At 41.0% G+C, this 64,908-nt stretch overlaps 1 protein-coding gene across 1 annotated transcript; it reads right to left on the reverse strand.

The window, feature by feature from the left end:
- Positions 1 to 4,770: 4,770 nt before the first annotated feature.
- On the reverse strand, positions 4,771 to 28,493 carry ednrba (endothelin receptor Ba). Its single transcript, XM_060898727.1, has 7 exons — positions 28,045 to 28,493; positions 14,357 to 14,469; positions 12,541 to 12,745; positions 11,709 to 11,858; positions 8,284 to 8,417; positions 7,858 to 7,966; positions 4,771 to 5,638 (listed from the first exon to the last, which is right to left on the reverse strand). Exons 1-7 carry the CDS (start codon positions 28,414 to 28,416, stop codon positions 5,513 to 5,515), a joined length of 1,209 nt encoding a protein of 402 aa, XP_060754710.1. The 5' UTR covers positions 28,417 to 28,493; the 3' UTR covers positions 4,771 to 5,512.
- Between the last annotated feature and the right edge of the window lie 36,415 nt (positions 28,494 to 64,908).

Raw genomic sequence — 64,908 nt, forward strand, 5'->3', positions numbered from 1 at the left:
GTTTAACTGGGTTCTCTTTATCTACTTTTAGGACTTGTGTGAAAATCTGATGATATTTTGGGTCATATTTATGCAGAAATATAGAAAATTCTAAAGGGTTCACAAACTTTCAAGCACCACTGTATTTCATTGAAAATAGTATAAAGACAACATATCAAATGCTGAAACTGAGAAATTTTACTGATTTTTGAAAAATCATGGAAACTCTATATTTCATTTTTACTGATTTTTGCAAATCATGGAAACCCTATATTTCATTGAATATAGTACAAAGACAACATATTAAATGCTGAAACTCAGAAATTTTATTGTTTTTTTTTTTAAATATATGCTTATTTTGAATTTTATGCCAGTAATACCTTTCAAAAAAGTTTGGACAGGGGCATGTTTACCACTGTTGTATCATCTCTACTTTTAACAACACTCTGTAAATTTTTGGAAACTGAGGAAACCAATTGCTGTAGTTTTGAAAGTGAAATGTTGGCTCATTCTTGCCTGATATACAATTTCACTTGCTCAACGGTCCGAGGTCTCCTTTGTTGTATTATTCATTTCAGAATGCGACAAATTTTTTAATGGGTGACAGGTCTGGACTGCAGGCAGGCCAGTTTAGCACCTGGACTCTTACTATGAAACCATGCAGTTTTAATGTGTGCAGAAAGTGGTTTGGTATTGTCTTGCTGAAATAAGCAAGACCTTCCCTTAAAAATATGTCAGCTGGATGGCAGCATGTTGCTCCAAAACCTGTATAAAGCATTCAGCATGAATGGTGCCTTTCCAGATATGCAAGCTACCAGGGGCAATTTCTCAGAGACAACAAGGGAAGCCGAGCTTCCCCTAAAATTCTCTCCCCAAACTGTGGCATCTACGACGTTGAATTCTCATTAAAAGAATAACTTGCATAACATAATATTTCCAGACTGTGTTGCAGAAGATGTTCAAGGATGTGTTGCACAGCTGGGTGTTGTGTTAAAGACTCTGTGTTGCATATCAGGGTATGATGTTCAAGGCTCTTCGTTGAATAGCCAGTGATTTTGGGATGTTTGATATTTTTGATTAAGGATATGAGGCACTAGCCTGGCAAGCCAGACTATAACATGAAATGTACAAGCAAAAATACTTTCTGCCACTAGTTCACTATGCTAATGGGGCACACCTTTCTATGTTTTGATATCCGGCCTACAGGTTTTACGATGAATGCGTAAAATGGGCTTCCCCTGTTTTAAAAACCAGCAGCCGCCACTGCAAGCTACCCATGCCTTGTGCACTAATGCTCCCCATACCATCACAGTTGCTGGCTTTTGAACTGTGAGCTGATAACAAGTCAGATGGTCCTTTTCCTCTTTAGCCCAGATGACACATTGTCCATGATTTCCAAAAATAATTTAAAATTTCAATTCATCAGACCACAGGACAGTTTTCTACTTCGCCTCAGTCCATTATAAATGAGCTTGAGCCCAAAGAAGGCAGCCATGTTTCTGGATGTTGTTTATATCTGGTTTTAATATTTGTAGATGCAGTGATGAACCATGTTCACAGGCAATAGTTTTCAGTTGTGTTCCTGAGCCCATGCAGCGATTTCCACAACAGAATCATGCCTGTTTTTAATGCAATGCTGCCTGAGGGCCTGAAGATCACAGGCATCCAATGTTGGTTTTCAGCCTTGTCCCTTGTGTACAGAGATTTCTTCAGATTCTTTGAATCTTTTAATGATATTATGGCTCGTAGATGATGTGATCCCCACATTCTTTGCAATTTTATATTGAGGAATATTATCCTTAAATCGTTGCACTATTTTTCCCACACAGTCTTTCACAGAGTGGTGAACCCCTCCCAATTTCATGTCATGTAATGGAGATGATGGACAGATCTAATCTCTGGAGGAGTTTTATTTAAAAACACGCTGGCAAACAGATCCAAATCGTAATGCAAAATCAGTGTCAAGAAACAAGCAGTGGTCAAGCAAAATATCCAGGGTAGAGACAAAACTTAGTCAAGAAAACAGAAACAAAGTCAAGAACCAGAATAGCTAAACATAGAACAAAAGCTTGGTAACGTGAAACACAAGGTACAGCGCTTATACTTCGCAAAGTCTGTGTTGTGAGTCCTTATAATCATATGCTGTAATTGTGCTCTAATCCAGAACAGGTGCATGGTAATTAGTCCTAACAGCACTGCATGCATGTATGCGAGTAGCAGTTTGAGGCACGCCACTGCGTGCACTACGTACAAACGCATGTGAATATGACACTTTACTTCTGAGAGACTCAGCCTCTCTAGCCTAATTAGTTTTTTTTTGTATTACACAACTTTTCAAGTCTTTTGTTGCCGATATCCCATCTTTTTTGAAATGCGCTGTTGACAAATTCAAAATGAGCATATATATTTTTCAGAAAAGAATACAATTTCTTACTTTCAACATTTGGTATGTTGACTTTGTACTATTTTCTACTATTTCAATGAAATATATACACATTTCAGAGCAGTATACTGCCATCCAGACAAAATCTTTTTCAGGGAAGGTCTTTAGCAAGACAATGCCAAACTGCTTTCTGGACATATTAAAACTGCATGGCTCCATAGTAAGAGAGCCCAGGTGATAAATTGGCCTGCCAGCAGTCCAGACCTGTCTCTCATTTAAAACATTTGGTGCATTCTGAAATGAATAATACAACAAAGGAGACCCTGAACTGTTGAGCAACTGATATTGTAAATCAGGCAAGAATGGGACAACATTTCTTTTTCAAAACTGCAGCAATTGGTCTCCTCAGTTCCCAAATGTTTACAAAGTGTTGTTAAAAGTAGAGTTGAATCAAAACAGTGGTAAACATGCCCCTGTCCCAACTTTTTTGAAATGCGTTACTGACATCAAATTCAAAATGAGCATATTTTTTAAAAAAACCCAATAAAATTTATGAGTTTCAGCATTTAATATGTTTTCTTTGTACTATATTTCAATGAAATACAGGGTTTACTTGATTTGCAAATCATCACATTCTGTTTTTATTTTCAGTTTCCACAGTGTCACAACTTTTTTTGGAAACGGGGTTGTAACACTCATTCTACTGTAGTATGTTATCATTTCTATAGTAGCAACTTACACAGGGACTATATGGGACACACCACATACTGTACAAGGTGCAATTGTTGATATGGTAAATTTTTATGCACTAAGATCTTTTTCACAGTTTTGGAAGGAGTTTCCAGTATCAACACTTTACTCACAATCAGAGGTAAAGCGGTGTGTTGAAGTTTTACGACACAGGAAAGATTTCAGGATGGAGGGCTTTGTGGTTTCTCTGTAACATGACAAGTTGCATTTTTTTTGTCTTAGTAATGTGAAAAAAGAGAGGCTGGTGAGGGAGCAATTATTTAAAAGTTGTTATAATGTACTGCAGAAACAAACTTACTTCACTGAAATTCCACAACATTAAACATAACTGTAAATGAATAAAATGTATGACATGTCATTCTATAATGAATAAAAACTATAATCTTTGGCAAATTGCTGTGGTATAAGAGAAGGAAACCACTTCATGATGTGATGCTATTGGCAAATAATCAACTTTGAAGTGATGACAACAACTCCACTTCATATCAGGCCTGTTGTTGATTATTTTTCTAAACGAGCACACCCTCTGAGGTTTTATTCCTTACTTAACCAAGAAAAAATGTTTATTTGTGACATCATCATCATCTACATCATCATGACAGCACATAATCACTGAATCCTGTGTGGGATCAATGTTGAAAAGACTAATTCAGATGACCAAACAGAAGATAATTTTGAAGGACAAGTGAATTCAACCTACAACTTGGATTTTCAAGCCAACAGCGACAAAGACGCTGATCTCAGTGAAATAGTGTATAATATATGAATACTCAGGTCATATGCTGAAAATATGTACAGTAAATGTACCCAATACTTCAATATACCAATCAGCCATAACATTAAATCCACTTGCCTAATATTGTACAGGTCCCCTGTGTGCCATCAAAACACCCTGACCCATCGAGGCATGAACTCCACAAGACCTCTGAAGGCATCCTGTGGTATCTGGCACCAAGGCATTAGCAGCAGATCTTTTAAGTCCTGTAATTTGTGAGGTGGGTCCTCCATAGATCGGACTTGTTTGTCCAGTACATCCCACAGATAGTTGATCATATTGAGATCTGGGGAATTTGGAGGCCAAGTCAACACCTTGAACTCTGTCATATTCCTCAAGCCATTGCTGAACAATTTTGACAGTAGGGCAGGGTGCATTATCATTGCCCAAAACATCATACTGCCTCCGACAGCTTGCCTTCTTCCCATAGTGCATCCTGGTGCCATCTCTTCCCCAGATAAGTGATGCACATGGACCTGGGCATCCACATGATGTAAAAGAAAACATGATTCATCAGACCAGGCCACCTTCTTAAAGGGGTTCTTCCAATGTGCCCATTGTAGGTAGTTTTCATGGTGGACAGGAGTCAGCATGGGCACTCTGACCAGTCAACAACTATGCAACCCCATGTGTGTACTCATAACCAGCATGAGCTTTTTCAGCAATTTGTGCTACAGTAGGTCTTTTGTGGGATTGGACCAGATGGGCTAACACTTGCATTCTGTGTGCATCAGTGAGCCTTGGGCACCCATGACCCTGTGGTTGGTTCACCAGTTGTATGTCCTTGGACCACTTTTGGTAAGTACTATCCACTGCATACCAGGAACACCCCACAAGACTTGCAATTTTGAAGATGCTCTGACCCAGTCATCTAGCCACCAGAAGTCAAAGTTGCTCAGGGGTGGGTTTCCCAAAAGTATCGTAGCACAAAGATCATTGTTAAATGGTAGCGCGAGCATCACAATGAACACTCTCTCTCCTAGTTAAGATGCTCTTAGCATTAAGAGGCTTTTGGGAAACCCACTCCAGATCCTTACACTTGTCCATTTTTCCTACTTTCAAAACAACAACTTTGAGAACTGATTGTTCACTTGCTACCTAATACATATGTCCCACCCCTTGACAGGTGCCATTGTAACGAGAGAAGCAATGTTATTCATTTCACCTGTCATTGGTTTTAATGTTATGGCTCATCGGTGTATAGTTTTAATATGCCCTTGTCAACATACCTTCACCACCTGTTGGGTATCCTCATCTCCATCTAAACATTATTACATTACTAGCTCTAGTGAAGTGTTTGAAATGGCCCCTTGGACGTTGAAGAGATTATGTCATCATCATGGTGATTTTAAGAACATGGTGTGTTTCATTTGATATGCTACATGTGAATTTGATTTTATTGTCATTTATATATGAGAACTGGAACTAATAATGGTATACTAGTTAGCAAGACAATATGACTATTTACAATTTAAGTGTCTTCTAACCTACTCTTCGAGATGACCTCGTCACACATGCTACCAGTGGCACAGAAGATACACATTTCTGAGTGGTGATTGGAAGTCAACAAGTGTGTATTACAACCAGTACTCTTTGTAAATACAGAATTGCCTTCAGATTAGCACTTAAACTGAAGTGTACTTGTTTGTGACTCGGCTGCTGCTTTGTTCTGACCCCCGTTCTGCCGATTTCAGCTTCATGCAGGACTGCTCTTCATCCACTGGAGGCAGACACCAGCAACACAGACAAGACTGTGCACAAAATAACATTTGATTTTAAAAGAGAAAAAAAAAAAAGCTTAAACTTTGCATCAACAGATGTGTCACAAGAGATAAGTAAGAGGAAAACATCAAAATCATGTTGTGATTTTCATGTAATGGCATTCATTTAGCCCCCGACTTGTTGACAACTTGATCAAGCAAACTTACACTATATAGCCAAAAGTGCTGCCACAAAGCTGGAAGCACATAATTGTATAGAATGTCTTTGGATGCTGTAGCATTGCAATTTTACTTCACTGGAACTAAGGGGCCTAAACCTGTTGTCACACCTGCATGACAATGCCCTTGTGAACAAAGTGAGGTCCATGAATAATAAGTTACATTTACGTATATAGCGCCTTTCTCAAACTCAGTCACTTTACAAAGGTCAGAGAAAACACGAAAAAAATTAATAATAATAATAATAATAATAATAAAAAGAGTGGTGAGTTTATGCACTGGTGGAGAAATGTTCATGAAACAGAAAGGTTTTGAGATGAGATTTGAAGAAAGGAAGGGAAGAGCAGTCATGGAGGGGTTGAGGAAGGGAATTCCAGAGCTTGGGGGTCGTGGCACTGAAGGACCTGCCACCCATGGTACAGAGTCTAGTGCGGGGGACAGCAAGGAGATTATAGCTAGAGGATCTGAGAGAGGGGGATGGAGTTTAAGGGGTCAGGAGATCACAGATGTAAGAAGGAGCAAGGTTATGGAGAGCTTTGAAGGTGAGTAGAATGATTTTATATTTAATTCTGGACAGAACAGGTAGCCAGTGAAGCTGAGAAAGAATGGGGGTGATATGAGCAGATGGTTTGGTATGGGTGAGGAGTCTCGCTGCAGAGTTCTGAATATATTGTAATCTTTGAAGGGATTTAGTAGGGAGGCATGAAGACATGGTTTGCCAAGGTTGGAGTGGGCGGCCTACACAGAGCCCTGACCTCAACCCCGTTGAACACCTTTGGGATGAACTGAAAAGCCAACTGCACCCCAGGCCTCCTCACCCAACATCAGTGCCATAACAGCTAAGATGAACTAAATGTGGAATGGGATGTTCAAAAAAGCACATATGGGTGTGATGGGCAGGTGTCCGGATACTTTCAGCCATACTTATATACTTAGTTGATCCCATAAAGGAAAAGCTATAATTTGATAATAGTTCGTCTGAACCCCTTAATCCACGCCAGTAGTGGACTGGCTAGTCTAAGGCCCTGTCCACACGGCAACGGATTCAGGTGAATCTGATAAAATTGTTTATCGCTTCAGCCTGGCGTCCACATGGCACCGGCGTTTTGGGTGCCCCAAAACGAAATCTTTTGAGAACGGGTTCCAGAGTGAAAAAATCTGCCAACGGCGCCGTTGCGAAGTCGTCTGGATGAGTAGAATGGATTTGTTTATGATGACATCACAACCACATGACTGTCAGTGCTTCACGCCGGGTAGAAGTGTAACGAACTCGATGCGAGTTGTCAACAAATCCTATAACTTGGTTCATGAAACGCGCTTACAAAATATTTTCACTGTGAATATTTATTGTGTAATGGTGCAAAGTGAGAGAGAGAGAGAGAGAGAGAGAGAGAATAGCCCTTAGGGCAGAGTCTTTAGTCCAAACACTGCGGAAGCAGTACCAAACCGTGCACCGCCCATGCGCTTTCCAAAAACAAATACAATCCCGCCAGCAAACATAGGAAAAAAAAAGGAGCGATCTCACCTCTTCAGATGTTGGTTTAAGTCCGACAATACATTCCTCAAAAAGGGCGTAGAAGAACAAAGTAATCCATCAACGTGTAGCATTCAATTTATTCCGGACCATTAAAGAATTCTGGAGGATATCAGAATGTTGGCGTACCGGCTTCCATCTACCCCCATTCATTCCTCTTTCCGCTTCTTTCGTTTTACGCTACTGATTAATAATCAAAACTTTGTGTGGCTAATGATACAGAAGAAGGGGTTTATGCACATGCGTCTACTTCTTCTATTGTTCTGGTGTCTCCGATGGGACCGTCTTACAGCGCACGTAGTGGTGTGGCATGTGTATTGCATCGTTTTCAGCAAGCGTTGCATTGCCATATGGACCTGAAATTTTACTGATCCGTTGCCCATGTGGACGCGATATTTGAAAAAAAAAATCTCGTTACCGTTGTCATGTGGATGTAGCCTAAATTGCCCCTAGGTGTGACTGAGGAAAGTATAAATGATTGAATGAGTTTTCTTACCCTGAAGCACCTCTTAAACCGTTTGCTGACCATATATAAAGCTATTGGGTTGATGCATGAATTCACTGAAGCCATGTTGATCCCAATGTAATCAAGGACCAGGAAGAAGCTGGAGGAAAGTGATACAATACGACGCACATGTTAATATAATACAGAACATACAGTTTATAGTATTCTGTAATAGTAGTCTGTAATAGGGTTTCTATTCATATTTTTAATTGACAATAAAAACATCTGAATGTTGAAAATTCATTGCAAAAATGCAATTGGCTACAAATAAGTGTGTTCCAGGATTTTCATAAATGTATGTCTAGAGCTGCTCTTCTGCTCTCTGGCAAAAATATATCTTCTGTCTCTCTCCATACTCTCCTTCTAAAATCAATGTAATTCAAAACATATCAACTAGTGAGCTGATGTGTGTTTTACCTCAGAAGCTCACAGCGGTTTGGATCATCCTCATTATAAAGGGTGAGCTTGAGAATACGGCTCAGGTGCAGAGGCAACCAACACAGAGCAAAGACCAACACCAAGCAGAACACGGTCTTGGCCACTTCGCGTCTCTACGGTAGCAAACACCACATTTCGATATCAAAGTTTTATATATAAGGCAACTTTAACAATATAAGCAAGCATGAAACTAGAGATGGGTGACTCAATATTATATGCCTCCTTTTGAGAATTAGTCTTTGTATCATTTTTAGTCGTATTTTTATACTAAAAGTAGACCTAATGCTGAAAAAAAAGCAGATTATTTTTCAAACTTTGAAATGGGTAACGTAATAACTACTTCTCCTGCCATTTCCTTCCACTTTCCGCTCCCACAGGAGCATGCAGAGAAACACACAGACACATGAGACGAGTTAATGAACCAGTGCTTCTCTCATATATCGAGAGATGGAAAATGAATGATCATTTAGAGTTAGCTCACTCCATTCTCTCCATTAACTGGCAATTTATCAAAGTGTGGTATATGCCAAAAGACTTCACAAACACAAGAAAATCAGCTGCATAAAGAGCGTGATGAGCTCAAGCAGACGAGATCAGAGGGGGCGAGAACACAGGAAAATGAGTTCCTGAGTGAAACAGCATTGACTGACTGAATCCTTTCCGAGAGGCATCATTCACACAACATTCTAAAGTTATAATATTTTAGGTTATATTATACCACGACACTGCTGAATGCTTGTTTCTGATTGGTAGAAGGTGCTGATTAATTTCTGTAACAGCAGTTCAGATGATAGTTTAATTATTTACTGCTTTTTTTTTTTGTTATTGTGCTTGTTCTAATATGGTATCGTTTCTGTAGTCACACCTTCACAGGAAGGTGTTAATAGATAAAAAAATAAACAGGTAAATCACTGATATATTGATGCTTCCTGTAAGGACATTTTTGTAAGAAGTCTCCAGTGTTAGAGGTACAGTGTGCAACACTAAAACCATGTTAGAACACACGGAGGTTAAGCTTGCAACTTTAAATTTCCCACCATGAAATGATGGCAGAAGATGGAGGATGGTCTTCAAGATGGAGGATTTTGCGGTTTCCCTGTTGCATGACAAGCTGCAATTTTTGGTCTTATTTACATCAGTAGAGTGAAGAAGAAGGAGAGGTTGATGAAGGAAGGGCCGTTTATAGCTACTACAATGCAAATGATAACAGGAACTAACTTGCTTGTATGCAACCTTAGCATAAATACGGAGGTGATTATAGGAAACTGCGCATGATGATGGGTTGAGAGATTCAGACTATTTCTCGATAATCACCTCGAGCGACTTGGCAAAATGGTGGCCAATTGCTTTGTCACCATAGGTGAGGAAGAATTACAAATTATGAAAGAAAATGCTGTTCCTAAAAGCACTAAAGATGCTATAAACATTGGTCTAAAACCATTCAAAGCTAATGTGGAATTGTGATTTATTTTATCTATTTCAAAACAAAGTATTTTATGTGACTCAGTGTAGATAACTAACACAAATCTGCACGCATTACCTTTGCATGCCACTTTTGAAGATTGAAATATACAGGTTTTTTTTTTTTAACTATTTATTTATTTTGAAATACTCACCTGTGAAGCCATGGCCTAAAAGTAGAGAAGCAGCTTTGGGACCAAAATGTCGCTGGTTTGATTCCCTGGACCAGCAGGAATGGCTGAAGTACCCTTGAGCAAGGCACCTAACCCCTGACTGCTCCCCAGGCTGCTCTGGGTATGTTGTATGTCGCTCTGGATAAAACGTCTACTAAATGCCATTAATGTAAAGTAATGTAATGTGTATTTATACTAAAACAATTATCCGTCTCAGGCTCGGTGAATATCGGTGAATTATAACCTTAACTTTGTCTCAGTAATTATTCACCGATATTCACTTCGCTTTTGATGAACAATTGTTAAATAAATGGATTAATAGTATGGGGTATTGTTCTTTGATTAATAAAGTATAAGGAGAATAAAACACTTTGTGATGTGTTATTGGGAAGCAAACAACCTCAGTTTGGTAATGGTCCTCCCCCTACTGCTTATTTTCCTATAACAGGATGCCGGTTGGGCGGCACGGTGGTGTAGTGGTTAGTGCTGTCACCTCACAGCAAGAAGGTCCAGGTTCAAGCCCCGTGGCCGGCGAGGGTTTCCTCCGGGTGCTCCGGTTTCCCCCAAAGACATGCAGGTTAGGTTAACTGGTGACTCTAAATTGACCGTGAGTGTGAATGGTTGTCTGTGTCTATGTGTCAGCCCTGTGATGACCTGGCGACTTGTCCAGGGTGTACCCCGCCTTTCGCCCGTAGTCAGCTGGGATAGGCTCCAGCTTGCCTGCGACCCTGTAGAACAGGATAAAGCGGCTAGAGATAATGAGATGAGGCTCGGTGAATTATAACCTTGACTTTGTCTCAGTAATTATTCACCGATATTCACGTCGCTTTCGGTGAACAATTGTTAAATAAATGGATTAATAGTATGGGGTATTGTTCTTTGATTAATAAAGTATAAGGAGAATAAAACACTTTCTGATGTGTTATTGGGAAGCAAACAACCTCAGTTTGGTAATGGTCCTCCCCCTACTGCTTATTTTCCTATAACAGGATGCCTGTTGGGCGGCACGGTGGTGTAGTGGTTAGCGCTGTCGCCTCACAGCAAGAAGGTCCGGGTTCGAGCCCCGTGGCCGGCGAGGGCCTTTCTGTGTGGAGTTTGCATGTTCTCCCTGTGTCCGCGTGGGTTTCCTCCGGGTGCTCCGGTTTCCCCCACAGTCCAAAGACATGCAGGTTAGGTTAACTGGTGACTCTAAATTGACCGTAGGTGTGAATGTGAGTGTGAATGGTTGTCTGTGTCTATGTGTCAGCCCTGTGATGACCTGGCGACTTGTCCAGGGTGTACCCCGCCTTTCGCCCGTAGTCAGCTGGGATAGGCTCCAGCTTGCCTGCGACCCTGTAGAACAGGATAAAGCGGCTAGAGATAATGAGATGAGATGAGAAAATGCAAGAAACGCTGGGTGTTCTTGAGGAAGTACAGTATTAGTAATGCTAATAATTAAGCATTCACTTTAACTATAATTGGCATAACCTCGAGAAGAGAATCAGTCGTATCTGCCATTCATAGCTAGTACCTGATTAACACCTTTTAGTAGTACTATTATTATATTAAAGCTCCAATGAACAATGGCCTCACCAATGCTTTGCCCACATACGGACTCCTTTTAGCTGCCTTGGAGAGAAGATAAAAGCATGAATTTTAATGGCCTCAATATTTTCAAAGACATTTTGCAGGTGTTGTTGCGTCCAACTCGTGTTGCATCAAAATGCCACTTGCTTTAGGGTTTTAGGGCACTGGATTCAGAGGTCATGAACAGTCATAGAGTATACCAACGTGTTTCAAGTGGTCGTTCAGCGCAATCTGCACACTGTCCTTCTTTCGCAGCATTTCACAGGTCATGAGAGAGTAGAAGATGGCAGTGCAGGCCAGTGGCATGCAGAAGTAAAAGCCGAAGAGCCACCAGTCTTTTGCTGACTTATAAAACTGAGAACAAATAAAAACACCACATAAATAATAAGCATCAAAAGGATTCTTGTGTTCTGGGACTTAGCATTTAATGTGTTCACTGACCAAAGACATTTCTTATCCTCATATATTTGCCAATATGTCTTTTTTTAGAAATATAAATATTTAGTCAAATAAATATGTAGTCCGGCGGCACGGTGGTGTAGTGGTTAGCGCTGTCGCCTCACAGCAAGAAGGTCTGGGTTCGAGCCCCGTGGCCGGCGAGGGCCTTTCTGTGGCCCTGGTTAGGTTAACTGGTGACTCTAAATTGGTTAACTGGTGACTCTAAATTGACCGTAGGTGTGAATGTGAGTGCGAATGGTTGTCTGTGTCTATGTGTCAGCCCTGTGATGACCTGGCGACTTGTCCAGGGTGTACCCCGCCTTTCGCCCGTAGTCAGCTGGGATAGGCTCCAGCTTGCCTGCGACCCTGTAGAACAGGATAAAGCGGCTAGAGATAATGAGATGAGATTAAATATTTAGTCCACCTTGTTACTATCAAATAAATATAATCTGGACATCTCAGTAATCTCACTCAGTGAAAAAAAATGTGCATTTGAAAAACGATTGACCATTAGAGAACTTGGCTTGAGCGCTTCATGATTCATTAAACCACTTGTAAAATTGTGCACATGTAAAATTGCGTGCACACACACACTAACCTTCATGAACTGGCTCTTTTGCATAGGATGCAGCAGGCAGATCCTCAAGTGATCTCCTTTATAATCCATAGTGATTATGTCAAAGGCGATGACCTCAGGCACTGCCAGAACGATGGACAGCAACCATATCAATATGATCTCGATGGTTGCGCACTTGGACACTCCGATTCCTTTGATGCGGCTCCAGGATGCTACAGCACGGTATCTTGTGAAAGTCAGACAGGTTGATGATTATTTTTTAAAATTACAGAATAATGACCCCCCCATTCACCACTATTCATACTGCACAATAATTTTATCTGGAATGTACTTATTTTCCATCATGGACTGTCTTGCCATGCAATATATTTATTTATCTACAAACGCTCTTTCACTACATTCCATGGTCTGTATGTACAGCATGATGATTATGTTGACTGTTGGAGACTGTTTTGTACCATATCTAACTTTGAAAAATGTAGTGTATAAAGTATAAATGTGTATTGGAACAGCAAGCTCATGGGACCCAACCAAAGATTCTCAATTAAGTAACACTGGATGCAGGTTGATTACACAACAGGAAATGCTCTACTCATGTGAAGATCACTGTGGTTTAAATTGATAAATTGTTTATATTTTGATAGATTAATAGAATAGATATTTTGATAGATAGAAATAGATTGAGAAAGTTCATTATAAAATATTGCTGGCAGGTGAAAACAAAAATAACTTTGAGATTGGGTCCGTATTGGTTGTTGCAGTGTGATGCCTGATGCTTCAGACTCCAGAATAAATCTTAACTCATTCATTCTGTACGACTAAAATTGTATTACTGGGTAACTCGACAAGCTCAACATACTGCTCATTATCTGGTGCTGATAAAATTATATAAAAATACTAAAAGTTACAAGACCATGTCTAACACTACGTTCACACTGCAGGCTGAAGTGACTCAAATCCGATCTTTTCGCCCATATGTGACCTGTATCCGATCTTTTATTGACAATATGAACAACACAGATCCGATTTTTTCAAATCCGACCCAGGCCGTTTGGATATGTGGTCCTAATTCCGATTCCTATCCGATCTTTTCATATGCGACTTCAGTCTGAACCGCCAGGTCGCATTCATCCGACTTACACGTCATCAACAAGCCAGAAACGTCACTATTCTGCGCTGAAGTAGGCGGCGGGTCTCTCAAAAAAAGTTACAACAACATGGCTTTGATGTTCCTTTGAACGGAGGTTGCAGTCACTACCCCGCAGAACGCCTGAGCCAAAACCCTTGCCCTCTTCCTTCTCAACCTCCTCCTTAACATCAGGCTATTGTGCATGTTCTGGCTCCGTCGCAACAACAACTGCATCGTCGCCAGGTACTCCATGCTGGCTACTGTCATACACAGGAAACTTTAGGTTACTTCCGTAAACACTGGCCATGCTCACTGCGTGTGACGTCGTCGTATCCTGCAATGCGCATGTGGAACACTTTTAGGTCGCTTTTTGTTCATACTGAGGATCACATACAAGTCGCATATATTTGTTAATGTGAACGACCTCACAAAAAAATCGGATTTCACAAAAAAATCGGAATTGAGCATTAAGCCTTGCAGTGTGAACGTAGTGTATTAGTATGAAGTCAAAGTAACTGGAAGACCTTTGCCCAATTGTCACTGAATTTCTCGACTTCGTAGACATATTGTTATGCAGTAGCTCATGCAGCTACTAAATAGCAAAACCATTGTGGTACAACATAACAACTGTAAATGCTGAGACGTCTCTATAAATTACAAATATACTCTAAATAAAACAATACTGAATTATCTGCAAATAAGTTGTACCTGTCTATGCTTAATGCACACAAACTCAAGACTGTGATGCCAACTGATGCCTTCTGCACAAAAGGAACCAGTTTGCAGACTCCAACACCAAAAGGCCAATCTTCAGCCAGAAGCTAAAAGAGAGAATTACAGTTTGGTTAATTTGAAATGTTGGTGAAAAAGTGCTACTGGGCTGTTTCACAATTGGGGTATACTTTTCAGGTCAACAATAGTCCAAAAATTAAACCTCAGATTTTTGTGTTTCTCTGCTGCCAAAAATTACCTTTTGAGATGGAAATGAACTGTGCAGAACTTCAGAGCTATAGGTCATATACTGGCCATGTTACTTGTGGTGAGAAGACAGTGTATAGTGTATTTCTAAAACTGACCACCTTTCTTATAGTCCTCAAGAGTAAAGTATACAAAGTGAAAAACTGTTGAAATGTATGTGATTTTAAGTACACGTTTTCAAGTCCTGTGCAGCGATGTTTGTACACGGTGGCAACTGTAAGAACAACTGAATTAGGGACGATCCTTGTGGTTTTCCAGAGAGGACACTTTTTGACAGGCACATTTCAACCACACGTGAAGCTCTGCTGCAAATGTGTCTCACATCAGTTTCAAGTCCTGTTTTTCACTGTGCAACAACGGAGTCTTCTGCTTCAAAATGGACAAATATTTTCTTAAAAAATCATTTACAACCTCATCATATGGTGAGTGTTTTCCAGAGAGGGCATTTTTGACGAACAAAGGATTCTGTAGGAGGCACTTAGTTTACAAAAACATGTAACTTCCACTTAAATATTTTTCGATTGTGAATGAAAGTATACATCCCCAAGTAAAAACAGGAAAATCTAAGTGTAATAATTAAAGTGGAATTAAATGAAATGACCACATGGTCAAAACTGAGCCTGCATTTGACTCTTACAAACATAATTATAAGAACTTATAAGAGACATTACTGCTGTAGGTAGGGCTGTAGGTGTGCCCCTGTAAAATAAGGTATAAGAAACTCCAGCATGTATATACATTGGACCTAGTTGCAGGAGTTAGTTGGTGTTATCCAAAAAGACAGAAAAAAAGCCAACCATGATTGTGAAACAACCCTACTAAAAATAACAAGTGAACTTAAAAATATATAAATTATATCTATGTTTTTCTTTGGTCACATATGTAGTTCTGCAGATTGTACTTTATCCAGTTTTACTTTTTTTGGTATCTGATTACAGCTAGCATAATAGTACATAATAAGATTGGCACAACCTTGTTTACATTATCACCTGGCCTTTCATACTGTAACACATAACACTTTAACATAATCCACTTCACATGCTTTAGTTAATCTATACTAGTGTGATTTTAGCACATGAACAGACCACTACATCCCTGCAACTGATCACATCTAAATCGTAAATCAGGTTTACCATTATGTCCATTATACATGCACAATGCACACTTAAAAAAATACAATAAACATAAATATATTGGATCACGGCGGCACGGTGGTGTAGTGGTTAGCGCTGTCGCCTCACAGCAAGAAGGTCCTGGGTTCGAGCCCCGGGGCCGGCGAGGGCCTTTCTGTGTGGAGTTTGCATGTTCTCCCCGTGTCCGCGTGGGTTTCCTCCGGGTGCTCCGGTTTCCCGCACAGTCCAAAGACATGCAGGTTAGGTTAACTGGTGACTCTAAATTGACCGTAGGTGTGAATGGTTGTCTGTGTCTATGTGTCAGCCCTGTGATGACCTGGCGACTTGTCCAGGGTGTACCCCACCTTTCGCCCGTAGTCAGCTGGGATAGGCTCCAGCTTGCCTGCGACCCTGTAGAAGGATAAAGCGGCTAGAGATAATGAGATGAGATATTGGATCACGTTAAAAAAGCAACAAAGAAAAAAATAGGCATCATTAAAGGGACATTATGAAATATATATATATATATATATATATATACTGTGTATATATATATATATATATATACACAGTATATATATCCATCCATCCATTATCTATAGTCGCTTATCCTGGACAGGGTCGCAGGCAAGCTGGAGCCTATCCCAGCTGACTATGGGCGAGAGGCGGGGTACACCCTGGACAAGTTGCCAGATCACTGCAGGGCTGACACATAGAGACAAACAACCATTCACACTCACATTCACACCTATGGTCAATTTAGAGCCACCAATTAGCCTAACCTGCATGTCTTTGGACTGTGGGGGAAACCGGAGCACCCGGAGGAAACCCACGCAGACACGGGGAGAACATGCAAACTCCACACAGAAAAGCCCCCATCGGATGCTGGGCTCAAACCCAGGACCTTCTTGCTGTGAGGCAATAGTGCTAACCACTACACCAACATGCTGCCCTCATATTTGTGTATATATATATATATATATATATTTCATGGAAGTCACATCGCTTGTGATGAAGACGGTTGGTGGTTTACATAGCCCGGGTGACAAATGCGAAGGTTTGTGACAAGTCCAGCTTTTTTTGCACAGGGTCTTGCACAGAGATGACACATCAACCCTGTTGGGGCTGCATATAAACGATCCTTTCTGCAGAGCTTGCTCTGAGTGATGTGATTAGAGCGTTCTGCTTCAAAGTGTTCGATACCATCATGGATACTCCTACGCCATAGAAGACGATCATGTGCCTTTGACTTCCAGGTTTCTAGGTTGATTCCCCAATCTTTAAGTGACGCTTTCAAGCAGTCTTTGAATCGTTTTCTCAGTCTTCCAATCCTTTGCTGATCTACAAGCTCGTCAAAGAACAGTTGCTTGGGTAACCTGTTGTCATCCATTCTTACCAAGTGGCCTGCCCACCGTAGCTGCCGTTGTATAATCATACCCTCCAGAGAGGGGCAGCCTGATTTAGAGCGGATGTCTAGGTTTGTTACTCTATCTTGCCAGGTCACACGTAAGATTTAGTGCAAGGAACGTTGGTGAAAGGACTCTAGGTGCTTGATATGCTAAGCGTATGTGGTCCAACTTTCTGAGCCATATAGCAAGGTGTTAAAGGAGATACGCAGAACCATGGCCTCACTTTCATTTATAAATGCCTTGAGACCTCAAGAATGGCATAGGAATAGTTTTAAGCGTTAACAATAAATCTAATATAGTAATTTTTACGAATAAAGTGATTCATATAGGTAGCGGTCTGAGTGAACGACCTTGACGTCCATAACATCACAGCAGGAAGTCGATCGGTCTCATCACCATTTCTGCGATACTAAAACACAGAGCTGACTGCAACTCCAATCCTCCATTTTGAGCTAATTTATCGCCATGCCACGTAGATGTGTTGCTGGCCAGTGCAGCAACACGACAGAAGGTGGATTCACATTGCATTCATGGCCCAAGAATGTTCAAACTGCAAAGATTTGGACGCGTTTTGTGAGATGTTCACGGGTACACTGGGCGCCTATGAAGTGGTCTCTCCTCTGCTCTGCACATTTTACTGAAGACTCGTACGAGACCTCTGATCTGTTGAGCAGCGTTGGCTACAAGCCCATATTGAAAGAGGGTGCAGTACCAACAATTAAAGGAAAAGAAAACTACAAGAAAAGGAAAGTATTTATTTTATTTTTTTTAAAAAAAAGGAAAGCAAGTTCAGTTGCACCACTTCTCCCAGAGTGTGAGCTGAGGGTTGTTGGTAAAACCCTGAACGGGACGTGACATATCGCTTGGGCAGTGACCTCCCCGTGGTTGTTGCTAAAACTGGTGACGTTCTGTCTCGTCCAAGGTTTTAGTAATTGCCTGAGCTGAGCAGTAATGGCGGAGTACTTAGTATGGAGAAAATGGAGAATGAGTGGAGCAGCCGTCTGATTTCTCTGCTGGATATTGCTGCCATCTCGCCCTTACGTGGAAGAAGCGAATGAACGGAGAACTGAATGAACGACTGAAAGTCAGATTGTTTCCAAACAATCGGCCACAAGATCGGCCTTCAAGAAGCGAGAACACAGACGGGTGAGCTCCAACTCTCATTTAGATATAAAACAACACCTGCATTTAGATTAATACATGTAACTTGTATTGTGTATTTAAGTTACTGGTATAAGATTATTCAATTTGCTTCAGAATGTGATTGTCTCAGTTCATCTGATTATTTAATTAGCCTTTTATGTTTTATCAGTGAAAATGCATGCATGTACATGTATGTTACATAAGTTATAACACCTATCCTGTTTTAATGAGAGTCAACCCGCAATCCATGGAGTCAAATCAGTCTTAGTTGAGCAAGTCGGTAACGGGATTTCTTACTTTCACCATACATTTTTATTGATATGACTATGGTCTATAGCTGTCAAAGGCCTCCTTAAAACCGGTTACCACTGTGATGTCACGCACTCAGGGTGATGTAGTGGTTAGCACTGTCGCCTCACAGCAAGAAGGTCCTGGGTTCGAGCCCAGCGGCCGATGAGGGCCTTTCTGTGTGGAGTTTGCATGTTCTCCCCGTGTCTGTGTGGGTTTCCTCTGGGTGCTCCGGTTTCCCCTACAGTCCAAAGACATGCAGTTGGGCTAACTGGCTACTCTGCTACTCCAGCTTGCCTGCGATCCTGTAGGACAGGATAAGCGGCTACAGATAATGGATGGATGGACCTTCACATTTTGGGCGACACGGTGGTGTAGTGGTTAGCGCTGTCACCTCACAGCAAGAAGTTCCTGGGTTCGAGCCCAGCAGCCGGCAAGGGCCTTTCTGTGTAGAGTTTGCATGTTCTCCCCATGTCTGCGTGGGTTTCCTCCGGGTGCTCCGTTTTCCCCCACAGTCCAAAGACATGTAGGTTAGGCTAATTGGTGGCTCTAAATTGACCGTAGGTGTGAATGGTTGTCTGTGTCTATGTGTCAGCCCTGCGATAAGCTGGCAACTTGTCCAGGGTGTACCCCGCCTCTTGCGCATAGTCAGCTGGGGTAGGCTCCAGCTTGCCTGCGACCCTGTAGGACAGGATAAGCAGCTACGGATAATGGATGGAGGGATGGTTTTGTAATGCCGATTGTAACATGTAGCAACTACTATCCTCTTGTTTAGAGATTCCATCCATCCATTATCAGTAGCTGCTTTATCCTGTCCTACAGGGTCGCAGGCAAGCTGGAGCCTATCCCAGCTGACTACAGGCGAAAGGCGGGGTACACCCTGGACAAGTCGCCAGGTCATCACAGGGCTGACACATAGACACAGACAACCATTCACACTCACATTCACACCTACGGTCAATTTAGAGTCACCAGTTAACCTAACCTGCATGTCTTTGGGGGAAACCCACGCGGACACGGGGAGAACATGCAAACTCCGCACAGAAAGGCCCTCGCCGGCCACGGGGCTCGAACCTGGACCTTCTTGCTGTGAGGCGACAGCGCTAACCACTACACCACCTTTCGCCCGTAGTCAGCTGGGATAGGCTCCAGCTTGCCTGCGACCCTGTAGAACAGGATAAAGCGGCTAGAGATAATGAGATGAGATGATCTTCAAAAGATCTAATTCATACATGTCAACCTATACGGAATGTCCGTATTTTATACGGATTTGATTCAATAAACATAGTATACGGGCATACAAATAAAGTTATATGGATTCTTTAAAAAAACTTCAATATTTATTTAGAGCTATAATCAATTCCCACGATGATAAAAGAGCGCATAACATTCACAAACGTACTGTACACCACAGAAAGCACAAACAGCCAGTAAAGAGTCTTATGAAATCGCGCGTTATCTTGTGGTAGCGAGACTTCGTTCCAGTTTTGATCATGCGCACACTGCATTGCGAGAATCCTGCCAACCGGGAAGTAACATTTTGTTTGAAACGCGTATTTCCACCTGAGCGACTTTCACTAGCGACTGAAAAGATTCTGAATGGGCACTCCGGCAAGATCAACACAGACACTTGCTGTGACATGCAGCCAGGGGCGTATCAAGCTTTCCAAAAGTGGGGGTGTTCTGGAATGGGGAAGCCATATCATTAGAAATCGGTTTATGGCTATATACACGCCTGGCGTGTACACTGTGATGTACTGTCAATGACCGATATGGAACTTTTTCATACCCATGGTCCATGGATGCAAATGAAAGGGAGGACAGCAGAAAGCCTATAAATCCAGTTGACTCCAGCCAAGTTCTGCATTTCATGCAGAGATCTATCATGTTGGGTTTTGGTGTTGTTACTGCCAGGGCTATGTAATTATTCAGTAAGTGAAGGCAAAAAGTATTGAGTGATAATTCTAGGTAACAGGATACTGTTCTATAACAGAGATGTCAGTATTGCTGCCTACACTGGTATACACTGAGATAAACAAAACCAAAAACTTCACATAGCCCAAGAAGTCATACACAGTGTATAGATCATACACCATCATGCATAACAGTTTGGACTGGGATCGCTTTGTGTGAGCAGGAGGCATGGCTAATCAGTTCATGTTGGAGAAGCGCAGCATCCTGGAAGGACCTCTTTAGTATAGCATTCAAATAAGACAGGGCAGTTCCTGCTTTTAATGTATTTAATTATTCAAACTCGTGTACAGGGGCGGCACGGTGGTGTAGTGGTTAGCGCTGTCGCCTCACAGCAAGAAGGTCCTGGGTTCGAGCCCCGGGGCCGGCGAGGGCCTTTCTGTGTGGAGTTTGCATGTTCTCCCCGTGTCCGCGTGGGTTTCCTCCGGGTGCTCCGGTTTCCCCCACAGTCCAAAGACATGCAGGTTAGGTTAACTGGTGACTCTAAATTGACCGTAGGTGTGAATGTGAGTGTGAATGGTTGTCTGTGTCTATGTGTCAGCCCTGTGATGACCTGGCGACTTGTCCAGGGTGTACCCCGCCTTTCGCCCGTAGTCAGCTGGGATAGGCTCCAGCTTGCCTGCGACCCTGTAGAAGGATAAAGCGGCTAGAGATAATGAGATGAGATGAGATGAGAACTCGTGTACAAAACTTGTTTGCATCATGCATTACATCAGGTTTAATGCATAAAATTTGAAAATGATGCAATAGACTACACATACAACAAACATTTACTGGCCAAATAACATTACTGTACAACAATTATTGAACATTCATTCGATTTGAAATGCCTTTAAATCTCAATTGAAAAACTCTTCTAAAAAGTGATAAGCAGTTATAATGCATGAAAAGTAGACTTGGTACAAACACACACACTCGTAATAAAAAACTTGCCTCAACTGACTTTACAACTAGTAACTACTATTAACACAATCTTTTAGGGCATGGCACCTGGGACAACTGTTTGAACGACGGCATCGCAAGCGCTTTGAGAAGGGTCTGTCTGCAGAGCCGCGGAGCCAGGCACAGTAAGCACCGCATGCGACGTCAAACCTGGAACGGTGAATCAGGAGCGGTAAAACTGGTGTTGGCTCTGCAGCTCTGCAGACAGATACTGTATTATCGAGTGCTTTCAGCACGCTACGCAAACTGGCGATTATATTCACGCAACTGCTGATTGGTTGGGTGAGAAAAACTGTTTTGAGTCCGTTGCGTGGCTGTTTTTTGTCTAACGTTATGGCAATAGTTTACTTCCTTGTTACACATTTTATAGTAGCTGTATAATTTTCATAATGATGTCATTTTAATCTGACAAAAGTGCGGGGGATGAAATTGTGTTTCAACAAAAGTGGGGGGGATGAAACGTACGCATCCCCCGCGGCTGATACGCCCCTGCATGCAGCCTCGTGAGGTATTGGTGCAGACTGCTAAAAAAGCTGTCATGGAGTAGTCTACAATAGAGTGCTTCGAGGTCAGCGCGAACCCAGCGGCGGCCATATTGGAAGTCAAAGGTCGCTGTGTCAGTGCATTGTTGTTGTTCAGCGAAGCAAAAAGGGGTGACAATGCCGAATACGTGTGTCATTGTTGGCTGTAGTAGCCGGGGGGAAAAGGGTGGCAAAAGCTTCCACAGACTCCCTAAAGTCGTGACTAACCAGGGAATTACAGCACAGGAGAAAAGCGAGCGGAGGAGACAACAGTGGCTGGCTGCCATCAACCGATCAAATTTAGGACAACTTGACTGTATCCGGATTTGTTCTGATCACTTTGTGACAGGTAGGTTAAATTGTCTTGAATTTCATAGTTACTAAAATAAATGTGATACAAACTATTATCTTTTCTATGTACCGACTAGTGGCCTAGTGGTTGCGTGTCCGCCTCTCAATCGGGAGATCGTGAGTTCTATTCACGGTCAGGTCATACCAAAGACCATCATAAAAATGGTACCCACTACCATCTGGCAAGGCACGCTGCAATACAGATGTGCATGGGGAGTTGAACTCTTGTGGTTACCAGAGGACTAGCCCCCCACTGTAACCCTAGCTATGTAATAGGCGAGAGGCCGAGGGCTATGGAAACGGAGATCGGCGCCGCCCGATGCGCCACCATCAGAGTTGGGCCTGGTTAGTACTTGAGTGGGAGACTGCCAAGGAATACCAGGTACTGGGCATGGGAAGGACTTTAACTTAATCTTTTCTATGTACTTTCAGCAATGATTAATGGATATATTTGTCACATTAGGTAGCTTATGTCTACTGCAGTGCATTGTTGCATCAAATGGCATTAAAATCTATCGTATGCTTCCATACTCTTGTAGTTCTGGAAATCCTTTAGTTCACAAAATGGACTTGGGTGAAACACTAGATAGTTCACAAGATCGATGTATGTCACATGCGGCAACAAGCTGGGGTCAGCTTTCCATTCCTTCTCACTAACAGTGTATGGATCTACATTCCCAATGAAATGTACCTTCTCAGCATAACGCTCCCGTGCCTGCTTATCCAAACTTTCACAGTAGTGCTCCATCACTTCAGATGTCTAAATTCTTAAAAAATCCAAGCTTCTAAGCCCTCTAACGCGGAAACGAATCGGTGAATGTGTACTCTATGATGTGTACTCTATTGCCCCTTTTCCACCAAAGCAGTTCCAGGGCTGGTTCGGGGCCAGTGCTTAGTTTGGAACCGGGTTTTCTGTTTCCACTGACAAAGAACTGGCTCTGGGGCCAGAAAAACCGGTTCCAGGCTAGCACCAACTCTCTGCTGGGCCAGAGGAAAGAACCGCTTACATCAGTGGGGGGGCGGAGTTGTTAAAACCAACAACAATAACAAGACCGCGAAAGATCGCCATTTTTAAGCGACAAGAAGCAGCAGCTGTACAAACGCGAAGTCATCCATTATTATTATTGTTGCCGCTGCTGCTTCTTCCGTGTTGTTTTTGCTTTGATATTCGCGCCAAGGTTTATGTAAACGTAGCGTCGTAACTTCCGTATACAGCGACGTAACTGACGTATACAGCGACGTAATGACGTATACAGCGACGTAATGACGTGGCTCCGCTTAGCACCGCGAGCGATGGAAAAGCAAACTGGTTCTCAGCTGGCTCGCAAGTTGAACGAGTTGTGAACCAGCACCAGCACTGGCCCTGAACCAGCCCTGGAACTGATTTGGTGGAAAAGGGGTATATGAGCGCTCTGGAGCGAGTGACTTCCAAGATGGCCGCGCAGACCGCAGTGTTACTATTTTTAGCATCATCTCGGAGCACTCTATTCAGAACATTAGAGTGACACTTTGTGTTTTTGTCGAACATTGGAGCTTTGTATTCATTCTGAAGGTTTATTGTTATTAATATTGAATAAAAAGTAACTTGGATATATCATTGTTAATTATCATTCAAATTTTAGGTAAATTATTTTCATTTGCATCTTATAAGGATTTTATAAGGGAAATACGGATTTTGGAGGTTGGTTATACAGGTTTGTTTGACCAAAAGTTGACATGTATGCTAATTGCACTTTGAGTTTGTTTGAATTCTCTTTGATCCAAAGGCATAATAGAGCAGTCCAGGGTGCGATTTGTCAAAAAACCAAAAGGGGGGATGTTTTTTTTTTAAATCATGAAACGTCACAAAATTAAGGTAACAACAGGCTAACAGCTCAATAACATCCGATGATATCAAATGAATAACACTAAATGAAAACGAACACTAACCAGAGATAGTAAATTCATCTTCCTATCTCTCTGACTAAATACACGAACACTAACACACAACAAAGTTCGCATTGCTTGTCGCGTTGCTGTGATGTTTCTCTCCCTCCGGATTAAATGGACAGTGACTCGAAAATCACTAAAATACATGAATACTAAATGAACAGTTTGCTCTGATGGCGCAGTTCACATTGTGCGCAGCTTTCCGATTTAAACTGTTTTTTTTCTCATCCTTATACTTCTTGTTTCATGGACTGTAACGGATTTGCTTATTTAGTAATTTTAATACAGAATTTACTTTGAAATTATAATCAGACACTCCAACGTCCCCCCCTAAAAAAAAAATCAGCCGTGAAAAAGGCGGCATCCGCCAAAAGGCGCGCTGTTTGCATCCCTGCGTATAGAACGCAAAGATATTGTTATTATCTACAATGTATCTATTTGCTGGGGACGTTCGTGAACATCAAAGCTGCCACTTCGGGTCATTTTGAAAGTGAGTGCAATGTAGACCATAGAAAACTGTGTCACAACATGCCTGTCATGTCAACTTTTTTTTTGGTTTGTTTGTTTTATTGACGGGGTTGTCCCTGAGGATTTTTTTTCAGCAGAGATAAAAACCAGAGGGGGGGATGATCCCCCCCAGCAAATCGCACCCAGGGGCAGTCTATCTCACAGGGTAAACAGTACACAGTCCTCACCTTTTTTTTTTTATTAAAGAAAAAAATCCAAATATACAGTACGAAATATGCAGCGTAAATCTGCACATACAAGTGAACAAGGACATACAAACACATATTGAATATGAACAGACTAGAGGTTACTTACACCAAATATAGCACATTTTAAACGAGTATTAATAGCTTTAGGGCAAAGTGAGTGATCAATTGATGATAAGTAATGTTTTACATCTTTTTTAAAGATAAAAAATAAAGGTATTCTTTTTAGAAATTTACATTTGTGAATGAAGAATTTAGCCAAGAAAAGAAACAAGTTGATAAGAAAGTCCCGGTTTGTTACAGTGTTGAGGTCCTGTGGAGCACCAAAATACATGATATCAATGGTTAAAGTAAAGTCCTTGTCAATGTGTTGTTTAATAAAGACTGCAAAAAAAATCCAGAAGACCTTAGTGTAATTACAATTCCAAAATAAATGATCAATTGTTTCAGGGTGAGAGGAACAGAAAGAGCAATCAGGAGAGATGTTAGGGGAAAACTTAGACATTCTATAGTTACAAGGGTAACATTTATGTACAATCTTAAGTGAAATTTCAGCAACTTTGTTTGTGATCATAAATTGTTTTCTAAGTGACCAAAATCTTGACCAATCAATATTTTCAAAACGATTATTCCAATAACTAACACACGCAGGGGTGGAGATGCTAGGTTTAAGCAGGATAGATCTAATTTTCTTGTTAGTAAACTCACTGCTAATAAAAAGATTACCATCTATACAAAGAGAAGAGGGATTCAGGTCTGGTGGAGACTGAGAAGGACCTTAAGGACAGGAATCAAGTAGAAACCTGACACCAGATGGGATAGCATCAAAGATTATAGCATATTCCTTAGGTGGCACAGGGAAAGAAAACTTCACCATAAAGTCTCTGTATGTAAATAATTCACCATTTTCATCAAAAAGTTGCGAAACTAAAATGATATTCTTTTTGAACCAAGTATGATAAAATAACGTTTTATTCTTATAAGTGGCGGCACGGTGGTATAGTGGTTAGCGCTGTCGCCTCACAGCAAGAAGGTCCGGGTTCGAGCCCCGTGGCCGGCGAGGGCCTTTCTGTGCGGAGTTTGCATGTTCTCCCCGTGTCCGTGTGGGTTTCCTCCGGGTGCTCCGGTTTCCCCCACAGTCCAAAGACATGCAGGCTAGGTTAACTGGTGACTCTAAATTGACCGTAGGTGTGAATGTGAGTGTGAATGGTTGTCTGTGTCTATGTGTCAGCCCTGTGATGACCTGGCGACTTGTCCAGGGTGTACCCCGCCTTTCGCCCGTAGTCAGCTGGGATAGGCTCCAGCTTGCCTGCGACCCTGTAGAAGGATAAAGCGGCTAGAGATAATGAGATGAGATTCTCATAAGTGATATCCTTATTATTCCATATAAAATATGAGTGTGGAGAGAAATTGTGATTATACATGAGAGACCAGCATGAAAGCACTTGCTTGTGGAAGTTTGCTAGGGCCAAAGGAAGCTATGTTCACACTGCAGGCTGAAGTGACTCAAATCCGATCTTTTCGCCCATATGTGACCTGTATCCGATCTTTTATTGACAATATGAACGACACAGATCCGATTTTTTCAAATCCGACCCAGGCCGTTTGGATATGTGGTCCTAATTCCGATTCCTATCCGCTCTTTTCATATGCGACTTCAGTCTGAACCGCCAGGTCGCATTCATCCGACTTACACGTCATCAACAAGCCACAAACGTCACTATTCTGCGCTGAAGTAGGCGGCGGGTCTCTCAAAAAAAGTTACAACAACATGGCGCATAATCACGGGCGCAGATAGAGGGTGGGACGAGTCATATTTAAATTCACCTCGTTCGGTCCCCCCCACTTATAGGGAGGAAAAAACGTCTATGCTGTCTTTCTTTGCATAAGGCAAACCTCACAGAAAAATCAAAAGACTAATTACCATTCGGTTTATTGAGGTGCACAGCAGTGTATACATAGTTGCAACAACTCACATAAAACAAAGACTGATATTCGGTTGGTTGAGCTGCGCAGACTGCACAGGTTGCGAGCTCGAGCTTGGTTGCTATGGTTACTAACAACAAGTTTGACAGGCATATCGGGGTTGGGGTTGGTTTGCTGGCAGCTTTGTCCCCCCCAGTTTTTTGTCCCTCCCAGTTCAAAAAACATATCTGCGCCCCTGCGCATGACATCAATGCGAGGGACGCTTTGGGCTGTGAAGGTTCTGAATCTTCTCAATGGAAGGACGCAGAGGTTAGGGAGCTGATTTCCATTTGGGGGGATGCAGCTATTCAAGCTAGATTGGATGGGTCATACCGCAACCGGGCGGTTTTACTTCCGTAAACACTGGCCATGCTCACTGCGTGTGACGTCGTCGTATCCTGCAATGCGCATGCGGAACACTTCCTCATCCTCATTATCTCTAGCCGCTTTATCCTTCTACAGGGTCGCAGGCAAGCTGGAGCCTATCCCAGCTGACTACGGGCGAAAGGCGGGGTACACCCTGGACAAGTCGCCAGGTCATCACAGGGCTGACACATAGACACAGACAACCATTCACACTCACATTCACACCTACGCTCAATTTAGAGTCACCAGTTAACCTAACCTGCATGTCTTTGGACTGTGGGGGAAACCGGAGCACCCGGAGGAAACCCACGCGGACACGGGGAGAACATGCAAACTCCGCACAGAAAGGCCCTCGCCGGCCCCGGGGCTCGAACCCAGGACCTTCTTGCTGTGAGGCGACAGCGCTAACCACTACACCACCGTGCCGCCGCGGAACACTTTTAGGTCGCTTTTCGTTCATACTGAGGATCACATACAAGTCGCATATATTTGTTAATGTGAACGACCTCACAAAAAAATCGGATTTCACAAAAAAATCGGAATTGAGCATTAAGCCTTGCAGTGTGAACGTAGCGTTAGATATACTGTAATTACAACGAGTAAGAAAACAAAAACCTCCCAAAGATTTAAAAAGATGGTTAGGGATACAATTCCAAATGGAAGAGGGGTATTTAAGAAATAGCTTTACCCATTTTATACAGTCCTCACCTTGTACATGTTAATCGGGATGCCGATGACGACATGCACGAGGTCACCGAGCGCGAGGCTCGCGATGAGCAGGTTGGGCCCGCTGCGCATGCGCTCGTTCGAGTAGATGATCCGCAGCAGTGCCGAGTTGCCCACGAGCCCCATGACGAGCACGAGACACGACACGGCAGCGTTGATGTACTTGAACGCGTCGCGGACACCTGTGGGGCCCGTGCACATGGGCGGGGGCGCGCCGCGGGGGCGCGCCGCCGAGAAGTTGAGCGCGCGCAAGCCTGTGTCGGGTTTCCCGTCCCTGTGTTGAGCTTCAGTGCAGGAGAACACCAGGAGAAAGGTCAGTGAACACAACAACAATTCAGCCATTTTTCCCTTCATTCCTCATTAAATTGTTTCCACTTTTAAACATCTGACTGAAAATGCCGCCTATTAACCCACTGTTCTCCTGTCAGAGTCTTCATATGGCGTCAAAATCGGTTTTCTGAGGTAAAAATGTTTCAAACAAACACTTGTTCCTTTCTCCTCGTGTACCTTTACCTCTCCTGAAGTGAGAGAAACCACTTCCAAAATGAGAAATTAAGAAAAAAACTACAAAATTCCTCGTCTTTTCCTTTCAGGTGAGTTAAAAGACTCAATCAGGAAATTAGGTTCATTTGGATAAAATAGCCATGTCATGCCTTCTTCTTCTTCTTCAGAGTAAAAGCCAGTGTTCTCCTGTAGAGAGATGTGTTCTGGAGTGCTCCTCTTCCCAAAAAGTCAGGCTAGGTTTTTTTTTTTTTTTTCCTGAGGTAAGTTCCATCCCTCATGTCTGACCACAAACAGGGAGGAGAATGATGAGGAGACGCGTCTTAATGCGTTCAGCGCCTACAGAGGTTAGGAGATTTATCACTTCATTAAACTTAATCCAACATATTTAATTTACAAGCTGTGACTGACTATTAAACATATCATGGGAATGTGAAAAAGACAGTTCTGCTGAAATGAACTCTGTGTAAAAAATGTAAAACGCACTGCTCACCACAACAGTTGCTGAAGAAATACATTTTTTTCAAAAAATGTTGAAAAGCCTGGAACATCGAGGCTAAAACGATGATTTGAAGCAAACATAAAAATGAATGAATTTATTTTCCTGCCTGATCTTTATGCCAGTCAGACTGTAGGATGGTGTGCTGTGTTCACACTTATACCGGTACGAAAGTGGTATAACTGTATCGATACAAAGTATACCGGTACAGTTTAGTGCATCTGTCCACACTAGCGAGAAATGTTTGCGGTTTTCTTTCACGGTAGTTGAAATGCGCGTGCGCGAAATGTTTCCGTGGTTACCGAGTAACTTCCTTCCGAGAATATATGGCATCCGTTATTTCGAGATCTCGAGAAAACAAAACAAAACAATTATTTCATGATCTCAGCTGGATCACTGTATCTCCGTCGGTAGAGACGAAGCCGGGCCAGTCTTCTGCGGAGGTGCCGCGGACTAATTTTGAAATTATCCCTTATTAAAAGACTTAATGCAATCTCTCCCTGTGTCAACCCCTGATCAAAATATTGCCTTATTAGGTGATCGATTATTCCAGACATTCTAATGATCAAAGTTGCGTCTATACAGAATGAGAAATATGCTGACTTTGGGGCTATCACAAGTTTCTTGGCGCACCTGAATGAACCATTTCTCAGCTGTTTACTCGAGATCATGAAATAATTTTGTTTTCTCGAGATCACGGAATAATTGTTTTGTTTTCTCGAGATCTCGAAATAACGGTTTTGTTTTCTCAAGATCTCAAATTAGTTGTGTTGTTTTCTCGAGATCCTGAGTTAATTATGTCGTTATCTCGGGATAACAAGGTGAATAAAAAAAAAAGGATTATATGAAGGGCATCTCTTGGCTTCCGTACGGATGAAACAATGTGTGTGTGCTTTTTGTTGTCAGTGTACAGTCTGTATTTCTGGTGGTCATTTATTCAGTCAAATCGTATAAAACGCGCGAGGCAGTTGAGAAAGAAAGAAAGAAAGAAAGAAACAAACAAACGAATCTCCGTTCTTCACTATTTTATTCAGCGAAGACATCGATTGAGGTGTGTGACTTTGCGCATGCGCATTATATTTGTATCGATACAGAGCCGCTTCATCTGTCCACACTACAGCGAAGCGCTACAGTACCGATACTGTACCGGTACGAAACCCATACATTTGTGGGTTTCGTACCGATACAGTTATACCGCTACAGTACCGGTATAGTTGCTAGTGTGGACAGGTGTTGCGGTACGAAAGTAGTTTCGTATCGGTACAAGATCCCTAGTGTGGACAGGGTAGTGAAAAAAAAAAAGCCAATAGAATGGCGGCTACAATTATCAATACCTTAACAATCTTTTGGCCGTTGCAAAAGTAGAAAAGACTTTCAGTTGTGCATGAATAATTACTCAAACTTTCATTGGAAAAAAAATTAGTTGATTTCCGATTACTTAGCGTATTTGATCACGTGACACCGTTCCGCAGTTGTCGGCGTCTTTGTCCGCGGTTGTCGACACCGTTCCGCGGTTGTCGGCGTCCAGATGATTATTTATAAAAAAATCATCGGTATGTGGTATTATGTTAACAAGACACAGCTTTTATTTAAAATTTGTTTTACATAGACTTTTATATTTAGTACAAAATATATTTTATATAAATATATGGATGTCTGTGTTTACGTAAATGAGGAAGTAATTCTAATGTTAGTGAACAAATGAACTGATACTGTTTAACCTGTCAGAAAATCTTTTTGTTTTACTTTCTGAATATTTTTGTAGATCACATTTTGTTAATCATTCGTTGTTGTTTGTATTAATTTCTAGTTTTGTAGTTTACCAATAAATGTCAACAGGGACTTGACATTGTAAACACATGAAAATCCAGGTCAAAGGTTTTTTTTTTAATTGAGATTTTAAATTTACATAAATATAAAATGTCTACTGATATTGTAATATGTGGTAGATAGTTACAACAAACTGCAAAAAATATATATTTTCTGAATGGAATAGAAAAATCTGAATATTTCAAGCATGTAATTTGTTATATGCTAGGAATTTAATTCTGGTCTAATTCTATTTACCGCACTAGGATTCCAAATACTCTATAAACATTCCATTCTGTTATGAATCAGAAAAAAATATTATAAATCACAGCAGTTTTATTTTTTAAAGTACTTCATCTACTCCAACAACGTTACACAAAGATTGATCCATAACAGTTGTAAGTGTGACTTAATTCCACAGGGTGTCGATAATGGTGGACACCGGTGAAAGCGATCACTATTATCAACACCTCACGTAACTTCTCAAACACGTGTTTAGATACAAAATGGCGACTGCCAAATGAAAGAGTAAGAAACAAACAAAGTAGGTTTTGACAAGGAGATCATGAAATATCGGTGAATTTCATAAGTAAAAACATGTCCATGAGCTTTCCACCATGCTTACCTGCGATGATGATATCCTGGTTTTCCTCAAACTGCTGATTGTGCTGAAAAAAATCCCATCTCCGGTAACGAGCTGTGTCATCAGATGACAAGATCAAAGGGCGAGGGGGGTCTTCTGGTTGATTAATTAACCAATAATAACTGTTGTAACTGAAACTCACCTTTGTAAAATTGTTTTTATTGGTAAATCTGAAAAGGTGTCTAATTGTTGCCACTGCCCTATATATTTTTTGAAGTGTTTAGTAATGGAGACCTGATGAAAAGGTAGATCGGTACTTTCATTTCAGTAAAGTTATAGCTTCTAAAGACAATGTACAAATACATTTATTTTAAAGTGCTACTTGGATGAGATTTTACCCAAATGATGAAACTTTCGAACTTTGCAGTTATAATGTTTAGTCTTTCAATAAAACCTGTGTGTAAAGTTTTTTTTTTTTCTCAAAATTTGTCTCACAAATGCCTTTTCTGAGTTTTCATGACTGCCATTGCATTTTGTTGAACTCGGCAGGGTAATGGGTCGACATGGGAAGTGACACTCAACCAAAATACAAGTCATATATAATGCTAGGGTGTGAAAGTTGCAATTTTAAACCTTTGCAAGCTTTAAAAAAAAAAAAAACTTTTGTAATGTAAAAGATGCCTCTGAATCATTGTGTTGTGCAAGACTGTAGTGACACAGCCAGTCTAGAGGCGAGGATTTCAATCCATAACTCGCCACTAAACTATACGGATGGCGTGAAGTGGATAAAGTTTGTTAGACTTCATTGCAAAAACTTAGATCCCGATGGGTGCTTTGGGGGGGTGGCACGGTGGTGTAGTGAATAGCACTGTCGCCTCACAGCAAGAAGGTTTTGGGTTCGACAGGGGGCCTTTCTGTGTGGAGTTTGCATGTTTTCCCCGTGTCTGCGTGGGTTTCCTCCGAGTGCTCCGGTTTCCCCCACAGTCCAAAGACATGCAGTTGGGCTAACTGGCTACTCTAAATTGTCTATAGGTGTGAATGTGTGTGTGAATGGTTGAGAGGAGAAAACCTCTATAATAATCCAGTAGGAAGGCAACGGGAAACCAGTACTGTAATTCTTCCTGAGAAAACTTTGATGGCTGAAGCCGTCAGAGCGGACCTGCCATCAGGCAGAACACTGAAGAAGAAGAAGAAGAAGAAGAAGAAGAAGGGCGCTTTGGGGTTTGTACGGTGCATTTTGACAGCTCCTGGTTTAAAAGAGCACACCATGTCAAAGGATCTTTAAGAATATTCATTTCTGGAGCCATACCAATCTGGAAAACTGAAGTCTCTGTTCTTAGTGCCAGAGAACATTGGAAGGTGAGATGTCAAAATCACATGGTTTATTGTAGTCAATTTTGTCCAACGGGCGGCACGGTGGTGTAGTGGTTAGCGCTGTCGCCTCAGAGCAAGAAGGTCCTGGGTTCGAGCCCCGTGGCCGGTGAGGGCCTTTCTGTGCGGAGTTTGCATGTTCTCCCCGTGTCCGCGTGGGTTTCCTCCGGGTGCTCCGGTTTCCCCCACAGTCCAAAGACATGCAGGTTAGGTTAACTGGTGACTCTAAATTGACTGTAGGTGTGAATGTGAGTGTGAATGGTTGTCTGTGTCTATGTGTCAGCCCTGTGATGACCTGGCGACTTGTCCAGGGTGTACCCCGCCTTTCACCCGTAGTCAGCTGGGATAGGCTCCAGCTTGCCTGCGACTCTGTAGAACAGGATAAAGCGGCTAGAGATAATGAGATGAGATGAGATTTTGTCCAACCTATCTGAAATCATAATTTTCATCCTTGATTTTAAAAACATTTGTTTTCACCTTAAAGATGGTCAGGAAAGTGTTCACTATAACAACCAAAAACCACTAAGATTAGACCGAAGAAATGGTGGACAAGGCTGACCCTGGTCCTTATTCTGAGGCAATGGTGTTTTTGTACGCTTCACTATCCTCCTCAGTTACAGGAGGTTCTAGACTTTCGTCGAACCGGATTACAGCGTTAAAACCACTGTTTTCAAACTACGTGCCATCTGAAGGGGATTCACATTCAGAATTATCTGAGCAATCTGAAGAAAAACAAAGAAATCTCACTTTCATTGGAAGACACAGCAAAACTTCTCTATATCTGTTGTGCAGCTCGAGCAGAAGGTTGAGTGTATAACGCCACGGTTCAGTCTTATGGTTGCTACTGCTGACTCTTTCAAGCAGGTTCACATATGCAAAATAAACACGGTGGAGCATGAAATAGTGCATATTAAAAGCCAGATTTCTCGTGACCTGTTTTAACTGTCTCAAAAATTTAAACGAAATTTACTTTTCAAGATATTATATTTTTCTTTGATTTGGTTGAATTTGCTTATGTATGTTGTTTAAATTTCATAAAATCACATCATAGTCTAAGTCTAAAGTCCTTCCCGTGCCATATGGCACATCGGGCGGCGCCGATCTCTAGTAGCACTTTAAAATTGATACTGAGCCATGGCTTGAAGTGTCTAGATCTGTCTCACTGTGTTTGGCTGATTTCTAAAGGAAGGGCCAGACAGCATGCAGTTCATGCATCACACTCATATCTAGACACACACATTATTCCTGTACTTAAGCCAGCTTTAGACTGAGATTACAGCAGTTTTTTAAGATTATTACATCACGCTATATGAGATGATTCAAAGAGTTCTATAACTGAGTGCGATAACACGCGTCAGATTATACATTGAAGATCTTCCAGTGATAGACGAAAGCTAGATTAAACGGAAACATTCTTCAATGCAAGCTTGAGGTAATAAGACTATTTTTCTGTTCAGTGCCACTGTGCAGTATTTGTAGGCATCCTGTGAACTTTGCATCATTCTATACTGCCCTCCTATTGGAGGCTTTAAGACAAGCGATGAAACCATGAATTTTAGTTAAATGTTTCTGACATAGCCAGAACTTTTGTCGTCAGATCTCTTTAGTCATAATGGCACTAAAGTGGCTGCTGAGTTAAGCATGTCAGATTATGCTTTCTAAGCGTGCCAGTCTCCACTCATGGGGAAAGACTTATTTAAGAAAACACTATTTTTGTTTTTAACAGCAAAAGTGGGACAAAATAGCACAGCATAAAGCTGCATTTGGTGAAAGTAGCTCTTATCCTTGAGCTGTGCATGAACTGCACAGGCTGTTGTAAAAAACAATCAAACAAGCCAGCTAAATCTCACTGGTCATGCAAAAAAAAAAAAAAGGTTATACTTTCAATGGAAGTTCCACATACTATTTATCTTGAAATAAAGACGTGAAATAATGCTGGAATGAGAGACCTGAAATACCACTCAAAATACACCTCACTTGTTTGTAAAATGAAAAAAGTAAAATGTTGACTTCATAATAACCTTACCAAAATACACTTTACCTATGCAGCTGCTTAAAAAAATAAATCAGAAAAGGTTCCTCTTGAGATACATTTGCTCATAGAAGAAGAGATTAAAAGGAGGAAAAACATTATGACTAACAACAAATGCAGGGCTTGACATTAACTTTTTAATCCATTCATCCAGTCAGACAAGCAGCAAGATTTTTCACTTGTTCTAACTACAACTTTTTTTTATTTCTGTGTATTTACTAGTTCAATGAAAGGAAAGTGATACAGTTCTTGCAAAAGTATTCATCCCCCTTTGTGTTTGTCCTGTTTTGTCGCATTACAAGCCGGAATTAAAATGGATTTTTGGAGGGTTAGCACCATTTGATTTACACAACATGCCTACAGCTTTAAAGGTGCACATTGTTGTTTTATTGAGACACAAACAATAATTAAGATGAAAAAACAAAAATCTGGAGTGTGCATAGGTATTCACCCCCTTTCGTATGAAACCCCTAAATAACAGCCGGTCCAACCAATTCACTTCATAAGTCACATAATTAGTTGATTAAGCTCCACCTGTGTGCAATCAAAGTGTCACATGATGTCTGTAAAAATCAGCCTGCTCTAGAAGGACCCTGACTCTGCAACACTACTAAGCAAGCAACATGAGAACCAAAGAGCACTCCAAATATGTAAGAGACGAAGTTGTGGAGACATCAGGGTTAGGTTATAAAAATATCCCAAACTTTGAATATCCCACGGAGCACCATTAAATCCATTATAGCAAAATGGAAAGAATACGTCACCACTACAAACCTGACGAGAGAAGGCCGCCCACCAAAACTCACAGACCGGGCAAGGAGGGCATTAATCAGAGATGCAACAAAGACACCAAAGAAAACACTGAAGTAGCTGCAAAGATCCACAGCGGAGATGGGAGTATCTGTCCATAGGACCACTTTAAGCCGTACATTCCACAGAGTGGGGCTTTATGGAAGAATGTCCAGAAAGATGTTATTGCTTAAGAAAACATGTTTGGAGTTTGCCCAACAGCATGTGGCAGACTCCCCAAACACATGGAAGAAGATTCTCTGCTCAAATGAGACTAAAATTGAACTTTATAGCCATCATGGGAAATGCCATGTGTGGCGCAAACCCAACACCCTGAGAACACCATTCCTACAGTGAAGCATGGTGGTGGCAGCATCATGCTGTGGGGATGTATTTCATTTGCAGGGACAGGAAAGCTGGTCAGGACTGAAGGAAAGATGGATGGCAATAAATACAAGGCAAATTTGAAGGAAAACCTGTTTGAGTCGGCCAGAGGTTTGAGACTGGGATGAAGGTTCAGGTTTCAGCAGGACAATGACCCTAAGCATACTACTAATGCTATACTGGAGTGGTTTAAAGGGAAACATTTAAATGTCTTGGAATGGCCTAATCAAAGCCCAGACCTTAATCCAATTGAGAATCTGTGGCATAACTTGAAGATTGCTGTACACCAACGCAACCCATCTAACTTGAAGGAGTTGGAGCAGTTTTGCCTTGAGGAATGGGCAAAAATCCCAGTGGCTAGATGTGCTAAGCTAAAAGAGACATACCCCAAGAGACTTGCAGCTGTAATTGCAGTAAAAGGTGGCTCTACAAAGTATGTACTTTGGGGGGTGAATACCTATGCTCACTCCAGATTTCTGTTTTTTTTCATCTTAATTATTGTTTGTGTCACAAGAAAACAACAATTTGCACCTTTAAAGTGGGAGGCATGTTGTGTAAATCAAACGGTACGAACCCCCCAAAAATCCATTTTAATTCCAGCTTGTAATGCGACAAAACAAGACAAACACCAAGGGGGATGAATACTTTTGCAAGACACTGTAGATATTATGACATGGCTATTTTTACACATGCACCTGCTGTACTCGGCCTCCCTGGAATTTCGTAAACAATAACATGGACGGATCACTGAGGGGATTGAACTAGTTTTGTTGAAACTTTATTGATGTAACTCTTGAATAATTACTATAAAAATGGTGATTTTCAACAAATATTCAACTTATCCTGTCGGGCAGGCAGATGCGGATTTGGCTTGCCTGGACCATACATTTGGTTGTCCTGGACAGTTGGACTACCGTTAATGTAAAGCCCTGAAATTCAGGAATTGTTTAGGGAAAAACTATATTGGTGTTTCAGCATGGTACCATGTCTTCTGAGATGGTCAGGTGTCCACATACTTTTGGCCACAGTGTACATTAAGTGCTACAGCATTACTGTAGATAAAGCAGTTAAACGCCTTGGTTGAGAGTAGTCTGTCAAACACAAATATGCAACCAACAGCAGTGCTGCATTCAGAAACTAATTTTGGTGAATAGCCAGAGGCAGATGAAGAAAATTTGTGCAAAAGCAAGCAAAAAAACATTATACACCAGCAAAGTGGTCTTAAGGTAGGATTTGTGCAATAATATATCCTCGCAACAGCTGCTGTGCCTGATTTACAATTTACATCACCACTGCATCACACACCTAAATAACATCTGGTCAACTGGTCCTGTGAGGCCCCATATTTACAGCACTTGATCCAACCTGATGTCCTACTTGTGGCTGAGCTTCTCATTGCTTCGTTCCTGTGGAGCAGGGGTGCCCACAATATTTTGATTCGTGAGCTACTTTTAAAATGACCATGTTAATATGATCTACTCGGACTAGGTTGTTACCACTACTAGGCCTACTATGACTACTAGTACTGCTACTACTACTACTACTAATAATAATAATAATAATAACAATAATGACACTTGTTTTGATTTATAAACATTCATATGCAATTTGTTTAATAATATGCAAACATGCATACAAAAAGGTGACTGAAATTTACATTCAAATTATGTTAAATGCATAAGCTTTGTACTCCTAAACGTATTTTTGTTCAAATCACTGTTAACTTTTATAAACCGCAAACTACTAATAAGTAAACATGAAACAAGCCCACTGTAAAAAAAAAAGGGCTATGTTTAGAAAAAAAAGTTAAATGCATCCAGACAGGCATTGTAAACCCCAAAACATTTTTGTTCACATCAATTGACTTTTGTATAGCCTGCTAGACAGAGATTTGACATTTACAACCATTTTATATAAAAACATTTTTCCTTCTTTTATATTTAAAAAAAATTTTTTTTTTTTAACCGTGAAACTTAGCAACAGCACAACATTAATACATAGCATACTGATGTAGGCCCTAAATCAGATCTTAATCCGATGATGATCGGCACTGGAGGGAGTCAGAGAGGGCTGCATAGTCCGGACAGTAGCTGCTGGTAGCGAGCCTCAAGCAGGCCTCGAGATGATCGTCGGACATACTGGAGCGGTATTTAGACTTAATGATCTTCATATGCGAAAAGGCCGACTCGCACAAATAAGTGGAGCCGAACAATGCGGTTAAGGAGGTGGCACATTGCCGCATGTTCGGGTACTTCGCCTCCGTGAGTAAATTCCAAAACGGCCCATGCGCCCTGGACTTCAACTTGATGTCAGACTGCAGCATCAGCATCTCGTCTTGCACGGCAGACGTGTTCAGCTGAAACAGTGCCGCAACTTTTGAGGCGAGGGAATCCACCTCAGTATCTTCCCCGAATGGGTGGCACATGAATGTAGCTAGTGGCTCGAGCAAAGCAAAGTCTTGAAATCGCTTCTCAAACTCTGACTGGAGAATTTCAATCTGCTCAGTGTAGCGCGCACTGTTAAGTTGCGCAAACGCCCTCCCTTGCATCTCCAGCTCCGAGGCGAGGTTTCGGAAGTTTCCTAAATCACGGCGCTGCATCTTTGAAACCAGCAGTTTCATTTTACTGGTTGTCATGGTAACCTAATGTAACATTTTTTTTGACGCAGCGCTTGGCTGACATTTCGCTTCAGGGAAAAAGCGAATTTGTTTACATGTAAAAATGACCACGGCGTTTTGTTTTTTTTTAAATTTCATAACAAATATATTAATATTTACATATCAATCATGAGATCTACCATCCCTGCCTTCGAGATCGACCGGTCGATCGCGATCGACGTAGTGGGCACCCAGGCTGTGGAGCATGGCTCCATACGGACAGTCAAGTAAAGATACTTAGAAGATGGTTTGGGGAAATTAATACAAACAGTTTTGTGGTGATGGCTTAGGACTACATTTGCCATTATAACTTGGACTGCAGTTGTCATGAACAGTTTTACACTCAAGTCCCAATCAATGAACAGCTGATAACTTCAACAAAATAGACTTCATGTCAAAACTATAATGAATTTCCTGTTTACACAGTTGCACTTTTTGATCATACAGGACACACTTATAGAAGTGAGTTATTTATAATCACGCTATCTGTTATCAACCAAATGAGGATGGGTTCCCTTTTGAGTCTGGTTCCTCTCAAGGTTTCATCTTCATGTCATCTGAGGGAGTTTTTCCTTGGTACCATCACCACAGGCTTTCTCATTCGGAATAAATTCATATTTATTTTTCTATAAAGCTGCTTTGTGACAAAGGCTATTGTTAAAAGTGCTACACAAATAAAGTTGACTTGAATTGACTGATATTTTTTCATTTTTGAGGGATGAGAGAGACTGGCAGATAGACTCAGAAATTTTATGCTGATGTAAACGTGCAAATCAGAAGACCATTTGTTTTATGTATCTTTGTACAAACCAGGGCTGTTTTAGTATCATTGCAAACAAGGTCATGCTGAGGGTAGACTATCATCTCCAATTATCAGGGCATATTTCAGCCCAGAGAGAATATCAGAGGCTCAGTGTGTTATGAAACACAGACAGCAATTTGATTATGGGTGTATGGGATGAAGTAGCCCACTGTTTGGCACCAGTTCTCTCCCTCTGTTCCTCTCTCCTGTTTCAGCATATCTAACACCTTCCTTACACCATCTGGTTTTCAGAAAATGTTTTCTGTTAAAGATGAATGCATACTTGTGCAACATGTGTTCAGACTGCGGATGAATATCCTTTGTTTCCAAAACCAGACACTCGGACCAAAATTTCAGTCTTGGTAATGAACGTTATTACTGTGTTTTAGACATTTTACATGAAAGTGCCTGTTGTATCGTAATAGGATTTGTTAATGCAATATTACAAGACAAACTTATTGACTTGTTGCATCTCTTTTGGATCTACTCTTTTTTTATCTTCTAACCATCTTTACAAGGATTGACCTCCTCATTGACCCTTTCCTTTTAAAGCTGGTGTCAACTGTCACCCCTCTTGGTGGTTATACAGAGGCACCTCAATGTGAGGTCCAGCCTGCAACAGCCTACCTCCTTTTGAGCTCACTAATGGGCCATTGTAGATTTAATCTGCCTTCACTTGACATGGTGACATTGTCAAATCCCCTCAAGGCTTCCCCAGAGCTCTAGATGTCAGAGCAGGTCCTTTATATTGATCTCAGACAGGTTTTGCAGTTTTCCTAACAATAGTTTTGCTAAGAGTCTGGTCAGGGGGCTACACTTGGAGCAGGATGAAAGAGGTGACATCCTGAACTTAGACAATCCAGAAATGCTGACAAAGTGAATATGGGACAAGAAACAGAGCAGACTTCAAGACACAAAGTCTCGTGCAGCCAAGGTTCACGTTAATCATTATGCATGTTGCAACGTGTGGTTACAGTGGACAATAAGAGTAAATAAGCCAGGTCTTTATTGAAGTAGTGAGGAGCCATAGCCCGTGGCCGTCTTTTTCTCCTTCTTTATTATCCCCTGCCCAAATGAAGTTTGGCGGGGGATATAGAAACGGATTCCGTCCGTCCCTCCGTCTGGCTGCCTGTTTGGTCATGTTTTCGTTTCTGGGCCATATCTTTAAAACTATTGAAGATATCTTCATGAAACTTTGTATACGTATCAAGCAACATGTGAACTGGTGCCTTTTGCTATTTTGGATTTTTGAAAAAAAGTATTTTTCAAACATTTACATGAAAAATTGATTTTGACTTAGTTTCTAAGAGCAATGTTAATTTCCAGAGCATATATCCAAAACTATTTATGATATGGATTTGAAACTTGGCATACATGTTAACGAGGTGATGTCGCTGTGCCTTTTCATACTAAGAAATTTGAGAAATTTAAAATTTTCATGTTTCCATGGAAATCATTTCAGACTTAATCTCTCCGGTTAGTCTGAGGGGTAGGTTTTGTTTCCGGAGCAGAACTTGAAAACTATGAGTGGTATGGTCTTGAAAGTTGGTATATGTGTTGATTAAGTAACGTATACAGTGGGACAAAAAAGTATTTAGTCAGTCACCAACTGTGCAAGTTCTCCCACTTAAAAAGATGAGAGAGGCCTGTAATTTTCATCATAGGTATACCTCAACTATGAGAGACAAAATGAGAAAAAAAAATCCAGAAAATCACATTGTCTGATTTTTAAAGAATTTATTTGCAAATTATGGTGGAAAATAAGTATTTGGTCAATAACAAAAGTTCATCTCAATACTTTGTTTATAAAACCCTTTGTTGGCAATGACAGAGGTCAAACGTTTTCTGTAAGTCTTCACAAGGTTTTCACACACTGTTGCTGGTATTTTGGCCCATTCCTCCATGCAGATCTCCTCTAGAGCAGTGATGTTTTGGGGCTGTCGCTGGGCAACACAGACTTTCAGCTCCCTCCAAAGATTTTCTATGGGGTTGAGATCTGGAGACTGGCTAGGCCACTCCAGGACCTTGAAATGCTTCTTATGAAGCCACTCCTTCGTTGCCCGGGCGGTGTGTTTGGGATCATTGTCATGCTGAAAGACCCAGCCACGTTTCATCTTCAATGCCCTTGCTGATGGAAGGAGGTTTTTACTCAAAATCTCACGATACATGGCCCCATTCATTCTTTCCTTTACACGCATCAGTCGTCCTGGTCCCTTTGCAGAAAAACAGCCCCAAAGCATGATGTTTCCACCCCCATGCTTCACAGTAGGTATGGTGTTCTTTGGATGCAACTCAGCATTCTTTCTCCTCCAAACACGACAAGTTGAGTTTTTACCAAAAAGTTCTATTTTGGTTTCATCTGACCATATGACATTCTCCCAATCCTCTTCTGGATCATCCAAATGCTCTCTAGCAAACTTCAGATGGGCCTGGACATGTACTGGCTCAAGCAGGGGGACATGTCTGGCACTGCAGGATTTGAGTCCCTGGCTGCATAGTGTGTTACTGATGGTAGCCTTTGTTACTTTGGTCCCAGCTCTCTGCAGGTCATTCACTAGGTCCCCCCGTGTGGTTCTGGGATTTTTGCTCACCGTTCTTGTGATCATTTTGACCCCACGGGGTGAGATCTTGCGTGGAGCCCCAGATCGAGGGAGATTATCAGTGGTCTTGTATGTCTTCCATTTTCTAATAATTGCTCCCACAGTTGATTTCTTCACACCAAGCTGCTTACCTATTGCAGATTCAGTCTTCCCAGCCTGGTGCAGGTCTACAATTTTGTTTCTGGTGTCCTTTGACAGCTCTTTGGTCTTGGCCATAGTGGAGTTTGGAGAGTGACTGTTTGAGGTTGTGGACAGGTGGCTTTTATACTGATAACGAGTTCAAACAGGTGCCATTAATACAGGTAACGAGTGGAGGACAGAGGAGCCTCTTAAAGAAGTTGTTACAGGTCTGTGAGAGCCAGAAATCTTGCTTATTTGTAGGTGACCAAATACTTATTTTACAGAGGAATTTACCAATTAATTAATTAAAAATCCTACAATGTGATTTCCTGGATTCTTTCCCCCCATTCTGTCTCTCATAGTTGAGGTGTACCTATGATGAAAATTACAGGCCTCTCTCATCTTTTTAAGTGGGAGAACTTGCACAATTGGTGGCTGACTAAATACTTTTTTCCCCCCACTGTATGTGCCTTCTGATACTAAGAAATGTGAGAAATTTTAAATCTTTACCTCACCTCGACCAAAGGTCCGGTGGGTTTATGCCATGGGCTGCCGAGATCAGTGTAAAGAGGTAGGGTTGGTTTCCTGCAGCAGAACTTGAAAAATGTGACAGATAATATCTTGAAACTTGGTATATAGTTGGTATATAGGGCGGGGGATATAGATGACTCTTCTTGTCACTTTTGAGTGTGAGACACTGAAACAGATATGGTCTTTATGAGATCAAAGGAGCATCTTTATTTATTTATTTATTTACTTATTTACTTGTTTGTATGTGAATGCATGAGTGGGTGTTTATGTGCAAAGACCAAGGGTTAGTGACTACATGTATGTATGGTCATATTTGTACTATAAAATTTTTTTATAGGCTTTTTTTTTTTAAAGAATTATAGCTAGTGGATTGAGGATTGTGGCAGACAAATTATTCCCAATTACTGATCAGAATAAAACACAACATAACACAGTTATGTAATTAACATAGGCAGACGGATTGCTTAAAATCTTTCCAGCCCTCTGTGAAATGTTATGAAATCCTTTTTTAATAAAGTTACATTTTTCCCCTGTGAAGACATGCTATCCTTGACACACCCAACATCTCACATTTTGCCTTCATATATAATCTACTGGCTTAATGCATGTTCATCCTTAAATTAGCAGTCTTAAACAAGCTGCTCATCATTGTATGCAGTTGAATAACTTTCCAGCATGAATGAATAAATCATTTATATTCATGTATTCTCATTTCATCAAGACATGACATTTGCAATTTGGTAAGAAGTTGCTTCAGACTAATAGTGCACGCTCTTATCCCAAATCCCTCCAGGGCATCCTCCTCTGTGTGTAACTAACTAGCACAGGGATCAAGCTGAGAGCGTAACAGTGAAGCCTTCTTATAGGAGGACAATAGCTTGAGTAAGGATCGAAACAAGGAGAAGCAGAGAACAGGACAACACTCACTGTATTCCATTCCATGAGCACACTAGTGCAGGTTTAAGATGTAGGAATGATATTGTAATTAAAGGATTCATAGATATGAAGTTACAAGAACTCAAAAAGAGTTCAGAACTTTTGACTTTTCCGAGAAAGGCATTAGAAATAGTTTGTTGGGCCAGGTGCTGGTCTCTTGCAGACATTTCCAGGTCTTTCAATAAAGCACAGAATTTAGATTTCATATTTTTTGATGGCTGGCTTGTGTGCAACATGAATAAAAAATAGAAACAGAATTATCCATCTTATTTAACCACTGTAATGAGCTCTTTATTGGGAGTTAACATTTCTGTTTGTCAGTTTTTTTTGTGTGTGTGTGTTGTGATATTGTTGTAATGTCAGATTCTCCTTTATAGTGTGCTAATTTTGCAGTGTTGCACATTTCTGACAATTTGGAAACTGTATATCTGTATATTTTAGAAAACTAAGTGCACCCTGGGGCGGCACTTTGGTTTAGTGGTTAGCACCATCACCTCACAGCAAGAAGGTTCTGGGTTTGAGCCCAGCGGCCGACAGGGGCCTTTCTGTGTGGAGTTTGCATGTTCTCCCCATGTCTGCGTGGGTTTCCTCCGGGTGCTCCGGTTTCCCCCACAGTCCAAAGACATGCAGGTTAGGCTAATTGGTGGCTCTAAATTGACCGTAGGTGTGAATGTGAGTGTGAATGGTTGTCTGTGTCTATGTGTCAGCCCTGTGATGACCTGGCAACTTGTCCAGGGTGTACCCCGCCTTTCGCCCGTAGTCAGCTGGGATAGGCTCCAGCTTGCTCACGACCCTGCACAGGATAAGTGGTTATGGATAATGGATGGAAGTGCACCCCTCACTCCAAACATAAATCACACACAACGTTTTGTGCTCATAACTTTACCTCATTGCAAACCATTCATATTCTGCTAACTGGCTTGTATAAACTGTCCATATAGCACCGGTGTGGTTTGTACTGTCACGTCTAAGCAGCAATAGGTGTTGACTAGACCCAAAAACAGACTTGCGCGTACTTGAAGAGAAGGAGGCGGGCCTGAAATCCAAATAGTGGGGGAGCAGGGGGGAGGAGGAGCCAACGGGTGAAATACAGGAACGGGAAATTAGGAGGGAAATAACCGGAGATTAGGTTTACTGATGATAAATGTGAAGGGGAAAATAAATGCATGAAAAAAGTCCAGAAACGGAGCCCCGAAATGAAAAAGCACTCTTAGTTCAAAAAGCAAAGTTCACACGTTCAAAAAGTCCGATACGCTTCCGTTTCACAGGCATAATGCGCTCACAGTCCCAAATACAGAGAAAAATGTCTGCTGAGAGGATGAAATAATCCACAGCATCCAACAAAGTAGCAAAGTCAACAATAACAAAAACCAGGGAGTGGAATAGCGATCGGATCAGGACCTAGATGTTCCCGGCTTGCTAGTGACACATACATCCTGATTTATAAAAGCTGCTTTGTTACAATGTCGCTTGTTAAAAGCACTATATAAATAGCATTCAATTGAACTAAAGGTAAAGTGCTTTTTTTTTTCTCTACAATCTCACCATCCTACTGTGATGCTGAGGTTAGGCTTGGTAATACCAGTATCATGAGAGTATGATGAAATAAAGATGGCTGCCACTCTACTTGTTTATGAGCTTAAAACACAAGTCAGAGTTCTCTACAGAGTAAGCCAAGCTTCTAAGGCACTAAATACTTTGGACGACTACCAAGTCAAAATACTGAGTGACTAAAGGTAAATCAGTACAATTACTGATCTCCAAGTGATTTTGCATGACTTGTCTGATCCCTGCTATTGAGAAACACGACCTACCTTTGTTGTTTTTCCTTGTTACGCCTTCCTATTTATCTTTTTTTTTTCGTGTGTCCTGTCATGTTGTCTCATCCATAAACTAACTTTTGTTGTGAGGAAACCCATGAACAGGCAATAATTTAACCATGAACCATTTGTGAAAAGGGCATAAATGCATGGTCCATGTCCTGGGCTCCATCTGATGGGTCAAATATTTGCATGGTGTGTGTAAATATTTTTTTTTTCTTATTCATCGTGTTTCAGGCAGTCTTTTGCAGTGTCTATCATGCATGTTCATATTGTGATGACAGTGAAAATACAATTTATCAGTCAGCATTAGCATTTATTAACTGTATTTTAAACAGGTAATTCTATAGTGAACTACCTTATTAAGTGGATTAGAACTGATGCCCTCAAAACTGACCATTCATAGAAATTATTAATCCAAAAATATATGCACTGGCGGCGGCACGGTGGTGTAGTGGTTAGTGCTGTCGCCTCACAGCAAGAAAGTCCGGGTTCGAGCCCCGTGGCCGGCGAGGGCCTTTCTGTGCGGAGTTTGCATGTTCTCCCCGTGTCCGCGTGGGTTTCCTCCGGGTGCTCCGGTTTCCCCCACAGTCCAAAGACATGCAGGTTAGGTTAACTGGTGACTCTAAATTGACCGTAGGTGTGAATGTGAGTGTGAATGGTTGTCTGTGTCTATGTGTCAGCCCTGTGATGACCTGGCGACTTGTCCAGGGTGTACCCCGCCTTTCGCCCGTAGTCAGCTGGGATAGGCTCCAGCTTGCCTGCGACCCTGTAGAACAGGATAAAGCGGCTAGAGATAATGAGATGAGATGAAAATATATGCACTGGCGGCGGCACGGTGGTGTAGTGGTTAGTGCTGTCGCCTCACAGCAAGAAAGTCCGGGTTCGAGCCCCGTGGCCGGCGAGGGCCTTTCTGTGCGGAGTTTGCATGTTCTCCCCGTGTCCGCGTGGGTTTCCTCCGGGTGCTCCGGTTTCCCCCACAGTCCAAAGACATGCAGGTTAGGTTAACTGGTGACTCTAAATTGAGCGTAGGTGTGAATGTGAGTGTGAATGGTTGTCTGTGTCTATGTGTCGGCCCTGTGATGACCTGGCGACTTGTCCAGGGTGTACCCCGCCTTTCGCCCGTAGTCAGCTGGGATAGGCTCCAGCTTGCCTGCGACCCTGTAGAACAGGATAAAGCAGCTAGAGATGATGAGATATGCACTCGCTGGCTACTTTAATAGGAACCCCTGCGCACCTGCTTATTCACTCAATTATCAGCCAGTCATGTCAATGTTCACATCAAATGTCAGACTAGGACCAATTGTGATCTCCGTGACTTTGACCATGGCAAGTTTGTTGGGTTTGACAGGCTTTTAGAAACTGCTGATCTTGTGGGATCTTCATGCACAGCAGTCTGTATTGTTTTGAAGATGGAAAAAGACCAGGCAATGTTTTTCCAATCTTCAGCTGCCCAGTTTCAGTGAATCTGTGCCAAGTATAGCCTCAGATTCCTTCAGCTGACAGGAGCAGAACCAAATGTGGTCTTCTGCTGTTGTTTATCTGCCTTAAATCATCTGACATGTTGCGTGTTCTGAGATGCCTTTCTACTCACTGTGATTATTTGCATTTACTATAGACTTCATGTCGGCTTACACCAGTCTGGCCATTCTCCTATGACCTCTTTCATCAACAAGGCATTTCTGCCTGCAAAACTGCTGCTCAGTGGTTCTTTTTCACACAATGTTGTGTAAACTCTAGAGACTGTTAGGCTTTTGAAATATCCAAATCAGCCTGTCTGGCACCGACATGTATTCCGTGGTTAATGCCTCATTGTGTCGCATATACAGTGGTGCTTGAAAGTTTGTGAACCCTTTAGAATTTTCTATATTTCTCCATAAATATGACCTAAAACAACATCAGATTTTCACACAAGTCCTAAAAGTAGATAAAGAGAACCCAGTTAAACAAATAAGACAAAAAAAATTATACTTGGTCATTTATTTATTGAGGAAAATGATCCAGTATTACATATCTGTGAGTGGCAAAAGTATGTGAACCTCTAGGATTAGCAGTTAATTTGAAGGTGAAATTAGAGTCAGGTGTTTTCAATCAATGGGATGACAATCAGGTGTGAGTGGGCACCCTGTTTTATTTAAAGAACAGGGATCTATCAAAGTCTGATCTTCACAACACATGTTTGTGGAAGTGTATCATGGCACAAACAAAGGAGATTTCTGAAGACCTCAGAAAAAGTGTTGTTGATGCTCATCAGGCTGGAAAAGGTTATAAAACCATCTCTAAAGAGTTTGGAATCCACCGATCCACAGTCAGATAGATTGTGTACAAATGGAGAAATTCAAGACCATTGTTACCCTCCCCAAGAGTGGTCAACCAACAAAGATCACTCCAAGAGCAAGGCGTGTAATAGTCAGCGAGGTCACAAAGGACCCCAGGGTAACTTCTAAGCAACTGAAGGCCTCTCTCACATTGGCTAATGTTAATGTTCATGAGTCCATCATCAGGAGAACACTGAACAACAATGGTGTGCATGGCAGGGTTGCAAGGAGAAAGCCACTGCTCTCCAAAAAGAACATTGCTGCTCATCTGCAGTTTGCTAAAGATCATGTGGACAAGCCAGAAGGCTATTGGGAAAATGTTTTGTGGATGGATGCACCAAAATAGAACTTTTTGGTTTAAATGAGAAGCGTTATGTTTGGAGAAAGGAAAACACTGCATTCCAGCATAAGAGCCTTATCCCATCTGTGAAACATGGTGGTGGTAGTATCATGGTTTGGGCCTGTTTTGCTCCATCTGGGCCAGGACGGCTTGCCATCATTGATGGAACAATGAATTCTGAATTATACCAGTGAATTCTAAAGGAAAATGTCAGGACATCTGTCCATGAACTGAATCTCAAGAAAATGTGGATCATACAGCACGACAATAACCCTAAGCACACAAGTTGTTCTACCAAAGAATGGTTAAAGAAAAATAAAGTTAATGTTTTGTAATGGCCAAGTCAAAGTCCTGACCTTAATCCAATGGAAATGTTGTGGAAGGACCTGAAGCAAGCAGTTCATGTGAGGAAACCCATCAACATCCCAGAGTTGAAGCTGTTCTGTATGGAGGAATGGGCTAAAATTCCTCCAAGCCAGTGTGCAGGACTGATCAACAGTTACCAGAAATGTTTAGTTGCAGTTATTGCTGCACAAGGGGGTCACACCAGATACTGAAAGCAAAGGTTCACATACTTTTGCTGCTCACAGATATATAATATTGGATCATTTTTCTCAATAAATAAATGACCAAGTATAATATTTTTGTCTCATTTGTTTAACTGGGTTCTATTTATCTACTTTCACGACTTGTGTGAAAATTTGATGATGTTTTAGTTCATATTTATGCAGAAATATAGAAAATTCTAAAGGGTTCACAAACTTTCAAGCACCACTGTAAATGCCACAATGATGGTAAAAAGAAACCACAAACTGGAACCAGACTGCATTTCTGCAGAGAAAATGCAAAGTATGCTTGCTCAATTGTAGCAGAGAGTCACCGACAGAAACTGGAACAGACATGAGACCTTGCGCTGCAAAATCTTTTTTACATGATCTATAGAAAGTGTGTGTGGCAAAGTGTGTGTGTGTGTGTGTGTATGTATATGGCTGTGCACTCTAAAATCTGGGTTTAAAATGGCTCAACTCACAGTGCAGCATGACACTTCGTGGTCTAAAATTTTTTTACATGATCTACAGCTGGTTCTGGGTCGATTTAACAAAGTGTGTGGCATGGTTTAAAACAGAGATTTTAGAGTGTGAAGTGCGAAGCGTGACATGACAATATGTTTTTCTCCTGAAACTGCATTCATTTGAATAGGGGGAAAATGAATGGAAGTGAATGGGGGGAAGGGGATCAGCAAAAAGAAAGGAAAAGATGAGTGCGGGTCAGAACCGATCGCATATGTGTTGGAGGAGTTGGCCTGAAGTATCGCACAAAGTTTGGTGGGTCTCCAGTGAAGTGTGTCCGAACAGGAGGATTTGATTCGTGAGCCCCATTCATTCTTTATGGGGGAAAAAAAAGGCAGGAAAATGACAAGAATGAAAAAAACAGGTTCGTCTATCCAGAAGCTGTATACAAGCACACTACGCCTATTCAGGATGCTTCAGAGTATGTAAAAAAAAAATAATTTAGAGCATGAAGTATCATGTCGCGCTGCGAGTTGAGCCATTTTAAATCGAGATTTTAGAGCATGCAGCCATACACACACTTTGACGCACACAGCCCCCCCCCCCCCCCCCCCCAGACACACTTTAGATCATATAACACACACACTGTAGATCATGTAAAAAAGATTTTGCAGCGTGAGGTCTCTTGTCTGATCCAGTTTCTGTCGGTGACCCTCTGCTACAACTGAGCAAGCACACTTTGCATTTTCTCTGCAGAAATGCAGTCTAGTTCCACCTTGTGCTTTCCTTTAAGCACCATTGTGGCATTTATATGTTCCACAATGAGGCATACTTATTTAAAAACTGATAAATTCTGTAAAATACTTGTAAAACTAGCAAAACTATGATGTAAACAGAGAATATAAACAGCTGAGTTGCTCCAAGCGACCACTACCTGATGTCATCACATACGTCACCACCGCAGGAAGCCCATCTGACGTTTTAAAGAAAATTAATTTTTCTCAAACAATACTTGGTCTCTGAAAATGAAAGTTTGATTTTGGAAATCTAGACTAATTTTACATAAAATAAGTTTGAGAATAAATCTGCTGGAGGATCCCTTTAAGGTTAGCATTAAAAACTGAGGGGAGGGGAGACTGACAAATGGACCGACAGAAGTCCAGGCTTTTTTGAGTCTATACAACACAATTTTGATGTGTCTAAGTGAAATATTTAAAAACAAACCTAATTAAACTCAATGTCCATTTTTAATGATACATTTTATAAAATAATTATGTAAAATAAAAATGATCTTATAGTAATGTTATAATAATCCATACTAATGGGTGAACATGTTTTAAGCAATCACCAACAATTTTCCATCATGAATTTGTTCTTTATAATGCAAAACAGAATTTACTATCAGCACATGACATTTCCTGGTCTTCTCCATTCTGTGAAACATGACACACAAATGGAAAAGTTAAAATCCTAATGTTACTACTAAAAACATTGGTGGACAAGACCCACATTCATATGAAAAACAACAAACTAGTGACATTGCTATAGCAAATATTGGCCTGCTTGGGTCACTTCAGCGTTTCTACTGGCAGTGTGAATACAAACCGAAAAAAAAACATTGAAGGTACATAGTCCTCAGTGGAGGTCCCCAGTGGGTACAGTACTTCCTCTCAATGAGTCCCTAGAACTGTTTGGTCCAAAAGCTCCTAATGGTTTTATTCAGTGAATCTGAACTGGCATCACTAAAACGTATGTTTGAGTTAAACTTGTGATTTTTAAGTATATTCCTTGATTAAGTTAGTGATTTCAGTAAACAGAGTGGGTTTATTGGGCTCTTTTCTTGATTTGCTCTGAGAATTGGGTCCTCTATTTTCTTTACTCAAGGCTCAGTCGTTAATTTTGCAATTGTAGGCAATATTCTTGAGACTCAAACCTTGCTCTTGCTGCTTGGACTAAGCCCTTTTAATAAGTAACATTAAAGTTCTGATTTCTGTATTGACCCATCTTTTGATTTCCATATAGATTAGAAATTCCAATTTACATATAGACAGTCTTTGGAAGCCTTAAAGGAGGATTCTCATTTTCAATGACTGATCGTTTAGATGTTGACTTTTCCTGCTGAAAAACTTGGCAATACTTGCAGGCATGACTAGGTACGCAATGCTGCTTTATGTCAAATAAATACTTGTGGCCAATGACTAAAATGTGCTCAAATTTGGATAAAAATTCACACCACATATGGTCCAGTCACACCAAATGTAATTATATGGTATATACTATCGAGTTTTTAGAGAGCTGAACAAATGTTCCTTGTAATAGGCATATCGGGTGAAAAGTCAAATTCAATCCAAATTGTTTGAAATGTGTCTCATTGAATTCAGAATTGAATGCAGAACAACATACTTTTTACAGAATTAAAATGTTTATCCATTCTTGAGACATTACAAATCTTACAAAGCCATTTTTTCAATATTAAAAATAAAAAAAGGCTTAATTTTTAGAAAACTGCCATAATATTTTGTACGAGGAGAACATGGTCCAAAATGGGCCTCATTAACCAATGAGATCAAATATTTTTCTTAACTATTTTTCAAGATATTTATATGGAAATTGGCAGGCATATAGATGGTTGTATACTGAGTACAAAGTTTGAAAAATTAGTAAAAAACAACTATGCAAATTAGTGTGTAATTAGTATTAATGATGCTAATTGGGTAAAAAATGTTAAATCGATACACTCTTCTTCAAAGTTTCACCAAATGGCTTTATTTGTGCAATATAAAGCTAATTTTAACTCTCACTTATACATCACAAAGAAGGAGAAATCAATGTTAATTATAATATGTACATAAATAAGCATTGAATGTCATTCACATCTATCATTCGCTATCAAATTAAAGTAATCAAAGAATATTTCTAATACCCTCTTTGTGCTCTGTAGGCCTTTGTATTTCTAAGTAGAGCCTACTAGTGTTTATATTAAAGAATATAAATGATTATTTTGATTAATATTCACAGCTTTCAAGGCGAACCTCGAAAAAAAAAAACGTGAGCCACATCCAGTAAACAATTCCAGTTAATTAAATTGAAATTGACACTCGCGTTTCTGACTTGTTTTTTTAAAATATCATTCCGACCACTAAGATCTCAATATTTTTCATCAAAACAACTACAGTTATATTCTAAAATAGTTATTTATTTACATGAATCAGTTTGATTTGAAAAAATAAGTTGGTGAAGTTGGTGATATGAAGTGAGTTGGTGAAACTCACTTCATAGTCTCCCATGAAGCATAACATCAAACCTAGCTGATGGAAAATTTTGCTGAATACTTCATCAGAAACAATGAGAGCTACAGAACATCCTTATAAAAGTTATCTGATTGATATTCATGAGTAACCCAGTCAGAAACTGATCAGAAGAGAGCGAGCCTGACCACTTTCCTGTGACTCAAAAAGCACCGGTAGTTTCCCGACATCACGTGAGCAGAGTCTGTACTCTGTTGCAGCAACTTCAACCTGCCGTTACTCCCAAAGCACTGAACAAATCTTAACAAGATACATTTCTTTGGAAAGCAGAGATTATAAGCTTTTAATGATAGAAAATATTCAAGACTGAAGCAATGACGGATTTGGAAACTCAGATGAGTGTCTGCATGCAGTTTTCACAGCATGGCCAGTGAGCATCTGATATGCTTGCTTGTAACCTTTGTAAGAATTTACACAAACCAACTCTTACAAAAAGCCAGCAATTCTCTGAAATTTGTATGAAAGTCAGTTGATGAAGACCTGATTTGTAATGGGGATCCTCCTTACATGTTATCATATCAATCACCAGTCCAAAAAAAAAAAGTGGTTTTAGAGACAAGTAAACACCTGAGACAGTGATTTCCATGCAGAAATTTGTACCCAGTAGGCAGTATTTTTTATTATACTTCTTAAAATAACTGTGATAATGAGATGCTGTAATACATGCATTGTAAATCCTCTGCCTGATTTGTAAGGTACCAGTTATGTATTATCAGATAACTTTAAATTACAACCTTTTTTTTCCAGATGTGATGCTTTGTTCAGTGCATTTGTACACCAAGCACTTTGGATTATTACTCATCACAGTAAACTAATTTTATGTAAATGTAGCCACAGGAAAATAAGTCGGTATGCTTAAAATTGCTTACATTGAGTAATATGATTATGAGAAATTGTGGGGTTTTTTTTGTTGTTGCCTTCTGACACTATATTAATCACCCTCTCCTTCCTACACACACAGAAAGTAATACACTGCACACAGACAGGGGGAGAATGCTGTCCTGCCATCAGCTTCCTCAGTTTAAAAGAAAAAAAAAAGCTGAATAGTAATTGCATAAGGGATGAAGGGGTCTGACTGTCATTATGCCCCCACGCTCCCACCGCTCCCAAAGGCCACTTTTGCAATATATAGAGAATAGTTCTTTGCCCCAATTAATGTGGATTAATGCCATGCTAATTGTTCACCATTAGTTGCTAAAATTCCCAATGATCATGATAACAGGAATGATCATTGTACAGAATGAGAATCAGCATAATGCAGCATTATTTGCGTCAGTTTGCTTTTACTTTGGAAAACACATTTTAAACATATTAACATTTTGTTAGCCAAGGCTATTGGTTGACACAAACAAAGTTGAGTGTGCCCCCCCCCCCCCCCCCCCCATTTCGAGTAGCTTTCTAGAAGAGCTACTAGCAGTAAAGAAAGAATCTGCAGAAGTACCGGAAGTAAACAAGTTGCCACTGCTGCAGTGATGTCTCCCTACATTATGCATTAAGCTGTCTACAGAAGTATAGTTCTAAAAGTAGAAGTTATACTTTCTACTTTTAACTTTGCTTTTTATGTAATGTTATGTTTAACAGCGATGTCTAGGAAATCTGGAAGAACCTGTGCAGCTCTTAGCTGCTCCAACAGTAGTAGCAAACTTCAACTTTGGGGGGAAAAAACTAAATGGGAAATACGCAAGCCTTTACTTCATGAAGAATGCGCCCGTCTGAGACCATACACTTACATAGGTTCCCTGGGTGTGCAGAGAACCAAGATGTTCACCAGAAGTGGATCACCACACGCTAGGTGGTTAATAACATAATTTTGAATAACTATTAAAAAAATCATATTTTTAAAAGCACTTTTTTTACTACTGTAACTGGTCAGTAATGGTGAAATCACCCTTCGGCCTTGGCCGAGAGTCCTCTTACCACATCGTGCCACGCCTTCCTGTCAGCCATGGCCGCATGGAGATCTTGTAACCCAATCCCAGTGTCCTGAGAAATTATGGCAGGGAAGGTGAGTTTTCAAGATTTCACTGGGTGGTGGCTTGGGCTCCAGAGGAAAAGAAGGGATAGAGCTTCTCCTTCGGCTCGGAAACAGTGCCCAGTGAACAGCACTCTCCTCGGTCTAAGTCTTACAGAGACAGGTGGTAAGTCCGCATAGATTTCCTCGTGGGTGGCATGAGCAGAGTAGTGGATATTTTGCATACGTTGTAGAAGGTTGGTTTCAGTCCCATCTAGTCTTTGCTGTTGTTTGAGTCCATGTCTCAGCACCATAAAGGTCTTCAATTTGTTGAGATTAGAGTGCTATATATTTTGTCAAGAGCATTACAAGCTTTCCAGGCCAGTGCCTTTCAGATCTTGAAGTCCTTATAAGAGTTCATTAAAAAGGAACCCAAGTATTTGATGTCATCAAGTCTCTATTCTGTCTGTACCTTGCCTGACCATTGCCTGTTTGTTGACTCTGCCTTTGATCAACGATTTGGATTTGTCTGTCAGCTTTGCTGTAATAAACTCTCTACTGCTTTTACATCCATCTGTCGCCTGCATTCCTGACTCCAAGCGTTTGCCTTTCTGCAGGTGTCACATTAATAAATCCACAGAATCCCATAAAGTTTGTCTCAGTCCAACTCATTCCTGACATTATCTTATCCAAATGTGCCAGATAAGCATTTTTGTTCTATTTTTTGGACACTATATTGCTTTAGGGAATTTCTTACTGGAAATTGACGAAGTTGAACTGTGAGCTAGCCCACCTAATGACACCATTTCTCCACAAATTCACAACCTGCTGCTTTGAGAGTCTGTAGATCCATCCTGAGAAAATAGCACCATTCTGGGCAAGACAGACTTTTAAACGCTACGTTCACACTGCAAGGCTTAAGGCTCAATTCCGATTTTTTTGTGAAATCCGATTTTTTTGTGAGGTCGTTCACATTAACAAATATATGCGACTTGTATGTGATCCTCAGTATGAACGAAAAGCGACCTAAAAGTGTTCCGCATGCGCATTGCAGGATACGACGACGTCACACGCAGTGAGCATGGCCAGTGTTTACGGAAGTAAAACCGCCCGGTTGCGGTATGACCCATCCAATCTAGCTTGAATAGCTGCATCCCCCCAAATGGAAATCAGCTCCCTAACCTCTGCGTCCTTCCATTGAGAAGATTCAGAACCTTCACAGCCTGAAGCGTCCCTTGCATTGATGTCATGCGCAGGGGCGCAGATACGTTTTTTGAACTGGGGGGGACAAAAAACTGGGGGGGGACAAAGCTGCCAGCAAACCAACCCCAACCCCGATATGCCTGTCAAACTTGTTGTTAGTAACCATAGCAACCAAGCTCGAGCTCGCAACCTGTGCAGTCTGCGCAGCTCAACCAACCGAATATCAGTCTTTGTTTTGTTGTATGTGAATTGTTGCAACTATGTATACACTGCTGTGCACCTCAATAAACCGAATGGTAATTAGTCTTTTGATTTTTCCGTGAGGTTTGCCTTATGCAAAGAAAGACAGCATAGACGTTTTTTCCTCCCTATAAGTGGGGGGGGACCGAGCGAGGTGAATTTAAATCTGGGTGGGACGAGTCCCACCCTCTATCTGCGCCCGTGATTATGCACCATGTTGTTGTAACTTTTTTTGAGAGACCCGCCGCCTACTTCAGCGCAGAATAGTGACGTTTGTGGCTTGTTGATGACGTGTAAGTCGGATGAATGCGACCTGGCGGTTCAGACTGAAGTCGCATATGAAAAGAGCGGATAGGAATCGGAATTAGGACCACATATCCAAACGGCCTGGGTCGGATTTGAAAAAATCGGATCTGTGTCGTTCATATTGTCAATAAAAGATCGGATACAGGTCACATATGGGCGAAAAGATCGGATTTGAGTCACTTCAGCCTGCAGTGTGAACGTAGCCTTAGTCATGTCAAAACATTACAGGAGATTGTGAACAGATCTCTCAAACAGACAAATGGACATCATGCATTTTCTGTGACCCCAACCCTAGACCACTTTTTTTTTTAAATTCCAAGTTTATAACCTGTAATATTTGAATATTTTATCACTATGTCAGTAACATATGTGTAATACAGTGTAAGTGATTAAAAAGCAAAGAGATCGTACATTGACTTAAGAGTTTGGTGGTGGGAAGGGTCAGTTTGGATTTTTACACACAGCTTTTCAAAAAGTCAGGAGGTGTGTTTGAAAGCAGCATGCACATTGAACAAGACAGAAGCCTTGAGGCATTGAGGTCTACCGGAAACCCGCACACACAGACCAGTACCTACTGTTTGACTCTCACACACTGGAACAAAAATTGGGGGTCATTAGGACCTTACATCACAGGGCTCAGAACATTCCTACAGAGGGTAGAGGGGAAAGAGAAGGCGCAAAAGTACATCAAGGAAGCACTTCAGAGGTGCGGGTATACCAACTGGGCTTACGTCAAGACTAGGAAAAGAAACATAACAGACAGTCCTTGCAGTCCTTGGCACACTTCCCAGAAAACTGAATACACGTCCACACCAAGACTCGGCTGATTTCAGTCAGTACGTTTACATGCACGTCCAAATCGAGCTACTGTCGGTAATCGAGCAAAGGGTCCCAGCAGGGGTGCCAGAGAAATCCAATCTTACATGCACAAGTGAAATCGGGCTATTGTGCAAGGTGCATTGTGCACCCGAGCCACACGTGGCGCTACACGCCCCATCGTGTTGGTACACTTCCGGTTGTCGTCATGAAGAAGAGCTATAGTGTTGCCAGATACTTCTGACGTATTTCAGTCCAAAACATGTTCAAATCCACTAAAATGCACTTAAAACCCCCCAATCTGGCAACACTGGCAGTTCCGTGTTCAAGCTGTTAGGCTTGCTCTAACAGACTGTATGGCTACAAACTGTCCGGCGCAGACCACTGTTTTGTAAGACAACTTATTTTGCACACTAATATTTTTCTAAAGTCCATTTTTTGCTTACAAAAAAAAATTTTTTTTTTGCTTACAATTTAACTTATGTCTTAATAAACACACAAAGTTTAATTGTTTTGTTTTTATTGACATTCTTCAGATGTTGGACATATATTTGTGTGTGTATACACACACAAATACAATGACTTGTTTATGTACACAATTCACAGCTATGCAACAGCTGTACAGATGTATTTGGTGATACAGTAAGTGAGCTAAATTTTAACAGTGCAAACAATGCCACAAAAAGAAAAGATTCATGCCGTTGTCATGATTCGTTGTCATGCCGACCGAGGCTGTTGTGTTTCCCTTGTGGTCTCGTCACTCGTCACTTCCGGAAGGGGCAGTGCTGAAGTAAGTTGCTTGAATACGTAGCTCGATAGGGTATACATGCACTAAGTAGCTCGGCAGAAATCGCATAATCTAGGTTGTGTAGCTCGATTCCGAGAAATCAAGTTCGGTTCAATTTCAGCCGAATTAAGGTGTATACATGGCATCTTGAACTTCGATTTCAGTCGAGCAACGGCAGAAATTCGATTTTCTCTATGTGCATGTAAACGCACTGAGTGACCCACATGATGGCAGAGAGAGCCAATGACCCACAGATCACCCTAACAACCCTATAGGCTACTAACACCATTCATATCTGGCCTTCAGTGACCCTAACAACCTACAGGATGACTGAGAGGGTCAATGACCCATGTGACCTCAACAGCTCTCCTTAGGGCTGCTTTTGGTCCACTAGAGGATAAATACCTAGAACTCCCCATTAGTCAGAGAGAACTGAAGAAGCCTTTCAGATGAGAGGTGAAACATCGTCAAGGATTTCAAGCAAGTCCAGTTGCCTTCTTTAGCACCTACGGCAACTTAGTATCAGTACATTGGACTGCCTTGTTAATCTAAGCTACGCCAAGATAGGCTTTGACGACTTCTCATTTGAGAAAACTGCAGAACTTTTCATGCAACTTCACCTGAGGCGTGTGTGAAATAATGCTTATTTACCTTTAGGCACAAAGGCTACATGTGCTATAAAATAATTTCTTGAAATGATTGGAGTTGACTGACTCCTTTTTCAGAAATTCACTACCTAAAACACCTTATTTTAAGAGCTTCTCTCAACTGCTTTTTCATGCCAAGATTGCACCAGAGGGCCCCAAATTTGCTTTAATATTTCAAATTTTCCTGGGGGAGCATGCCCCCTGACCCCCCCCCCCCCCCCCAACAGGCGCCCCCACCGACACTCTTCTCTCAATTTCTAGATAATACTCTGATTGTATAGCATTCTATCAAGGAATAGAGGCTTGTGTGCTTACATTATAACATTTCTGTTGGTTAAGCAGGGCTCAACATTAACTTTTTTGTCCAGTTGGACAAGCAGCAGTATTTTTTTTAGTTGTCCTGACCATAACCTTTTTATTACCATGTATTTACTAGTTCAATGAAAGGAAAGTGATAAAGTTTATCAAAAAGCAGGTATAGTTATGATAATCATTATGCTTTAATGATTTATAATTTTTCAATAAAACTCAAACTTTAACTGTAACAATAAACAAAATCTATCCAAAACCCTATTATGGTGTGTGTGTGTGTGTGTGTGTGTGTGTGTGTGTGTGTGTGTGTCTGTTGCTCTAACCCATTACCTGATCTGCAGTTTTAAGAGCAAGACTCACCCAAATTCAAAGCTTCTGGAGGAAATAAAGTTAAATATTGATTAATCCAGTAAAATTTAAAGTATAAATTAATTTAAATAAATGAAACTGAAAGAAAACAAGTTGGACATGGTGAGGGGGACAGAATCACGTTGTGAATGAAAACAAACCATAAGCAAGCTCAACACTGTCGTAAAATTCCCGCAAAATATTCTATGACATTGGTGATGGTTAATATCTCATCTCATCTCATTATCTCTAGCCGCTTCATCCTTCTACAGGGTTGCAGGCAAGCTGGAGCCTATCCCAGCTGACTATGGGCGAAAGGCGGGGTACACCCTGGACAAGTCACCAGGTCATCACAGGGCCAACACATAGACACAGACAACCATTCACACTCACATTCACACCTACGGTCAATTTAGAGTCACCAGTTAACCTAACCTGCATGTCTTTGGACTGTGGGGGAAACCGGAGCACCCGGAGGAAACCCACGCGGACACGGGGAGAACATGCAAACTCCACACAGAAAGGCCCTCGCCGGCCACAGGGCTCGAACCCGGACCTTCTTGCTGTGAGGCGACAGTGCTAACCACTACACCACCGTGCCACCCCTGATGGTTAATATGTACCATACAAAAGAAAAATACAATGAATGTGCAAATGAAATGAAGTTTCAGCACAGATATTTATTTTATTGAGGTATTTGATCGCCATTTGTCCGGTTTCGATGAATTCAAAGTCTAATAATCTATAAATAGATATTATGATGTGGATATTTTTACACACGCAGCTGCTGCACTCGGCTTCCCTGGAATTTTGTAAACAGTAACATGGCCAGATCACTGAGGTGACTGAACTGGATTTGTTGGAACTTTATTGATGCAACTCTTGAATAATTACTATAAAAATGGTGATTTTCAACAATTATTCAGTTTGTCCCGTCGGACAGGCAGATGCGGATTTGACTTGTATGGGCCAAACATTTAGTTGTCCCAGACAGTCGGACTGTCATTAATATCAAGCCCTGTTAAGTCAGTGATGCACTGAATATAAAAATCCACTTTGATCATTTTTAATAATCAATACAATTGATTATTTCTACTAATAGTTTTAGCTGTAAGTGGTACACCAAACAGTTTGCATAATTATTCTCAGTATTGGTTGTCCTAAACAAACTTGAACCCATTTAATGAAAACAATTTTAAGACTCGATGATGAATCATACCACCAAACATTAAAATGGACAACTATGTAGGGCTGAAAGTGGGGTTTCCACTCAGCATTAACACTATTGCTAACTAATGATGTAATGCATGTATTGACTACACTTTTCCATTCAGTCCATATGAAGTATTAATATTGGCTCCTAAATAAAGGTCTTATTGAGCTGAATGATTACATCATGTCATTTTATGACTCTCTGTGTATTAGAGTAATATCTTGAATGGCAGATGCGTCACACCATTCACAAACATAAGAAACTTCTTGTGACTGTAGGATCCAACCTATGTGGTATCTTTTCACAAGCAGATCTCACCATGCATTTATTTTTCTCAACTCAGTTTTATTCTGCCTGTGAAAGTGGCATTTTAGCTTTCCAAGGATGAAGATACACACACACACACATGCATGTTTCTATATCGCACTAACTCGGTTGTTAGACAAAGTGGAAGCCAAGCCTAGAGTTTTCTTTTAGTTTGTGTGTTTCAACTTTATTGTACCAGTCTACCCTTAATCCCTTTGTCCTGCCCAATTCTCCAAGTTTTTCTTCATGTCACAGTTTTCACTTCAATAAAATGGTCTGCTTTGAGGAAAGTGAACAGAATTGCCATCACTATCAGATCAATCAGAGAAGCTTGATACACTTCTGATCCACTGATATTGAACATACTAATCCCTGACTTATGGACTTCCATAGACTACTGTTGTTCATAGTTTTCTTGACATATTTGCTGGGGTTCAGTACCATCAGACCTTGTATTAATATTGAAATGAAATACAAACCTGCCTGCATATAACCAATTTTGCTGGATGAGTTGAACAAATCTAAAAGGAAATTGACCTTAAATGCTAACTTGATCACTTAAGCTAAAGAAGGCGCTCCATATCTCAAATTAAGCATGGACAAAAAGCAGTGTTAAAATTTCAAACAACTGTTAACCTTTCCCCCCTCACTCAGACTGTAACTATTTGTAACTTGGCTTGTATGAATTTGTGCAAACATATTGATGTGACCATTTTAATGAGTTTATTTACTTTTACCTCTACAACTAATTTAAGTTGACCATCACTATGAAGTCTCTTCATCTCCTCCTTAATCACATGCACAACTCTGCAGAAAGTTTTGACCATACATCAGAGGACAGTAGCAGGTTGTTTAAGTGTGTAATGACACACAAAATTCAAATTTGATATTCAAATACATGTTATGGTGGCATCTCGATATGAAACTTTTTTTTTTATGCAGCAAAAATATACTGTGGCAGCGGGGGGCGTGGTCAAGTGCCGGTCTGTGACAGGAGGGCGGAGCCAGGGAAGGTGAGTGGCAGAATCACTACACCTGACGGTAATTAACCTGTGTTTTGTATGTCTTCCCAGTAACCACGCCCTATTTAAGGAGGCAGAGGAGAGCTCCTCCCGGGACAAGAACACGGCGTGTGTGTGTTTCTCGAACAGAATAAAACTAGGCTGTTATACTGAAAAGTCTGGCAATAAAAAGCCTATTAGTACCTGAAGCTTTGTCCTGCCGTCCTCTGTGCTCCTCCCACACTTCAGAGAGCTCTACATATACATTGCCTGAATGTGTTTTAAGTTTCCATTTTCAGTCGATTTAAAGCATTCAGCAGTATACAACTACAATAATTGAATTTTACTAAAGTTGTCTCATCATGAGCCATTCAGAATCTTAGCAGCACAGAACAGAACCAAATGCTATGTCTTGAAATGTAACAAAATTAAACCTGGCTAATTGAACATTGTTAGAGAACAGGCTGATATGGATGCAGATTTAGTGTTTTTAATTACATTAGTGATGTAAGGTGACATTCCCACTTACATTAATGGTATTTAGCAGACACGCTTATCATGAGCCACACACAACATACCCAGAGGAGCCTTGCTCAAGGGCACATCAGGGAATCGACCCAGCAACCTTTTGGTCCCAAAGCTGCTTCTCTAACCATTAGGCCATGGCTTTCCACAGGTTAAGCAATTAAGCCATGGCATACTTAAGATCCAAAAAAGACAAATCCAAAACATTGATCAGTGGCAAGGTCAAGAGTCAAGCAAAGGTCATGTAATGAACAAAGAGCAATGTGTATCAAGAGCAAGATCAGAGAATAAAAACCAGGAAACGGAGTCAAAATCCAAAGTAGCAAAATGTGAACACTCAAGACTTGGTAAAATCTGGCAACAATTACACAGAGCATTTACTTTGCAAATGTGTGTGTAGTGAGAGTCCTTATATACTGTCAGCTGTGATTGTGTGAAATGATGAATGGGCATGCGTGGTTAAAGGTCTGGTGACTGTGCATGTGAAAGTGTGTGTGGTGTGTTTGTGTTGTAGTCCATGGCTGCCATGTTTGTAGACAGCGTTGTGTTATTGGAAGTCGGGTTCAGTGTGGATTCGGGCATAGATGGAACAAACTTCATGGCTAATTGAACATCTCTGGCCAAACTTTCACTGGTATGACTCACAAGGAGGCAACTCTGAAGCTATTAACTAGTTGTGCTATCAAAGTAACAGTGCACACCTTGGGCAAGTGTCAGTATGCCCTAAGCCTCCCTTAACCAGGGATATGGTTACACAAGGGGTAGATGGGGCTCTTAGCCGTAGTGAAGGCAATCCATCTAGGTGAAGGAAAACACTGATATAAAACCAATGGGTTGGGGAGGCTTTTAAGGTAATTGATATTACCAGCTCTCCTAGGCTGTATCCAGTAGTGTGGAGCATTTGAAACAATCAGCCATTGAAAGGATAACTATGATGAAGTCTCTTATGAACACCAGGGTTCGAGTCCCTGCTATACTAGTTCCCAATTCAAATCTTGTTTCTCAGGAAACTGATGATCAGGCTACTCTCAACTCTTCGGAGGAAGTACCCTGTAAAGGAAGAGATGAAGGAACACATTCAAAACCTTTTTCCAAGTTCATGAGGTGCAAAAGATTAACTATCTATAGCACTCTGAACACAAGAACACTTTCTAAATTCAGTAGACAACAAGAATTATTATTTTGCTCACAGCAACACAAGATTGATATTCTTAGTATACAAGAGCATCACGTCTTTCATCCGGAATCTGACATAAAATTTACAGATTTGGGAAACTACCAACTAGCCACTACTTCAGTGACTAAAAACACCCAAGGCTCTACAATAGGAGGCATTGGCATTATATTATCCCCAAGAGCAGCCAACACCCTTCTCACCACTGAAAAAATCTCAGATCGCATACTCATCGCTGAATTCAATAGCAACCCTAAAACCACCTTTGTTGCTTGCTACTCACCAACAAACTTTAGTGATGAAAACCTGGTAGACAATTTTTACCTCAAAGGAGTCGTCGAGAATGTTCCACCCCACAACTTCTTAGTAGTGGCAGGTGATTTCAGTGGTCAGATTGATCTCCATGACACTCTTTTCTTATCACAGAGAGACAAACAGAAATGGAGAAAAGCTCTTGGACTTTGACGATGAATTCCAACTTGAAATCACTAACACCAAATTCATGAAAAAATCCTCAAATTTGTGGACACACCAACATCCTTCAGGGTCCCGAGCCCAAATTGATTACATTCTTATTAGAAAGAAATGGAGGAATAGTGTCAGAAATGCCCAAGCCTATTCGTCTTTCTCTTCAGTTGGCTCAGACCATCAAATCATTTCCATGTACGTCTATCTCAGCCTCAGATCATCTAAAAATCCTACGCCAAACCCAGTGAAAAGTATTGATTGGAATCTTTTGATTTTGACTCATTTGCTTTTGAAGTAAAAAACTGATTTGATGCACTATCAGATCCCTCTGACGATATCGAAACTAAATACAACAATCTCATCAAATCCAATAAAGAAGTAGCATTGTCTACATTACCTAACAAGGTTAGAGTAAAGGAAAAGCCTCTTAGTGCTGTGGATCTAGTTCAGAATACCAGGAATGATCTCTTGAAAGTTCAGAAAGTATTCCACCATAAACCTTCAAATCTTGCCATGAAAAATACAACCCAAGCTCAGAACAAGCTAGAAGAAGCATATGCCACTGCTGAGGCAAAGTACATCCAAGGAAAAATTGCCAAAGTAGCTCACCTTCACACTGCCAGACAACACACAGCATCTTGGAAGGTTATCAATAAGCTGGCTGGATGCAAGGAAAAACCATCTATCAGGATTAAAGGTGGATCCCCAACTAAGCGTAAGGCAAACTGGCTTTCGCACTTTAAATCCTTACTTGGCAATCTACCCAAACTGAATGTCAACCCTCTGCCTAAAATTCTAATTGCAGACAATCTAAACATTAATACCGATCCATTCTCGTTGGACGAAATCACTGTTGTCATAAATTCCTTCTCCAACAATAAATCCCCAGGGCTTGATAATATCCCAACTATTATCTGGAAAGACCCCATTTTTCACAATCTCTTATGAGAGTTTTGCAACAACACCTTGTTAACCTTCACCTCACCTACATCCTGGCTGAAAGGGGGTTTCATACCTATACCCAAGAAAGGTGATCTAACTTCTGCAGTTAACTATCGTGACATAACTCTCATCCCAATAGCAGCCAAAATTTTCAACAAACTCCTCCTTAATAACATTGTTCCTGCCCTCGATCCATTC

The sequence above is a fragment of the Neoarius graeffei genome, chromosome 18 (assembly GCF_027579695.1).
Source record: "Neoarius graeffei isolate fNeoGra1 chromosome 18, fNeoGra1.pri, whole genome shotgun sequence".
Taxonomy (NCBI): domain Eukaryota; kingdom Metazoa; phylum Chordata; class Actinopteri; order Siluriformes; family Ariidae; genus Neoarius; species Neoarius graeffei.

Excerpts from the sequence above, each read along its gene's own strand:
- ednrba (XM_060898727.1), bottom strand. The coding sequence starts at position 28,416 with ATGAAGGGAAAAATGGCTGAATTGTTGTTGTGTTCACTGACCTTTCTC. Across the intron at positions 12,746-14,356 it reads TGTGCATTAAGCATAGACAG|ATACCGTGCTGTAGCATCCT; the intron begins GTACAACTTATT and ends GACTTTCACAAG. Across the intron at positions 7,967-8,283 it reads AACCGCTGTGAGCTTCTGAG|CTTCTTCCTGGTCCTTGATT; the intron begins GTAAAACACACA and ends ACTTTCCTCCAG.